Raw genomic sequence first — 72,089 nt, 5'->3', positions numbered from 1 at the left:
CTTAGGACTAACGTTAAGATACAGGAAGAGAGTGCCGTGGATCAGAGAACAAACGGGGACAGCCGATATTCTAGTTGACATTAAGCGCAAGAAATGGACCTGGGCAGGACATGTAATGCGTAGGATGGATAAGCGGTGGACCATTAGGGTTACAGAATGGATACCAAGAAAAGGGAAGCGCAGTCGAGGTCGGCAGAAAACCAGATGGGGTGATGAAGTTAGCAAATTTGCAGGCGGAAGTTGGAATACGCTAGCGCAAGGCAGGGGTAATTGGATATCACTACCTATCCTTCGTCCTGCAGTGGACATAAAATATAGGCTGATGATGATGATGAATCTTTGCAGTAGGTATCATCTTTTGGTTCTATAACCACATACACTTAATGCCACATTCTGGTTTTGGCGACGTATTTGCTTCGAAAGTGAAGATCTGGAGCTGTGCGACGACACTCAACGTGCACTCCGATGATACATAGCGCTTTTGAGGTTCTTAGCCAAAAGCCGCCGCATTTCTACACATTTGGAGCGGATTGTGACTTGTTCTGTGCAGAACATGCTTTTACATCGCACGCGTACATAGTTGAATGAACACTGTCCTCGTCCCTTCAAGTCTGTCTCTCTCATTTTCTTCTTCATATTTCGTATTTAGAGCTGAAGACCGGAGTAAAAAGCCAATCCGGATGCTAATCTTCCGTTTAAAATGTTTTGTCTGATATAAAAGCACTCAATTCCAACAAAGCGACGCAGGAGGAGCGAAAGTTAATACATGACGACAATGAAGAGTTCATATCAAGCACGATATTGAGGAATGATAGTCAGCGAAAGGGCAGACGTGACGACAATGAAACGGTCGCTCAAAGGTCTCGAGAAAGGAATGTGGCGGAAAAACAAACCACACGCAGAAAGGGCAGCGTCCTCGATGTCGAGTACAGAATTCATGTATGCGGCTTTAGTATTTACAGAGCATCACGTCATACTCATAACATACGTGAGGGACGGAAATGAGAATAATTTAAATATGGTGCACACATAATTATTTACGACGAAACAAGCGCATGGGATTATGTACAAGAAGCAATGAAATATGTTTCCATAAGATTATATAGTGCCTGTATTGTGGCTTTAAACGGTAGTTTCTACGCTGGCGTTTACTGTATTGTGCAAACGCATTGTTTCGCACAACACTATAAACGACTTAAAAACAAACAAGTGCAACGATATCTCCTAGCTCAGAATTAAAGACCCCTTCATGGTGCGAGGCTTCGATGAGGTGACGGTCCACAACAAGGCAAATGAGCCAGTTACGTGCATGCCTGATGATGATGGCGGTATGTTTTATAACATCTAAGAAAAAGCGGCCATCTGGAAAGCTTTCTCCCTTTGGAGCTCATCTTCACGGGCCTTTCAATGGTATTCTTGACAGGAAAGTAGCGAACACAGGCTTTTCGAGAAAAAGAGCACAGGCAAGAAAGACGACGATTGTTTTCTTCTTTTGTTTTCGGACGGCTATGCCCCAGAGGGTGTGAATTGTTTTATAGTGTACGCAAAATATAACCAAACGTGGTTCCCATAAGGCTGCGCAAAGTTGAAACGTTCGGATGGAAAGGGGAGAGAACAGAGAGTTTCCTGACAGCCAGACAGCGTCAATTGTTGAGAGACTGTTACAAAAATGAACTCCAAGAAGCATGCTGAAGATAATGATTCAGGGAAAGATATGAGCAGGACCTATTGTGTTGCCCTTCGTATATAACCTGTCGCACACAAAACAAGTGTACCAATAAGCCTAGCGTGGCATTCAGGAGTGTTCTCCGTGCCGGATAAGATTATTTCAATGTATAAATAGGGTCAATGTCTTTCAACGACCAACGCAGAAAAATCACCGGCCCATCCCCTGTCGCTAAAATGGGGGTAAGCGAGGCTTGGCGGGTGTGTATCTGACCATCGTCAGGGTAACGTTCTGAAGCCGTCGCCTCGGGATTCTTTGATCGTTGCTGACGGCGGGGCTCGGGTTTGGAAGCCCTCACCTCGGGATCGTCGGCTGTTCGCTCACGGCGAGCTTCGGCAGCAGAAGCCCTCACGATAGAGTCGGCACGTCGACGACGAGCCTTTTTCCGAGTGAGTTCACGCTGGCGTTCATTAAACGCAGCTTGCTCCTTTGCAGAACACACCACGCGTGGCCTTTCCATCTGCTCGCCGAAACCGATCTGAGGCGAGCGAAGCCAAGAGGAGCGCGCGCCAACGCGCTTTCCTTCCATGTGCCTTCTCGCGACACACCAAATGAACCTGATTGGTCGCGCGCGTGTCACGTGATCCGTGATCACGCGTGTAGAATATCCAATGCGGGTGTGCGCCGAACGTGATTCCTTTGCTTTTCTCTCTATTCCTTCATGTCTTCCTTTCTTTCTTTCTTTCTTTCATGTCCCTGGTATGTGCCATTGATCTTGGACCCTTTCTGCAACACCACCAGGATCGGCCCACACCACAAGGGTATGTACTCTTGAGCTTCGACCCTCTCTGCACATCGCCAGGATCGGCCCACTTTTCCGCGTGGCACCATCACCACCACCCCCACCGCTGACACTTGTGAGCCTGAAAAGCTTCGCTTAAAAACTATATTTTCCATAGGAACTACGTGGGAAACTTGGCTGATTGGGAAAAACAATTTATTTACAAGATTCCTTCAACCGGTCGAGAAGACGCAGGAGGAGAGAAGGGGTTGCCGATGCAATCGAATCTTCCATTTCCTCTGATGAGATTGAACTACCTCATTCCATACTGAAAAATCCATATGCCCCATAACTCCCGTATTCAATAATCCGAAATGAAACATGTAGGATCCCATACAGAAACCCGTTTTTCCTATATGTCATATGATGTTATTGGATATAGGAGTTACGGGGAATATGGGGTATGTTCAGTAGCGTTGTGTCACTAGCAGGGTATCCGATAAGAATATCCTAGCTCGCTTCTGTTCGCGAGAAAAGCAAAATGAATTTCTTCATAAGGGGCGCGAAAGTCACCTGCGGACCTTCCAAATAACGTTTTCTATCGACACGGATAAGGCGGTCTACATATACAAGAACCTCACCCCTGACAATAAAAGATTGTTCGGCAAAGCACTTGCACTAAAGAAGAAACACTACTGGTAGCTCCTATTAACTGAATAATGCCAGGTCAAAGCCCGCCAGAGAACTGAAGCAAAGTCTTGCGCATAACCTATAGAGATGATCTCCACGTCCTCACTTCGACTTAGTACTTTTCTCATTTTTAATTTTTTTGGTGGCCATGTTCTTGCCATCACTCGCTGAAACATAGTCCAACACTTCTGTATTTCATATATACAGGGTGTTTTTTTTAGCTGCACCAAATTTTTAAATCTTGGTCACGTTTAGTTTACCATTCGAGTGTACGGATTGGCGGCATCTAGATAGAGAGCAATCTCCGCCCTTACGTGCGTAATTAGTGAAGTTATTGTAATTAACTTTCGAATCATCAACAATAGGTGGCTACAGAAAATCCGTACATTGAAGCCCGTCCTCGACGTAACCTATCCCAACGATGAAATTTTGAATAACGGAGTTCATGTGGGAGCTACGCGAACTATTAGTTCCCCTTGGCAGGCTCCTTGAAAGCGAAACTGGCCGCAAAACGAGCGTCGGTGGCGTCGATGGAGGCAGATGGAGGGGCCGCGCTTTAAGGCCCAACCGCATGCACGCGGTATGCAAGCGACAGCGACAAGCGACGCGACAGGCACACCCTGTCGCGCTGTCGTGTCGCGGCGTGGAGCAACCACATGAACGCGACATCGCGAAAAAGAGTAGCGACGGATTTACTTTGTTGTGCGAATAAATGTTATCGTGCGCGCCTAAAGAAATCTGGAACTTATCAAAAGGGCAACGTTTTATCTAGATGTAGCTAAATATGCTCTAATCCCCAGTGGAAATCCGTCCCATGCATCCCCAGTGGGGATCCGTCCCATGCCGCCAGCGTAAAATGCCGTGGCACCATCTGTTCAGTAAAACTTAAAACACTTTCTCGGCTCTCGGTGGCGTCTCAGGCCTAACAGCGTCAAACCAAACAACCGAGCTCAATAATAACTGCAGCAGAACTGATAGTTGGGCGAGTTGGTACGAATTCATAGTGAAATCTTTTTGCGCACACAATTGACACGGACACAGTGAAGGGGAGACACACGAGCGCTTACTCACAACTGTTTATTTTCGGAAAGATACAAAACATATATACCACAGCTATCTGCACTGAGCATGTGCAACAAGAGTCGTCAGTGTAAACAGAAAAGATTAAAAAGGTTTCAGTGTAAAGTCGTCAGTGTAAACAGAAAAGATTAAAAAGATTACCCAGTATTCAAATATGTAAATTCTCTGTCAGAAATTGCAACCGATGCTTCACTTATGCATTTGTCAGCACACTTCATGATATGGAACGCTTCTGTTATTTCACGTGTTAGTTTGTTTTTATCTGAAAACAGAATGTCAGTGTCAGTAAATACCGGATCACAATGACATAGATTACAGTGGTTTGATAAATGTGAATGATTTTCTTTACCTAGAGAACGTTCATGTTCTTTTAGACGGGTGTTTAAGCACCGACCGGTTTGTCCTATGTACATCTGGCCACAAGTCAACGGAAGCCGGTACACAACACCTATTCTGCATTTTGTGAATTTTTTATCTTCTTTTAGACCGCAGCTGCATTTCTTTACCTTATTATCAAACTTTTTTGAAATAGCTTGGCACAGTTTTTGCACCTTGTTAGGTGCACTGAAAACCACTTCAACACCATACCGGCTGGCTACATTCTTTAGCCCATGGGAGAAATAATGGACGTAGGGTACAACCGCAAGGCGCTTTCTGTTTGTGCTAAACCTGTTCCTAGGATCGGTGGGTTGTACACCTTTTACTATTTTAATTACTTTATTGGCCGCTCTGACTATAATGTGTTCCGGGAATCCCGCTGAAGCTAGCCTTGTTACCTGATTGGCAAAGCTTTCTTTTATTCGGTGGCAACAAGATTTTTCTAAAGCGCCCCGAAGGCAAGACACCGCGATTCCGCTTTTTATAATCTTCGAATGTCCTGATTTGTACTGTAATATGGGCTTTTTTGATCTAGGGCTGTATATCCAGCATGTGTGGTCGGGTAGCAATCGCAGAGACACATCTAGATACTGTAGTTCGTTTTCTTTAGCAATCTCATGGGTAAAATTAAGGCCAAGCCCGCATTCATGGAACACCTTTAGTACATTATCTACATTGCAGCCATGTTCATTCCCATCAAATATAACCAAAAAATCATCAACAAAACGGAAAATGTTTGCCAAGCTTCCTAAAGCGCTGTGAATACTTTGGTCAACACGAGCTAGAAAAATGTCGCTTAATAGTGGGGCTACCTTGGAGCCTATACATATACCAGATTTTTGCACATATATTGCTTCATTCCAACCGACAAAAGTAGAGCTAAGATAAAAGAACAGTACTTCCATAAAGCTTTCCACGGGTACTCCACAGTCATTTCTGAATTTTACTTCATCATTATCTTCGCAAATACATAGTTTGACATTTTTTAACAACTCTGTGTGGGGAATCGAGTAAAATAAATCTTGGACGTCTACGCTGAAGGCGTTACATCCCTTTGTTTTGTTTTCCCTCAAATAGCGTACAACTGCCTCAGAATTGCAGATTGCTAACGGATCTGGGATTCTTAACGAGGAAAGCTGTTTTTGGATAAACGATGCTACCTGCTGCTGCCAAGTGCTTCTTTCTGTTACAATGGCTCTGAACGGCTCTCCAGGTTTGTGCGTCTTGCATGAGAAAAACACTTCAAGATGCAGGCCTTTAGCTTTTTTGACTGAGGCACATAGACTTTCTAAACTGAGGGAACGTAGTAATTCAATAGCACGCTGTTTTTCTTTAGCAGGTTTAACATCTATTCTCTTGAAATTTTTATCCATAGCTTCACAAGCTTTTTGACCAAACATACCATCAGGTAGGACAACAAAACATCCTTCTTTATCGGCGGTAAGAACACGTAACCCTCTAGAGGCCAAGTCTCTTGCCACTAGGTTGAGCCGGTTGGGGCTCACACATGATGTTTTTGCCTTCGCGATAGCGTCTACACATTCAGAAACACACCTTGCTCGTTCCTCCTCTGGGACCAGTCGGGAGACGGCTCTCGATGCTGCCAGCTTCGCCGGTGGACACAGTACCGGTTCCAGTGCGAATTTTGGCCCAAGCTGCAGAAGCTTGTTGTCCTCTTCTGGAATAAAATATTCCCCGAGCCGTACCACTCTTCCTTCTGTAGGGGGTGCCTTCTTGACAGTGGGCAAGAGAGGCCTCACTGTGTTCCAGAGGAACTCCGTTGTCCTATCCGCTGTTTTGCACCAGTCCAGGAAGAGTCGTCTGCTGGTATCACCGCATTGTGTCTTGCACGCAACACGCAAGCAGTCTTTATGGTGTCGCACTTGCCTCCACGATTCAGACGCAACTATTCGGCATATTCTTCTGGTATGTCCTATCGACGGTTTCATGAAGCCACATAATCTTTGGACGTCAGGGGGACAGGTAGAATGCCGGACATGCCAAGAGGCCACCCTTGCTCGGCACACACATAGTGCAATTAGTGAAGCTAAGACAGCTGGGTTAGCGGGAGGAAGGATAGAACACGGAAAAGAGCCCTCGGTACTAGAAATGAACTGCAGCAGAACTGATAGTTGGGCGAGTTGGTACGAATTCATAGCGAAATCTTTTTGCGCACACAATTGACACGGACACAGTGAAGGGGAGACACACGAGCGCTTACTCACAACTGTTTATTTTCGGAAAGATACAAAACATATATACCACAGCTATCTGCACTGAGCATGTGCAACAAGAGTCGTCAGTGTAAACAGAAAAGATTAAAAAGGTTTCAGTGTAAAGTCGTCAGTGTAAACAGAAAAGATTAAAAAGATTACCCAGTATTCAAATATGTAAATTCTCTGTCAGAAATTGCAACCGATGCTTCACTTATGCATTTGTCAGCACACTTCATGATATGGAACGCTTCTGTTATTTCACGTGTTAGTTTGTTTTTATCTGAAAACAGAATGTCAGTGTCAGTAAATACCGGATCACAATGACATAGATTACAGTGGTTTGATAAATGTGAATGATTTTCTTTACCTAGAGAACGTTCATGTTCTTTTAGACGGGTGTTTAAGCACCGACCGGTTTGTCCTATGTACATCTGGCCACAAGTCAACGGAAGCCGGTACACAACACCTATTCTGCATTTTGTGAATTTTTTATCTTCTTTTAGACCGCAGCTGCATTTCTTTACCTCATTATCAAACTTTTTTGAAATAGCTTGGCACAGTTTTTGCACCTTGTTAGGTGCACTGAAAACCACTTCAACACCATACCGGCTGGCTACATTCTTTAGCCCATGGGAGAAATAATGGACGTAGGGTACAACCGCAAGGCGCTTTCTGTTTGTGCTAAACCTGTTCCTAGGATCGGTGGGTTGTACAACTTTTACTATTTTAATTACTTTATTGGCCGCTCTGACTATAATGTGTTCCGGGAATCCCGCTGAAGCTAGCCTTGTTACCTGATTGGCAAAGCTTTCTTTTATTCGGTGGCAACAAGATTTTTCTAAAGCGCCCAAGGCACAAATGCAAAATATGTGCAAAAATCTGGTATATGTATAGGCTCCAAGGTAGCCCCACTATTAAGCGACATTTTTCTAGCTCGTGTTGACCAAAGTATTCACAGCGCTTTAGGAAGCTTGGCAAAAATTTTCCGTTTTGTTGATGATTTTTTGGTTATATTTGATGGGAATGAACATGGCTGCAATGTAGATAATGTACTAAAGGTGTTCCATGAATGCGGGCTTGGCCTTAATTTTACCCATGAGATTGCTAAAGAAAACGAACTACAGTATCTAGATGTGTCTCTGCGATTGCTACCCGACCACACATGCTGGATATACAGCCCTAGATCAAAAAAGCCCATATTACAGTACAAATCAGGACATTCGAAGATTATAAAAAGCGGAATCGCGGTGTCTTGCCTTCGGGGCGCTTTAGAAAAATCTTGTTGCCACCGAATAAAAGAAAGCTTTGCCAATCAGGTAACAAGGCTAGCTTCAGCGGGATTCCCGGAACACATTATAGTCAGAGCGGCCAATAAAGTAATTAAAATAGTAAAAGTTGTACAACCCACCGATCCTAGGAACAGGTTTAGCACAAACAGAAAGCGCCTTGCGGTTGTACCCTACGTCCATTATTTCTCCCATGGGCTAAAGAATGTAGCCAGCCGGTATGGTGTTGAAGTGGTTTTCAGTGCACCTAACAAGGTGCAAAAACTGTGCCAAGCTATTTCAAAAAAGTTTGATAATGAGGTAAAGAAATGCAGCTGCGGTCTAAAAGAAGATAAAAAATTCACAAAATGCAGAATAGGTGTTGTGTACCGGCTTCCGTTGACTTGTGGCCAGATGTACATAGGACAAACCGGTCGGTGCTTAAACACCCGTCTAAAAGAACATGAACGTTCTCTAGGTAAAGAAAATCATTCACATTTATCAAACCACTGTAATCTATGTCATTGTGATCCGGTATTTACTGACACTGACATTCTGTTTTCAGATAAAAACAAACTAACACGTGAAATAACAGAAGCGTTCCATATCATGAAGTGTGCTGACAAATGCATAAGTGAAGCATCGGTTGCAATTTCTGACAGAGAATTTACATATTTGAATACTGGGTAATCTTTTTAATCTTTTCTGTTTACACTGACGACTTTACACTGAAACCTTCTTAATCTTTTCTGTTTACACTGACGACTCTTGTTGCACATGCTCAGTGCAGATAGCTGTGGTATATATGTTTTGTATCTTTCCGAAAATAAACAGTTGTGAGTAAGCGCTCGTGTGTCTCCCCTTCACTGTGTCCGTGTCAATTGTGTGCGCAAAAAGATTTCACTATGAATCAATAATAACGACAAGAGAGCGCCCCTCAGCTAGCGATGAGACGAAGCGATGACTGATTGCACTATTTATTTTTTGCTGTCATAGCAGCGATCACGTTGCAAGAGCGAATTCAGATCGAAGCGGGCAGACTGATTGCTGCCATGTTGTTGCGCAATCGATGTCCCCAGCGGATGTCGTCGCGCTGACTTCCGGGCGACAAGCGATATTTTCTGGCTGGCCAGAAACCGGCGACGCGCCCAGCGACAGCGACGGATCGCCCTCCGCGACGGCAAAACCTGTCGCTCGACGCCGTCGCCGGTCGCTGTCGCTGGAAAATTGCGTGCATGTGGTTGCGCCTATACTGCGGCCACGCGCTCCCGCCGGGCCGGAAGGCTCCAGGGGGAGGATGGGCTGGTAGAGGGGCAGCGCTTTACTGCGGCCGCACGGTCCCGCCTGGATGGAAGGATGCGGGGCGAGAGGTGAGGGAGGAGGGCGTTCAGTGCCGCTCGCACCCGCTCGCGCGGCTGTATCTTGAAAGCCATGAGCGTCGGGGCAGAGTGCTCCCTCCCTGTGTTTTCGCGGCTAACATCGCGTTGATGGGAGCTCAGGCACGAAGCTAAATTCGGTCGCTGCTGCTGCTGCTGCGCTGACTCAGTCCGGCGTTTTCACAGCGAGCTTCCGCGGTCATCGAATGAGATACGTTCGTGTTTGCTTGTGCGCGCGTGGCAGCGTGCTTGTTAATTTAGTTAGTGTGCCTATGTTTACAAGTTTATACGGCCAATAAAACTACTATCCTTACTTTGTACAGCTGTTCACTAATTTGCTATCACAATCGATGCGGCGCCTATCGGGCGGAACAGCCTCTTTTTTTCAAACAAGAATGGAGCATCAATAAACTAAACGCAATAACATTACTGTGCGTTCGAAACTTCTTGAATATGGAAGATGCGATAAGTAAGCAATTCACTGGGCATTGGTGTGAGTAAATATGCGAGTGAGACCAACATTATACCCGAAAGAGCGAGACGATTAATCCTAATGCAAGAGTCGAAGCCGGTCATCTGGGGAGCTCATAACCACTTTCAGACATGCAAAAATTGATGCTCTTAATTTTTGTAGCTGAATGACTGAAATACCAAAGAGCTCGCCTGCCATGCTTTTATCAGACGGACATGAAGAACGTGACCACGCCTCAGTGTTGGCCGAGCAGTGCCATTAACAAGCCGTGATATCGCTTTATTACAAAGTTAATTGCTCTAATTGCACATTTGCTAGTCCAATGATTACCTTGAGTGATTTTAGAGTGTATGCCTCTTTGATAAAAATAATGTCGAGTAAATCACTTATTACGTCTTCTCTGCCTTTAAGAGATTTTTGCAACATTTTTTACAAAACTAGTACATAAAAAATGCTACAAATTGGAAGTTAAAACCAAACTTTTTTTACTCCTTGCCCAACCTGATCTTTTCGCTCGCACGAAGAACTCTGCGTTTTCATTTCCTCTATTACAGTACGCAATGCGTCAGCCGAATTTTAATGGCTGGCCGCAAAGTCATGCAGTAAAGCCGAAATTACAGCCAAATCTTGCAGTGTCGGTCTCTGCTTGAAAACAGTTTGCTTCTTTAAAACAGAAATTACCTTTTTAAAACATTTTAAAGAAATACTTCATGTTCTTCTTTAAGACGGCCAATATATGCGGGATTTTCACAAGGAGCGCAAGAATTTTCCATTCAGGCGTAAACTTAGGTAAAAATGCTGTGTTTTCTAAGTTCAGGGTGATTTAAGCGTGGTCGTGCAACATTAAGAAACAAATAATTTTAGGTAAATAACTTTTTGTGGACATTCGTATGAAAATATCTTTGAACTTCTGTTTCCAACTACTTTTTGCACGTGGCCTTCTCGAGAATGCTATATTATGTCATTTTCAGGAGCCAATACAGGAAGAATAATAGTGACATATTAGTACATTAGTTATTTTCTAATAGAGAAACTCTGTGTAAGAACTGTCCTCTCACAGCAAAGTTTTTTTGAGAAATAAAAAAAATGCTCGTTCTTGGCAATTTTTGCAGCGACGCTGTCTGTGGCTAGGATCCTTGGATTTCCTCGTGGCGTAACGTCGACAGAAAACAATGGCGGGCCGATCCCGACGGCAATGCAGGGCGGAGCAATGGTTCATACCCCCGTAAGACAGAGGCTACAAGCAGTGACTCATCAGGGGCTCATACCCTCGTAAGGAAGCAAAAATGCAATGGGTTATAACCCCGTAAGGCAGAGGCTACAAGCACTCAGCAAAGTGAAGCTAAAAGTGCATACCTTCTTTGGAGTCACGCATCATCATCATCATCATCATCAGCCTATATTTTATGTCCACTGCAGGATGAAGGCCTCTCCCTGATTCAGTAGAGATACCAGCATTCATAGAGGCATTGCGTAATCAAGGAGTACAGGAGGCATATGTGAATATCTTAGCAAACATCTACAAGGATTCCACAGCTACCTTGGTTCTCCACAAGACAAGTAGAAAGTTACCTATCAAGAAAGCGGTCAGGCAAGGAGAGACAATCTCTTCAATGCTATTCACTGCATGCTTAGAAGAAGTATTCAAGCTCTTAGACTGGGAAGGCTTAGGACTGAGGATCAACGGCGAATATCTCAGCAACCTTCGGTTTGTAGATGACATTGTCCTATTCAGCAAGAATGGAGACGAATTACAACGAATGATTGAGGACCTTAATCGAGAAAGTGTAAGAATTGGGTTGAAGATTAATATGCAGGAGTCAGGCATACAACATAACAAAGAGCATACGATCAATAAAGAACAAGCTGAAAACAAGCATCCGCACCATATAATTGATGAGAAGGCGCTGGTGATTACAATGCGAAGCAAGTAACGCTCCCCGCAGACGTTTCCCGGTAAAGATTACTGTTGCGCAAACTGCCGCGGCGACTGCAGCATGCAGGTTAGTAAACCATACAGTCTTTTTACAAAACTGTCAAGTAATTACTTTCCGCTGCAGCTGCCGGGCCCGCATTGCTGCCTTTCCATTATTTTTCAGTGCTGTGATGTAGTTCGCTCTTTATTGTTGCTGGCGGGTGATGTCGAAACTAACCCTGGACCCGATATTCAAGCCGTCCTAAATGAACTTAAGAATCTATCCGCAGGTCAAACGCAACTAATCGCCGAGATTTAGGGCCTCAAGTCTCAGTAACTAACAACTGGCAAAGCTAGATCCGACCTGAGCGTGCTTATGACTGACCTCGAGACCCACTACCAAAACCTAGCCTCCCTGCGTTCCGATATAGAAAGCATGAAAAGTGATGCTTCCCGCACAGCACACACAATCCAGAGGCTGGAAGCGCGTATTGATGATGCTGATAACCATTCGGAGCGCAACATACTGATTTTCTATGGTATTGCTGAGTCTTCAAGGCGGAGTCATTCGCGCCCTCGGAGGACATAATCATTGACCACTGTCGCAAACATATGAACATCACGCTTGACCCGAAAGAAATCGTGCGTGCACACCGCTTGGGCAATCGTGCAGGTAATCGTAACCGCCCCCTAATAGTGAAATTCACATTTCACAAAACAAATGAACTAGTCCTTTCCAAAGGCCGCAAGTTTAAGGGAACAGGCTTCAGCGTTGGCAAGGATTTTACACGTCCTGTTCAATTTGCCCGCAGACATCTGGTTGCATTCGCAAAAAGCAAATCGGCACCTTATTCCTTGCGCTTAAAAATCCTGTTCGTTGGTAATAAGCGCTACGTTTTTGAAGAACGCACGCAGAGTGTGAAAGAATTGCAATAGCAGCCACCTCGCCGCGGGAAACCCGCCTGCCCTACAGTATCGACACGAGCTAACCTTTGCTCTTCCGTTATCTTCAGCAACGCACACAGCTTCCTTCCTAAACGCGATATTCGGTCTAACCTCGTGTTGTCGTCTAACAGTAATTTGCTGATAATAACTGAATCCTGGCAAACTGACGATATCACCGATAGCGAGGTTCTTGCTGATCTGCCGAACTTCTGCCTTTACCGGAAAGACCGCAACATCTCACGAGGCGGTGGTGTGCTTATCGCCGCGCATCATCATTTATCGTGCTGGCTAGCAACCATCGAGACTGACTTGGAAATGATATGGCTAATCTGCCGCGCTTCATCGCAGACTGTTCTTTTGGGCGTTTGCGACAGACCACCACATAAACTTAACATCTTGAGCGAAATTAGTGCAAAACACCCTAACGTAGAGATCCTGCTTTTTGGTGATTTTAATTTTCCGCAAATTAACTGGACTAACAATACTGGTTTAATCGTAGGGAATGATGCCGCTAAAGAATTAGTTAATGTGTGCCTTAATTTCAGTCTAACGCAACTTATACTAGAGCCCACGCGGGTTACAGAAGACACCTCTAATGTACTCGACCTTATACTAACCAGCCATCCCGACAGTCTATCATCGATAACTTATCTGCGTGAGGTAAGCGATCATAAAGTAATTCATGCCACCTTCCCTTTCAACCCATACCAAAACAAAAATCCAACAAAACTATATGCTTATATGATAAAGGAAACTACGAAGCTATTAATAATGAGTTAGACGACTTCTTTTCAACTTTTGAGATATTATTTCCTATGCACTCACTTCAAGAAAACTGGGCACTATTTAGAAACAAAATTAATGAACTCGTTAACAAAAATATATACCAAGAATAACTATGCACACGAATCAAAATAAGCCATGGTTCACCAAAGCACTAAGAACGCTTGAAAACAAAAAGAAACGTCGCTTCCGACTAGCCACGCGTCTTGAAAGCACCGAGGCATTGTCAAACTACCACATCGCAGAGAACGCCTACCTGAGTGCTGTTCGCACTGGTAAAAAATCTTTTTTTAACGTCGACCTACCACAACTACTTACTCGAAATCCTCGGCAATTCTGGCGCATTTTAAATCCTCGAGAAGCTCGCACTATCAGCGTGACCAATGCAGCAGGCGAAAGAGCCACAGATGCCGAGTGCGCTGATATTTTCAATTAAGCATTTTTTCAGTGTTTACAAAAGAAACTACCCTCCCCCCCCCCAGACTTTCCGCTATCTACTTAACAAATCATCGCATATGCCGCCCATTGTGTTTTGGACAGATGGCATACTGTCAATCATCGAAAAAGTCAAATTAATTAGATCTTCTGGTGTAGACGAAATCAACTCAAAGATTCTAAAGAATACTAAGCATACATATAGACGGTTTCATGCTTGCGATAACAGCAGCGAGCGTGCCGCCCCCAAGAAACTTCCGGTCGCGTGCCTTATCAGGTTTATGCTTGAAAACGCATGGTTGCTTCTTTGCCAGTTACATTCAGCAGCTACGTCAGTGGGCAAAACCGGAAGCCGTGCAGGGTCTATGTTTGTAATCAGTGAAACGGTCTATATCCGCGGCATAATTCAGTCTATTATTCTGGCAGTCATTGTCTACAGGTGCCTTACCATGTGATTGGAAAGCTCGGAAGGTCGTTCCAGTCTTCAAAGCAGGTAACAAAGACTCTCCCTTAAACTACCGTCCCATTTCATTAACTAGTGTCCCTTGCAAAATCATGCAACATATCATATACTCGCATATCATAAACTTTTTAGACGAAGTAAACTTCTTTCATCCTTCTCAACGCGGTTTTCGTAAGGGGCTTTCATGCGAAACACAACTAGCTATCTTCCTTCATGATCTGCACGTTAACCTTGCTAACAACGTTCAAACCGATGTGATCTTTCTGGGCACACTCTAAAGCTTTTGACACAGTGCCTCATAACCGCTTACTAATAAAATTATCCCGATTGAACTTAGACCCTTACAAAGTACAGTTGATAAAAATTCTTAACAAATCTTTCCCAGTTCGTCCTTGTTAATAACTACTCCTCCAAAACCCTCCCTGTCACTTCAGGCGTCCCTCAAGGTTCAGTCTTGGGACCGCTTCTTTTCCTAATATACATTAACGATCTTCCGCTGCATGTATATTGTTCTATTCGTATTTTCGCTGACGACTGTGTGATTTATCGCACTGTGACTAACATCTCTGACCAATATTCTCTGCACAATTACCTGAATAACGTGCAAAATTGGCGCAACCATTGGCAAATGTCATTGAACCCTAACAAATGCAAACTTATGTCAATTTCCCGCCGTCCTAATCCCTATCTTTCTACTTACACAATCGCAAACGTCCCAGTGCAATCAGTTCAAGCGTATAAATACTTAGGTATAACCCTTTCCCACAACCTTTCCTGGAATGCGCATGTGACTATCGTAATTTCGTCACCTAACAGGACACTGGGGTTCATGAGAAGTCACCTTCGTCAAGCTCCGCGGCACGTCAAACTACTCGCATACAAATCATTTGTCAGTCCACAACTGGAATATGCCGCTGCCATCTGGAACCCTCACCACTCATCACCAACCCTCACCACTTCTTAATGCACTCGAACCAGTTCAGAATCGTGCGACTAGATTCATCCATTCTTCATATTCATATAACATCAGCATTTCACGCTTAAAGACAGAATCTAGTTTGACATCTCCTGCTTTTCGTCGTCGTATCGCCACGCTCTCTCTTTATTACAAATTCTTTTACAGCTCGCGGCTGCTCACCTTACATCACGCCATCTTCCTCACGCATGTCACAGCGCACCAGCCATCGACTGCAATTTGCTCGTCCTTGCACACGAACTGTCACATTTCAGACTTCATTTTTTCCTCGGGCTGCCAGAGACTGGAACTACTTACCCTTCAATGCCGCTGCCATCACATGTCATTGAGAATTCTTGGAAACTGTTCAAACTTGTATTTCAACCGTAACACCTGCATTTTCTTGTGTAAACATATTAACCACTCCTTATGTAATACCCCGAACGCGGTCTTTCAGGTAATAAAGTGAAATGAAATGAAAGCGGTCAGCATTACTTGCCTACCGTCGTCAGGTGGAGTGTAAAAGCCCCCCCCCCCAAAAAAAGAGCCCCTGCGCCATTCATCATCACTTCAGATCTGAATCATAATGAAATAAAAGGAACACTCGCCAAGGAAATACATGTATTGGAAAACAAAACTTGACGTTTCGAGTCGCGTACGGCACAATTGATCCCAATTAAAGCACACACGGTGGCTCTTGTTTAAATATGGGATAGAGGGCCTAGTGCAAGTGCGTAGATTTCTGGCAGATTCCCACGTGTCCTGTTTATCGCATGTTGCGTCGTATGAATGCGCAGCGATTCAAGCATTACTCTTGCAGGCAGTTTCTTCTCTGTGGCGATTATGGATGCCGATTCCCAGTCTATGCAGTGACCTGTGTTTTCGTGGTGTTCTGATAACGCGTTTGAAGATGAGTTGCCCTTGTCGACATCGTACTGATGCTGTTTTATGCGTTTTTTGAAGTTACCGGTCTAGCCGACATAGGTTGCGTCACAATCTCTGCACGGTATTTTATACACAACACCGGGCTACCTCGATCGTTCCAAGCGGTCTTTTACGCGCATCATTTGACCACCGAAATTGCTTGACGGGACATGCGCAACCCAAACGTCGTACTCATTTAAAACTCTTGCCAAAGCCTCGCTTACCCCGCGCGCATGCGGAATGGCTGCGCGTTTACACTTGTTGGGAACCGCTTGGCGGTTGGGCGCTGAGGCACGGCGTTCCTTCTCTCTGAGCATTTGAGTCGGGTATCCGTTATTCGACAAGTCCCTCCGTACCGTGTCCAGTTCTGCTCTGCGTCTTGTAGGGCTCGAACAGACACGGAAGGCGCGATCGAACAGGGATGACACGACCGAGCGCTTATGGCCCTTTGGGTGTACGGAAAGGAAATCGAGGTATTTTCCCGTGTGCGTGGGCTTTCGATATACCGTTGTGGCGAAACCTTTGTGCATGCGTTCCACGAGAACATCAACGAAAGCTATGCGGCTGCTCTCTTCATATTCCACCGTAAACTGGATACTGGGCTTGAAAAAGTTGAGGTGGGCCGGGAAATTTTGAACGTCACTGAGGCGAATAGCACAAAAGCAGTCATCAACGTAACGGACGAAGAATTTTGGAGCAGAGGAGAACGACGACAACGTGGCATCCTCGATGGCCTCCAGGGCTAGATTAGCGCACACGACTGATACAGAAGCCCCCATGGCGCTCCCGAAGACTTGTCGGTAGAAATGCTTATTGAAAACAAAGTACGTATTTTTGAGGCAGAACTCCAACAGACGACATAAGTCATCGACGTGAATAGGCGTGCGAGAGGGCAAAGAGGGGTCCCGTTCCAGAGCTTCTCTGCAACATTGTATCGCAAAATCAACTGGCACGCACGTAAACATAGATTTTACGTCAAAAGAGACTATGATGTGGTCTTCGTCGATTGCACACTCCTTTAACCTTTCAACGAAATCGCTTGAGTCTTTCACAAACGTAGAAGTTTTTCCAACTCGCGGGCGTAGTACACTGTGAAGGTAGGCGGAAAGCCTGTGAAGAGGTGAACGGGTAAAGTCGACAATCGGTCTCAGGGGCACGTCAGGTTTGTGTACTTTCGGCAGGTCATAAATTGCCGGCGCAGACCCGTTATGACATAGCGGTTTGTAATAAAGGTGCTTGCTCTCAGGTGGCACAAACTGGAAGACATTGAACAGAAGTTTCTCCAGCACCTTCGATTTTTCGAGTTGGGTCGCGTTTTATCAATGTATACGTTTCATCGTCCTGAAGCAGGTCCTCCATCTTTGAGACGTAGTCAGTGCGGTCGAGAACAACGGTTGCATTCCCTTTATCCGCAGGAAGAATTGCTGTCTTTTCGTTCTCCTTCAACCGTTTCAAGGCCTGCCTTTCTGGCAACGTCAACGGGTTTCCCTCAGCAGACCGTAATTTGGAGAGAATACCGATGGCCCGAACTCTTGCCTCGTCTTGTTTCTTTGGGTCAACCAAGCGCACTGCTTGCTCGACGGCACAGGTCATCTTAGCTGCTACCGGTAACGTGCCTTTGTTGAAGTTGAGGCCTTGGTTCAGAAGGCTTTCTTCAGCATAATCAAGGTTGTGCGATGAAAGGTTGTGCACACTTGTCACTCGCCTGGCTCTTGCGGGAACACTTGTATGCGCTGCCAAAATGAAAGAAAACTTACTTTCTTCAGACTGACGGACCCCACTTCATACCGGCCAGAAAGCGAAAAACTTGAGCAAGCCCGCTTAATTTTTTCTTTAACATTGCAACATGTTTCGTCCATGAAACACCGTAGTCAATGACAACGCTGAGGTATCTGTGGTGGGTCGCATATGAGATGACATTGCCATTGATCATAATTGGATACCAACACATAAGCTTCCGTATGAACGCTATCGCAGCGCGCTTATCTGGGGCCAGTTGCAGTCCTTGGCACTGCAGGTACTAAGACGTTAAAGAAACAGCTCGCTGCAATCTTGCACTAACTGATCTAAATCATAAACAAATGGTAATATGCACTTGTACGCACTGACCATTGTGGTCTCGCTGAGGTTGCGTGGCCTGTAACTTGTGCGGGGTTACACGCAACGCTCTGTAGTATATCAAAGACGTCGGTACATTACTTCGGAGACTACACTGGCAATATTACTGCGCAGGGAGGGGACGTTGTGCCCATCGCATTCACTTAGTGGTGTTGAGATGGCGCTGGCAGCTCATTAGAACCCAATGCTGTCGAAGAGTTGACAGCATAAAGAATGCCTGAAGTCAGCTAATTTTTTATTTCGCCTGGACATCATGCGACAGCTAGGGATGAAAAGTAATTACGAGGTCTGGCATTTACCAGAACAATGTCATAGCTATTGCCACTCCGAGAACACAATGCCCGCGCCTGTACTCCGATGAAGAGGAGGACTATGCGAGCAGGCATGAGCGTTTCTATCAAGGCGCGGTGAAGAAGTCGCAGTAGCGCGCAGTATTAAAAAGGCGACGTGTAGCTATTCCTCTTGATCAGGGCTGTGCGACCTATGTTTTTGGCATTGCGACACTCGTGGAGGTGCTGGAGCCTTGAGCCTCATGTGTTCGACCCGGATCAGACCCCGTACACCCAGTCCGGAAGCTCCACCTCTCGTCACGACTCCAGTCCACTGATTCAGTCGGCGCCTGCTCGGCCTGAGCCCGGAATTCCCTCCCGTTGCGCTTCCCATCTGCCCGGCAGTTCCTACACCATCGGCCATTCTTCCTTCTTCTCAGATGGCGCCGAGCCTTTCCCAGGTGATTCCTGAACAGCCTCGCGTTTCCACAACCTTTCATGGTGATGCTTTTGAAGATGTTGAGGCCTGGCACGATCAGTACGAGCGCGTCGCTAATGTCAATCACTGGACCGAACGACAGAAACTCACCCATGCTTATTTCGCGCTCGAAAAGAGTCCTCGCACGTGGTACGAGAACATGGAAGCGAGATTCCACACGTGGGGCAATTTTCGGCGTCAGCTCCTCGATACATTCGCAAGCTCGGACCGGCGGGATTACACTCAACAACTTTTTGAGGCTCGCGTACAGAAGCCGAACTAATCCGTCGTCATGTATGCGGAGGATATGGCCCGTCTGTTTCGTCGAGCTGACCCCGATATGACCGAGGCGAAGAAGGTGCGTCATCATATGCGGGGAATAAAGGACCGCTGTTTGCAGGCCTTGTATGAAACCCGCCCACAGCAGTCGACAACTTCATGAAAGAAGCGACTATCATTCAGCGGGCACTTCAGCAACGTTGCCGCCACTTTGACCGCCTACCCAACAACACACCAATACGCGCCGCAGCTCAGGGTGTTGACCAGACTTCTTTACGGGAAATGATTAAAGTCATTCTGCATGAAGAGCTGCGAGCCCTGGGCATTCCTCCTACGGAGTCTCCAGTCTTTTTCTGTTGCCGAAGTCGTGCGCCAAGAGTTGCGGCAAGCCTCCTCCTCACCCGCTCCATGCAATGAGGCACGTCCATTGAGCTATGCCGATGTGGTCCGAGGTCCTCCCCCTTCACCGGAGGTACCGCCATGTCAGGCTCGGACCGTTCCCGTGCCGTGGTGGCAACGGGAGTCTGTGAGACGACCTCCTGTTCGCCATACTGACTTGTGGCGCACGGCCGACCGTCGACCACTCTGTTTCCACTGTGGGGAACCTGGCCACATTGCCCGCTACTGTCCCCATCGGGAGGCTGGGGTGGCAACCTTTTCGTCTGCCGCTTCTCTGCGCTTTGACGACCGTTGTGCCCCGAACCGTGATCACCTGTCGACCAGCCAAGCAGCTTCACCACGTCGTCGCTTGCAGTCCCCGTCACCTGTGCGTTACACTTCCCGAAACCGCCAGAGTTTCGCTGACGTCGTCAGGGGTGGTCGTTCCTCTAGTACGCGCCGGGGAAAATAACGGCAGCCACCTCCGGGGGGAAGGTTGCCCAGTGTCCAGACGCCAAAAATACCCCCCCACGCTACCCAAGAAGACGATACGACGACGACGAATACTAACGATGAGGACGTTGCCCCGTGCCGATCTTAGCATTCTGATAGCTGGACATCACGTCATAGCACTTGTTGATACTGGCGCAGACTTCTCAATCATGCGGCAAGAGCTGGCCAACCGCATTCGGAAAGTGAAGACGCCGTGGACAGGGCCACACATAAGAAGTGCCGGTGGCCAGTTAATGACACCAACGGGAACATGCACCGCTCGAATCCACATCGGTGATTCCAGCTTCGTTGCCACTTTCATCATTCTCCCCGACTACTGCAAAGACATCATCTTAGGGATGGATTTTCTGCGAGATCACGGCGCCGTCATAAACATTCCGGGCCATATGGTGACGTTCTCTGAGAGCCCCTATGCCGACACCATTCATGACGGGCAACATGATCATCTGCGAATAACCGACGATGTGACCATTCAACCGCGCTCGTGCCGCCTTGTATCTGTCTCGTGCCCTACCATGGGGATGTGATCGCGGAGCAAATCTTTGCACTATTGCTAACCCAAGGCGTTTCGATTGCTAGAGGCCTACTCGACATGACTGATGGGCATGCGGAAGTCCTTCTCACGAACTTCAGCAACGAATGCCATGACATCCAGAAGGGCACCGCAATTGCCTACTGCGACGAAGTCACCCAAGTAAAAGATTGTTTGGCTGTACAACGTCAAGAAACGACCGTTCCGGCCTCGACACATTTGTCTGTCGACGTCAGCTCCACCCTGTCGCCTTCTGAGAGCCAGCACCTATTGGAGCTGATACACCAGTTCGAAGAATGCTTTTCGACTACGTCAAAGGTGAAACAAACACCACTGACCAAGCACCATATAATCACAGATGATCCTGCGAGGCCGATTCGACAAAACCCCTCCCGTGTAGCTCCAAAGAACGTGAAGAGATTCAAAAGCAAGTGACCAAGATGCTCGAAGATGACGTGATACAGCCTTCGAACAGACCCTGGGCGTCACCCGTGGTCTTGGTCAAAAAGAAAGACGGCAGCTTGAGCTTCTGCACCGATTACCTCAAATTAAACCAAGTCACGAAGAAAGACGTCTACCTGCGGCCACGCATAGACGATTCGCTGGATAGGCTGCGGCATGCACGTTATTTTTCATCAATGGACCTCCGAAGCGGGTATCGGCAGATAGAGGTCGATGAGAGAGATGGTAAGAAAACGGCATTCGTGACCGCGGGCGGTCTTTACGAATTGAAGGTACTTCCTTTCGGTCTGTGCTCAGCGCCAGCCACTTCTCAGCGTCTAATGGACACCGTACTATCAGGCCTGAAGTGGCAAACTTGCTTGGTCTATTTAGACGACATCATAGTGTTCTCAGCTACATTCTAGGAGCACCTAAGCCGTTTACTCACTGTTCTTCAAGCCATACGTTAAAGCCCAAGAAATGTCATTTTGGTTTCAGCGAATTGTGCTTCATCGGCTACGTCGTCAGTTACGAGGCTGTAGGACCTGACGGAAACAAAATAGACGCTGTGGCAAAGTTCCCCACACCGCCCGACAAGAAGGCAGTGAGGCGCTTCTTGGGGCTGTGCGCCTATTACCGGCGGTTCATAGCGAACTTCTGACGTATTGGTGCACAGTTAAAGCGCCTTACACAAGACAATGTTCCCTTTCTGTGGGGTGAAAATGAGCAAGTAGCATTTGACGAACTACGCCAGCGCGTGCAAACGCCTCCAGTTCTTGCGAGCAATGTTGGTCTGGGGGCCGTACTGGTGCAGTGGCAAGATGGTTCCAAAAATTAATCGCCTACGCCAGCCGAACTCTCTCTCGTACGGAGGAAAACTACTCGACTACCGAGAAGGAATGCCTCGCCGTGGTGTGGGCGGTTAGCAAATTTCGCCCGCATTTGTACAGCCGTTCATTCCACCTTTCAGCGATCATCATTCTCTAGTTGGCTGACTAACTTGAAAGATCCATGTGGCCGTCTGGCGCGCTGGAGTCTTAGGCTTCAGGAGTTTGACATGACCATAAGTTACAAATCAGGGAAGAGGCACACCGACGCCGACTGCCTTTCGCGGTTACCCGTCGAGCCCGCAGGTACCGATGACGTGGACGTGGACGCTGCATTTTTGGGAGTCATCGACGCCGTCACCATTTCCCAGGAGCAGCGCCACGACCCAGAGCTGCTCCCACTCATTAATTTTTTGGAAGGCCGAAGTAAAGACGTCCCGCGACTCCATGCCAGGGGACTGCCGTCGTGTTGTCTGCGGAATGATGTTCTCTATAAGGACTTTTGTGCCAGCGGCAGCACGTACCTGCTTGCCGTACCGGCATGACTTCGAAAAGAAATACTAGCAGCATGCCACAATGAAGCCACCTCAGGTCATCTAGGCTACATAAGAACACTGTCCCGACTCCGACGCAAGTACTATTGGTCAAAGCTACCTGCTGCAGTGAAACATTATGTACAAACATGTGCCGACTGCCAAAGACGCAAAGCTTCTCCCGGCAAGCCTGCAGGTCTCTTACATCCAGTGGAGGTACCAGGACAGCCTTTCACCCAAGTTGGAATGGATTTCCTGGGCCAGTTCCAACTTCTACAGCCGGCAACACATGGATCATTGTCGCAACCGATTACCTTACGCACTACGCAGCGGGGCACAGCAGCCGAAGGGGCTCATTTTTGCCATCGAAAACGTCGTCCTTCGGCACGGCGCCCCAAAAGTGGTGATCACAGACGGGGAAGTGCCTTCACTGCAGAACTTCTTAACTCTGTTCTCACATTAAGTGGGACAAGCAACCGAAAAACAACCGCATATCATCCCCAGACCAACGGACTAACCGAGCGGCTTAATAAGACACTCACAGACATGCTATGCATGTACGTCGACGTGAAACACAAGAACTGGGATCTGATTTTGCCACACGTAACTTTCGCATATACAATACCGCTCGACAAGAAACTACTCGAATGACACCCTTCAGCTTCATCCATGGTCGCGAAGGCACGACGACGTTCGATGCCATGCTAGCGCACGAGTGTGACGACATACCTACCGACGTTGTCGAATTTACTCAGCGCGGCGAAGAAGGCAGACAGCTTGCCCGCGTACATATCTGCTATCAGCAAGACCAAGATGCAGAACGGTACGATCTTCGACACAGGTCCGTTCTTTACACTCCCGGCGATAAAGTATGGATTTGGATACCCATACGCCGTCGTGGACTTTCCGAAAAACTGCTAAGACGGTACTTTGGGCAGTAGAGTGTGATCCGACGCTGAGCGACGTGACCTACGAGGTCGTTCCTGACAGTGACAGTAGCTCCAGTCGCCGCAAGCACTTATCCGAAGTGGTGTATGTGGTGCGGATAAAGCCGTATCTGTCGAACTAAGTTTCGTTTGTTCGTTTCTGTTGTTTTTTTGTTGTTGTTTTTTGTGTTACTCTGTGCCCCTTGCACAACGCGCTCATATGCTTAGGTTGCGCATCGGGACGATTCTTCCTTCGGAGGGACGCAAATGCCGTGCCTGAACTCCGAAGAGGACTATGCAAGCAGGCATGAGCGTTTCTATCAAGGCGCGGTGAAGAGGAAGTCGTAGTAGCGCGCGCTATAGAAATGCCACTTGCTGTTATTCCTCTCGATCAGGGCAGTGCGACCTCTGTTTTTGACGCTGCGACAATATCAATGACCACGCAGGTCATCTTTCAGCACGATTGTCTTGTTGACATATATCAGTAGCCATTTGCGTCACTACTTAATAGGTGATAGTATTTTTCTCATGTGATAGAGCCGTGCGGAATCAAGTGCGTAGCTTGTGCGCACTCCAGCATTTGGCTACAGGTACCCCAGCGAACGGAAAGCGGGACCGACACGTGATTGATACTGTATTGTGTAATAATCCAGCACATAACAAATATTTGAAACACGCATTATGCCGCCATTCCTAACCTCTTCGCTCTCATTTTCCATCTCGCCCACTCCTATCGGGTGTCTCCACCACATCACACCAAAGAGTCTCCAAGACAGAGCTGGCCTTGATGCTGGTGGTAGCTGGTTCACTGTAAACATTCATCGAATGTGGAATGCTCTGCCAGGTAGGGAGAACACTTTCTCACGATTCATGGAATTTAGCTTGGAAAGCGTGCTGGTAGCGTCGCTCGCTTGCAATGTTGAATTTGAGACCGATGAAACGACGTCAACCAAATATCTGAACAATTGTTCCTTTGTGGCACCACTTCGCTATTGCAATAAAGATCGAGTAGGCAACCTACGAAACTAAAGAGTTATTTCTCGTGTGCAGCCTCGTGCACAAAATTTCTATATATGCACGACAATACAATCAACTCCAATAATATGTTTTCTAGGCGTACTTGCAACAACGTGCCAAAAATATATTGTTCTGGTTTCGAAGAAACTTAAGTCACGATAATATGTGTCGGAAAATTAGGTTGGAAAGTCCTACAAGTGTTCTACAAGTACATGGCCATATTCTGAGTGGCATGACTGGCCCGGCGAGCAGCTGTAACTTTTTCAAAATGAAGACTCATCCGCTCGCGTATCTGAGATCTATCTGCCTACACTTACGTGGTTGCTGACGCTGCACGCACACGTTATTTGAGGATAGGGAAGAAACCAAGCAAACTCATTTTCATCGCAGCATTCATGACAAATCTTTCGCTTGAACTTTCGCAAATTCAGTCTGCTGACGTCGAGAAAAATACTGCGCTTAAGTAGTAGTAAAATACTGAGCTTTAAACGTAGAACTAAAATTATGTGTCATGTGTTTTCTTATTATTTCTCTTATCTTGATGTACTAGCGAATTGACGATATTTTATTCTACCTTGTAGGCTGAGGCAAAATTCTACTCCTTTTGTCTTCTTTTAGAACGAAGTCATTAAGATTACAATCAAGAAAGTATTTGCATTCCTCAACTATGTCTATATATCTAGAGACAAGGCACGGCCGAATTAGCCATGAGTAAATGCGCGTGTCATGACTGAAAGAATGTCGTCGTGATATTTCAGATGTGGAATGTTAAAAACAAACGAGCGACGCAGTCGCAAGCAGATATTTAATTATTGTGTTATTGTTTTACTGTTTGTGTCAACAGTATATATTTTGACCCTTCTGAATCTCCTATCGCATTCTGCTTTGTGAAGTGGCAACTAAGCAACCCTAACTTAATGGCTCTGAACCGTTGGTTTCTCCTCTTAGCGGTCCTTTACGGTGAGTGTTCCTCACAATTCTACTTTTCAGTTTTACTTAAAAAGAAAATGGGTGGCGCAGCGGCTGCCTACTACTCCGTTATGCTCCCATCCATGATATTCAAAACCGCACAGGGCACTGCCGGTGCCTTTGTCCTAACTGCTCGTATACGAACCTGAACACTCCATTAGCTCACCTATGTTGTTGTCTACCGTTCTCTCCCCCTTTGACTGTATTTCTTTAGTTCCGCTCCTCTCAATGCAGGTGAATTCATTAGAAGTGCTAGAGTCTAAACCGCTCAGGCTCGTTTAAAATATGATGCAGTCGGAGCGCCAGCGAGCGCTGGTCGAATTCCATCATGTGAAGCGTGCGCAGTTCCGTCTTGCACAAATGCACCTTTTATATATTCTAACCATGCCTGACTGCGACCGGCGTCGATGAAGCATCTATGGTTGCACAGTGGTTATGCGCTCTCTTGAGACCACTGAAACAGCCAGCAATTAAACGCCTCGAATGCAGGAGTGTGTTCTACCAACGCCATGAGCCAGCACACAAACCCCTACTGCTCTTGAACGGTGTGATGATTCGCTTATACAGCTTCGGTGTCTTCTATGCATCAATTCTCCATTTCACGGACACATTTTTTTCATTGATTGCAATGCAAAACAGGAACCGATTTTTCATAGCATCGACATAGTGCCCAATAATGTCTGAAGAGATGTATTCACACGCTGCTTTAGATCTTCGATGCTAGCAGGTTCCGAATAAAAAAACATTTTGATGGGAAAGCATAAAATTCTCAATTGAGCGAAAAAGCCGGCGTCTGTCGTCTGGAACGGCGAAACGGCACCTAAATTACCATTGGCTGCGACGCCACGTCACGAGTGCGTCTCCACGGAGCAAAGCGGGCGAAAAAGACCTCCTGCTGTTGCTGTAGCGCGCAAGGGATTGCGCGAGCGGAGAGGGTATCACCGCGACGCAATGCCATCTCGCTCTCAGGAAGCCGGCGCGTGGTCTGTATCTCTCTCTCTCTCTCTCTCACCGCCACTTTGCTTAATTGATGCGCGCGCCTGCCGAGCTTGGTGGTCGCTGCTGCTTCCTAGGTCTCTCGTCGCCCAGGACGTTGGTGGCATGCGGCGTTGGCACCGGAGGCTGCTGGTGTTTCTCGCTCGGTCAGCACGTACCGCTACGGTACATTACTCGCAGCAAGGACACCTCAGCGGCGTTCATTTGGACATTAATGCTGTCACGTTCACAGCTCATAAGAAGTGCTTCGGTGCACTTCGAATTTTATAAAAATAACCCCGTGAAGAAAACAAAATATTCTAAGGATGACAAATCGGATAACCTCGGAGGTTAGGCGATGCCTTCGCATCGTCCTTCCATTGGTCTGCAAAGTTCTGATGTAGGGACTGCCGAGCTTGAGCTAAAAATAAATTTTTAGGGAGCTTAAGCTTCGCTTTTAGAAGTGGAACGCGATAACATTGAAAGATCCCTGACTGCTTCTCACGCTTCCCGGCAGCTGCAGCTTATGTAACCGTAATGTTTACCAGGAATCGCTGGCGGCAAACCCTCTGCACGAAGGCGAGCTTGCTGGTAGAAACGCGGCCTCATGCATTAGCCGATCTTCTGGTTTTCTTATCGCACTTTTATTATTTCAGTCTCAGAAGATTTATCATCAAAGGCATGCGCTGTCCTTGTTTTGTTTCATGGAATTAGTTTGTGGGCTGTCATTCTCAAAATACCGAGAAATAACTTTGTCATGACTGTAAGACAAGGTGTGAGTGATAGAAGAACTTCAGTGCCATATAGAATACCGTATTTGCGCAACTTTTTTGAATAAGAAGTGCGTTGAAACTCCCATGCGCATTACAGTCGTAACCAATTCTACTCCAACAAAAGAACAAAAACAAAACAGAACTGATGCTCACCAAAAAAAAAAAAAAAAGCTCGATGCATTGTAGCTAGCCACATTGCCATCGATGGGACGTTATTTTATGCCTTGGCTTGCGGTCGCCATTTTCTAGTTTTCTTTAAGTGTGGCATTTCTAATGCATTAAATGGAATCGAAGATGACTTTCTGTGGTCGGTAAACAGCGAAAAGCAGCTCTGAGCGCTGCAGCCAGCGTACAGCAGAGATGGTCGGCGGTCTCCCAGCTCCTCCGTGTTGAGAAGTTGCTGCAAGCGGCTGCGTTCCAAAACCGTTTTGCGATTCAGAACAATGGTCTTCAAATGGTCGTATGGTAGCGTTATGGAATGGTCGTATGGTTGCGCTGTTATGAAAATAAGTATCAGACATTTAAGTATACAAGAAAGCTTGAAGTTTATATAACATTCAAAAGAGCAATAGAATGTGAAATTAATGCTACTTCAACAGTCTATTACATACCAATGGCTTAAAACACCTTAAATTGTGGCAAAAGTTCACGGAAGGTAGTTCCAATTATGGCATACGCGTGAAAGTAATGAAACGGAACATATTACTGTTTTACAAGCAACAAACCCCACTTCGCAGGTCAGATAGTTAGAATATGTATCTGTACGAAATGAACAATCACGTGATTCTTATGAGAAAAAAATTATGCAATAGACAACAAGAATACCACAACATCTGTGAAATGCGTCAGTGCGCTGTGGCAATAGCTGTCTACGAAATACAGTGCGTGAGAAAGCGCAATGGCACGATCCCTACAGCACAAGGAAATTACTTTCAGGAGGACGCCAACGGTGAAGTCGAGCTTTCTGCCAACATACCACCAGCTTGATTCAATCGAATAGGCGCTATGATACGCCACTGTACCACGTTGACACCGAGCGGCGATAGTGCTGGACAACCACGGCAAGATGCGTGTTTAGAAAAAAAGGGGGTGCAGTCCATGTGAAACTATGTGAAATATATCCAAAATGGACGTGCGGCTTTACATGATAATATACAACACATTTATAAATATAGTGTACTCTCTGTCACGAGCATCCATTCGCTACATAGGACGTTATCAAACAAGCTGCTGTCTTATGATATGGGTGAAAAAGTGTTTCTTGCACAAATTACTTTGCCAGCCTCATGCTTAGCAGCTTATCTGCTAACTTACGGCATATAAATACGTGTTTTGTGCTTGAAATGCACAACAATCTGGTGCATCTAAGCACGCCAGTAATGTGGTGCATCTTTCTCTTCAATCGTACTGCCAACACTTTGCCAGTTTGCGCATGTTTCTTTGGTTTATTTTTCATTGTATACTTTCATTTTTTTAAATGTTGGAAATTGAAAATAAAGAATACTTCTCCCTGCATTAGCGATGAAATGTTAAAGAAAATGTTTATGCATTATTGCAATATGTGTTGTAAAGTTCATGAAAATCTTTGTAATCAAATTTTAAGTGTGTATCAGCATAATTTTCAAAACTTTACTGACTTTGTCTTGTGACTGTTTGATCAACAAAATGTGGACCTTTTAAGAAAAAGTTGTTTCATTCGAATGACTCAGCGACTAAACGTCAAATCCAATTCACCAAGCATAAGTGCACGAGCTGCTTATGAAGGATTCAAATATCCCCGACATGGATGTGTTGTGAATCACCTCTAATGTGACCATGGCACTACATAGCGAGTGCTCTCACACAACTGGAAGGAATACGAGCACTCTGTTTGGGGGAGTAGAAGCACTCGGTTTGGGGGAGTAATAATACTCATGTGGGGTGGAGTGCAAGCACTCTGGGGGAGTAGACGCACTCGGTTTGGGGGCAGTACTAATACTCTTGTGGGATGGAGTATTCGTACTCTGGAAGAGTTCTGCCTCATACAATTAGCCTACACTCGCATCCTACAATACTATTGCCTTGCACGAAGAACTGTACCACCGCCTTACAATGCTCTGACGCGAGAGGAAGCCGTAATATGGCGAAAACTGCAAACAAACAGATATTCATATTTGAGTCTTTACCACGCCATACACGCTGCGCTGTATTCCTATAAATTCCCACACTACGATCAATGCGCAACGCTTTACCAGATTGTATGGGCTTGCGCAAGCACACCACAGCGCACACCTATAACACACCCCACCACACGACAATGGGAGGCAGCGCTGTCCAGTTCCGACTAGACGGACCAGCTCAACCTGGTCAACCGAGAGAGAAGGGCAGCTAAGTCCGCTGGACTCCTGGACTGAGGGGGCCACCCAGTGCAGAGCGAAGGGGCTACTACACTAGCGTGCTCTTTTACATAAAGTTTATTCTCTATCTCTCTCTCTCTCTCCGGGGGAGTTGCTGTACTCTCTCCAAGATGGAGGCATTTTACTCCGGAAAAGGGAGTGAAATATGGCACAAGCTAATACTCCCTGCGAGAGAGTTCTCGGAACTCTCCTTGTGTTTAGAGTATATATACCGCCGCAGATTACTAGATTCTCAGTCGTAAACTGGCTGAGCGTTCTCAAAAAAAGTTACGTCGCCCTGGACAGGGGCATCAGTACGTACGGCAGGTGGCCACGCCGTCACACCGCTTCGCTTATGCGCCGCTAGAGTAGAAATTCGCGAGGCTACTTTTCTCACCACTTGCCTGGTTCTAAGCGAGTGCACCCGCGATATAAATCTTGGGATAGAATTTTACGGGAATATGACGCCATCATTGACTTCCGCGAGCTCTGCATCAGATTTTTGGCAAAGAGGGCAACAAGAGCAAACCGACGCCATCGGACTCAGATCCGCCCTTCGCGTTTCGGACCATAGGATCACGATACCGCCGTGTAAGAGTGATGGTTCCGATCAAGCCCGACGAGCTATGAGACAGTGAAGCCATATTAGGGTGCAAAATTACTTTGTTGCTGAACAAAGGCATTTCTGTAGAGCGAAGCCTTGCTGAAATTAGTGACGGCCAGAGAGTGGTACTCCTAGTCATCTTTACCTTTGAGCATCGACACATTTTTCGTGACACTGCCGTCGCCGTCGCCTACGCCGAACCATCAACGAACATCGTCGATTGTTTTGCTTCTGAACTGGGCAAGGACGACGGTTTGCTCAGAGGCACTGATGTAAGCACCGAGCAGGCAGACCAAAATAGGGCGCTACAGGGACTCATGAAACAGTTCCACACATGCTTCGCTTGGTCTACAGAATGCGAAAATTGTCAATCACGTAGCACCAAATATCCACCAAAGAGGTTTAAAAAACATTTTTCTTTAAGCATTCTTCATAACTACGTACGACGATGCACGGCCCCTCAAGCATTAACCCTATCCTGTCTTGCCCAAAGAACGTGGGGCAATTCAAACCCAAGTCAAGAAAATGCTAGATGATTGCGTCATTCAAGCAATAGCGAGATCACGGCGTCATTAAGCCTTCAACCTTCCTTGGGGTTGTAAGCGTGACTAATTTTCCTACACGGCTACGCGCAGACGACGCACTCCGACTTAGATTTTAACACCAGAAGGAAGAAATCCATCGATGCTGTGGCATATCTATCGAGGATTGTCATCTTTTTCTTTACGGCATGGCGTTTTGTACAAGTACTTCGCTGCCAACCAACAAGACCTACCCTTTGTTCCTTCTAGCAGAGCACAGTGACGAAGTTTTGTTCGCCTGTCATGACGACCCTCCGTCTGAAAATTTGGGCTTAACACGAACACTTGCTAGAGTGCGCAAATCGTACTACTGACCGAAACGTGCCGCGTGTCCAAGCCTGCCGTGAGTGCTAGCGCCAGAAGTCACCAGCTGTGAAGCCTGCGGGATTGATCAATCTGATTGATCCAGCTGGGAAACCTTTCGAACAGGTTGGCATTGATCTTCCGGGCCCGTTCCCACTGTAATGTGGGAATCGTCTTCAGAGACTGTTTAACGCAGTATGCTGAGACAAAGGCGCTGCCTCGAGGCACAGCTCCCAATTTTTCGTACAGAGCATCGTACTACGGCTTTGCACTCGATCGTACGTCATCACAGAGTGAGGCAATGCCTTTAACAGCAGAGCTCATTGAAGACGTATTTAAACTCAGCTACACGACCCATCGAAGGACAACTGCCTATCATCCGCAGATAAACAGCTTGACCGCACGACTGCACAAAGCGATGGCTAACATGCTGTTTATGTAGGTATATACGTACAGCACAATACCTGGGAAAAGATACGGGACTCCCTCACATAACGTTTACGTATAACACTGCTACCCGAGAAAGAAGATCCTTCGCGCCGTTTTACCTCGTTGATGCACGTGAAGTATAGACTATGCTGGAAGGAATGCTACCGTGCGAAAAAATTGATTATCTTGTTCTCGCCCAAGATGCCGAACTTTTTATGCAACGCGCGGAAGAAGCATGTCAGCTCACCCGAGTAAACATATAGAAACAACATAGCATCGATGCGCGCCGATACGTTCTCCGCCATCGAGAAGTCGAGTTTGAACCTGGTGGCCAAGATTTGGTCTGGACCCCCGTCCGCCTACCGAGAAACATTTGAGCCGCTACTTCGGACCTTAAAGAGTGTTGCAGCGAGTTGTTCAAGTGAATTATGCAGTCCTTCCTGGAGGAAGCCACCCTTGCCGACATCGACAAACCCCACCTGAAGTCGTGCAGGTTTTGCAGTTAAGACCACACTATATCCCCTAATAGAAGATGTTTTCAGCAACTTAGGTTAGTTTTTGTTCTTGCTGGTCGCTCAGTGACATGAATGTACCACACACCACAGTGATTGTGACTATACCCTTTGTGTTCGTCCTAGGCCCTTTCGACCATCTGACATAAAGCCTATATGTTTTCCTTCTTTTATTTACATTTTTCTTTTGAGGATTGGGTAATGCCACATCGTTGCGAAAGACCGGGAGACTGAAGAAGAGGAGAACGAGGTTCATCTTCACACCGCGCGTCGACGTTTACGCTCAGTAAAGTTGTAAGGCCTGGAGACTCAGCGTGTACTTCAACAGGCTGTACACGACAATATGAACGCGTTACAAGCAAAAATCGTTTTTCTAGGCAATCACGTCACCACCTTTGATGAGATTTGGTGCGTTTAAAGAAATAGTTATATTCTAGTGACTGCAGCGAGCGGAAGCTATATTTAGGCCGGTGATTTGTTGTATAAAAATTATTGAAAATCGCATATTTTCATAGAACGAAAGTATCACGTTTGCAGCTCTAACTCGGCAATGCAAAATGATATCACAATTCGGTAAAAAAAGCAAGACTACAAGTAAAGTCGACTAAATTGACGTGTTATACGTGGCTGCTAAATAGAGCAATAATATGCGAGCAGGACTACAGCGTAACCCTTGTAAACAATGTAACGAAATTACTTACGATACAAACTATCATGTCAAATTTGTTAGCTTTAGATGTTCTAATGTATCCAGTTTACAGAACTTTAATATCTATCTTGGTGCAGGGTTAAAAATTTTTTGCCTTAGTGCTTTTTTTTAAACTTAACGATTGTCGGAAACTTTTCTAAATGAAAATTTATTTCCCAGCAGTCCTTAACATTTAACGTTCGCTCTCATAACTATAAATTTAATTCAAATTGTCGCAGGACCGGGTTATCTCAAAAAAGCATGTGTGCATTTTAAACGTATTTCAACAGGCAACATCGGAGTCGGGCCCGAACTATAGCTTACTCTCAAAAGCGGAGATAATCACGGAATAAAAAGAGAAGTAGTTCCGCATGCGCCTAAAATGCAAGGCCAACGATACCACGCTATCTGTGGAGCTGTACGTCACTATCACTATCATGCTAGAATATAGTTTTATGGCAAGGTGTTTTTCAAGCATTCCTCATGTAAGCATGCAAGCAGACAAATGAAGCTTACGTGAAAAAATGAGCGAAAGTTTGAAATAATAAAGGGGTACACTAACTATTCAGTAATGCAGCATAATGATTTTAGAAAAATTGTTGCTAATTACTATAAGCACGAGAAGCTTGAGCACTTTATATTAGAGTGTCCTGTTTCGCTTGCCCAGCGCATGCCGCTACTAAGGGACTTTAGACATCTTGTTTTTTCGGTGTACGACTCCTGATTGTTGCTTCTATCCGAGTGGTTGTGCTTCTCGGCGTTACCAGGCTTGCGGCGCCCCGCTAACTTTCCTACAATAAACTGATTTCTCTTCCCATTTCTATAGAATTTTTCCCCGGAAAACGAGACCTCTTTTAATGCATTTTTTACATTCTTTTAAAGTGAGTGCGACCCGCGTCTTTTCTTCTGCTCCCGCATATCTGCATTGGTCCTACTGGCGCACTCTGTTCTTTGGTGTTGCTCTGGTGGCCTGTTATTTGTGGCCTGTTATCTTTTTATTTACTTGTTTTTATCTTCAACATCTGTTTCTATATTCTCCTTCTCGAAAATTAGGCACGCGCTGTACTCCTCTCGATGGCTGTTTCGAGCCTGCTCTCTCCCTCTCTTTCCTTTTTTGTCCTTTATATATAAGTGCATTCATTTGCACTGCTAATTAATAATAATAATAATAATAATAATATTAATAATATTACTAATAATACTACTACTAATAATAAGAATAATTACATTTGCATGCCTTGCAACTGTGGCCCACAATTAGAGTCACGTAAACGAAAAAAAAACTGTTAACATGCTGCTGTTTAAAAGAGCCAGCAAAGTTCATCCTATCGAATGACCCAATGAATACAACAGGCAGTAAAAGCTTTGCAAACGTTTAGGTGAACAGTTCGTGCTGTTTCAGAAACGTGTTCTTTAAGAGCAATATATCAAACATGGTACGAAAGAGAGCACTGGACAAAAATTACACGCAAAAATTATTTCCCGAACAAAACAAAGTCCCCTGCTAAGCGTTTCTGCTTTTTGGAGAGAGATGTGTTTTATAAAAATAAGCATACAATTTAGCATTTTTATCGTCCGCAACATACAGGGAAATAGTAATTTCATACGTGTTCCTATGTTGCTGTGCCTGGTCGTACATTGGAGCAGTGGTATAACTATGTTTATGCAGAACACTATGTTTAAAAAACTATGCACAATTTACTTAACTACAGAAGAGCTCAGTAAACTACAATTTACATGATTTGCCTTTCAGCAAGACAATGGTTTACTGGCACATGCGAAGGTAAGCTAGGACAGAATTTTTGTTGTTATTATTATCATTTGAGTGTTTTTTTTTCGAATTTAGGTATACATTTGCTGCTCAAGACTGGAAAAATCTACAACATCATAAATCGCCTGTTTGACTACATCTTGAAGCTGCTTTAAATTGCTGCATTATCTCTACAGTGTCAGTGAGTTCCACCACATTTAGTAAAGTTTGTATGCCGCGTCACGATGGCCCAATTTATTTTCACGAAGTACGCGCTTTACGCAGTGGTGGTAATTTGTTACACAATATGCTCAAATTTCACATCATAATATCAACGTCAAGCTGCTTTGGCTTCATTACTACCAAGCTTTTTTCGAATGAGGAATCTGCATTCCATAAGTGATCAATTGCGCTTATTTGTATTTTTAGAATTAGGAGAAATGAAAAGAACGTGCGTACTTAAAAGGCTATTTGTTGTGGCAGTTACATATTTTAATCAATGCTCAGAATTGGAATTTCAATGTTCCTAAAATTTACAGTGATGTTACTTTTCAACAAAAAATCATATAACGCCGCTTGATTGCTCCTATTACGACACGTAAAGTAATAAAATTTGAAATTCATGACGCCATTTTGAAATTTACTTATATTTTATGAGTAAATTATTAGAGTTCAGCAAAAGTTACAAGAACAAAATGAAGTGCTTCGTGAAAACCGACATTGTATGCATACGTTTGTACAATTTATGAGCTTAGTAGATGTAAACTACAAAACTGAATAACTGCTTTTTGTGCATAGTTACAGTGGTAGTACTATTGCTTGAAGTGATTCAAAGTTGCCTGTACTTATTATTATTTTTCTAGTTGGAAGCCGAAATTAAAGGCCTTCACCGAGCAGTTGTTAGCAGTTCCTAATTAAAAAAAGCTACAAACTTTATTCAAATAGGTGTGGGGTTTATCAAATGGCAATTGGACCTTGCACTACAATTGAAAGGGAGAACGAGGGGGTTGCTTTCTCAAGCTGCCTTCTAAGCTATGCAACATCTCTCGGGGATATAGCTATTCTTTCTTTCACCATTTTGTCGCCTACATCGTGAAAATTAAACACGTAGCAAGAAGCAACAGTGTGCAAAGCATTGATCATTGCCAGGTGTACCCCCACTTTTATTTGATTGTCAGCAAATGTTTAAAAATTTCCTGGTGCATGTAGTACACGAGGAATAAGGATTATAAACAGGGATAAGGTGCCTCAGAAAGGCTGGTCAACGTTTCGATAGGAGGACCTATCTAGTATAAACATGGGGGGGGGGGATAGGTGTCTTCCCCCCCCCCCCCCCATATGAGCGCTTTTCCAGGGACACCTGTTCCCCCCCCCCCCCCCCATGTTTATATTTCTAATTATGTTTTTTCTCCACTGTCACCCTCCTGTGCCGGCTTTTTTTTTCTTTCTCCACACAAGATCCACACCGAGACAGTCAAAAATCCTAGACGCTAGGATACCTTTTCGGCGCCTTGATCACACAGGGTCTCGCCAATTCTGTATACCGCCGCGACGACGCCTACGGCGAACTAGTGAGGCTAACGTCCCTTGACGGACCAAGCTGGTCCCTGTCAACCAAAAAATTACCCGATGCCTTGATGCTACGCTACTCAAGTCATGCTTTCAACTCGTATTGTTACTTGCACACAGACCGGCTCTTCAGGGACCCCAAACGCACGCCACCCACGACACCTCGGAACGCTCACTCGCCTCTCGCTCCCCCAACCCCCTTTATAAAGTCTTCTGTCTGTTTTTTTCTTTTTTTAAATTTTTTTGCCGCTTTCTCGCTCTCCCGCTCTTGCCCCCTCGTCTGAGAAACCGCGCCTAGACAGTGAAGCGCCAGCGGTCATTTTCTTTTCAGTCTCTCCCTTTGCATCCAGCTACAGCCGACATCGACGTGACGTCACTCCACTAACCCTTTAAAACTAACCCGCCGAGGATGACGAGGCCGCCTTTGACGAAGATAGGTCCTCCTATCGAAACGTTGGCCAGCCTTTCTGAGGCCCCTTATCCCTGTTTATAATCCTTATTCCTCGTGTGCTACTCCATTAGTCAGCCACCTTTTTTGCTGTTGCATGTAGTATAATTCTACTTCTTGAGCTACATTATTTGCAGAAGCGGACATCGTTTGCGCGGTAAATGAAGATCACTATTTGAATATTACAAAGGTTTCGCGAATTGCCTGGTAAACTAGATATTTTACAATACATTGAAATTCACGAATTTCAGTGCATGGCTTGGAAAGTCATATTCATTTAGAACTAATTCTGAGAACGATACCAGTTTCTAAGTATGCGTTGCCATAGTTTACGACGAAATGTATTGGTCTTCATGTAACTTTTGAGTATGAATGCGTAAACTGCCATTTCGTTAAATAAATTAGTATACCAACAACGCATGTTTACCAAGTAGTTCGACGGCGTTTATCTCAAAACTGGTCCTAGTTACAAATTTTATTACGCATTCTAGTGCTCTTTTGTGTGGAAGCAAAGTGCGAGCAGGGTCACATAGGGCCTTAGCAGCTCTGACTACAAAAGTAATTTGTGCAGAACTCTTACTTGTGCGACTTATATTGGGCCTGCGTGTACGGTGAATCGTGGTTGCTGCGCAAGGTGTTCCGTAAATTGTTGAAAAGCGTAAAAAAGTTCTGGAAATATTACATTCACTTTTGCGAATTCTCTAGAATGCATAGTGTTCAACGACACAAAGCTAATGTATTGCCATCCGTATATTTACAGTTCTAATTGTATCAATAGTTCATAGATTGTGGAATATGAAACAACTACCATATGTTGGTATTATGTTGAATCAGAAAAGCAGCTTTGTTTCCCGGCGACGGGCAATACAGGTTTCCGGGCGGCACAGGTAGTCTATGAAAATTTACATAGTTTTGTAGCAATGTACACAATATATAATTATGGCATTAAAATTTTCTTCCATAATACAGAACTACACGGATAGCGAATACGATTACGAAGGTAAGTTTTACTGAAATCTGATAAAGTTTCGCAGAAGGTATTGTCCCTCAAATCTTGCATAACATTCAGTGCATGCTTGACACATGAAAGTGTCAACACTCAATTGAGAAGTTTCTGATAGTCCCTCATAAAATAAAGTTATGTCATCAGACGCCTGGGGTAAGTCATTATGAGGTTCCGAGAGCTTCTTCATTGAATAAAACTAATAAATCTATTTTGTTGAGCAAGTTCTGCTTGGAAGACATATTCTGTAAAACAAGTTATACTACACGAAAGTCCAGGAGCTGAAGAATATTTATTATTTGGGAACCTAATCAGATAAAATTTACAATCTGGAGATTTCAAGGTTCTGAAATTTCTGAGGGGGCTATGATGGACGCCGCAGTGGAAAGCTCTGGAATTATATCAACGACCTGGATTTTTTACGTAATTTGAAAGAACGGTCACCAAGCGTTTTTGCAACCCCTTTCTACTGTAATGCGCAACCGCGGTTGGGAATGGAGCCTCCATCATCGTGCTCAGCCGTGCGACGCCATCAATACTTTGCCATCGCGACACGTGAGCATAGAAGATTAGAACATTTGGAAAGAGATGGACGCTTTTTACACGCGGTGTTTTTTTTTATTACAGGAAACTTTAGCTTGGTGGTTGCGATCTAAATACATGGGAAAGGCGAAATCGGTTTACTCGGCAAATGCTACATCAACTTTGATTGGGTTTGTTGCGTTTAAACGAAAAAAAAACTAAATTATACTGACTGCTTGTTGTAAATTTTCGATTTAGCCCGTTAATGTTGTAATAAATATCCTTCTAAATTGCGACTTTAAGACAACGAAAGAATCAAGTATGCAACTCCGTAACTCAGCAATTAAATAGAATATCACAATTCTGGGATTTGCTTCTAAAAGTACATCTGCTCTGGGTGCACAGCTATGAATTTGTAAACTTCGCGCTTCTATTTTTTGACGCTTACGAGATTTCGACAATAACTCTACAGAAATTCTGGCATGAAATTGATATTGCGCTTCAACAATCACTAGAATTTAACTCTTACTATCAAATGAAACACATGTCATTAAGTTTGGCGCAGTAGTTACCTCAAAAAGCGTTTGTGAGTTTTACATGTATTTGAATAGGCGGTATTATTGTCGGGTCCGATAAAAAGCTTCCCCTTAAGGGGCACATTTTAAAAGCGAAGCCTGTCTTTCCGAACCTCGCCAGGTTTCGTGACCGTGGCTGTGGCCTGGCTGTTCTCTTGCCGAATAGGCCAACCAATCATAGCGGAGTACGCGCGCGCGCGCACCATCGGGTTCCTTGCGTCACTACCAGATGGCGCTTGTCTCTGCGCAACTCGTTGGATCTGCTGCATTTTACATTAAAATTTTGCAGGCGCTCTTTCAACTTACGTGTTGGCAACACCAACGGAGTTTACACCTTTCAAATACTTTAGGTTATGGCTGACGTAAACGTAAATAAGGGTAATGTTAACAAGTGCCAACCATAAGTGACTGTGACACTAGGCATTATAAATTACAAGCAATAGGTGGCTTTTTTCGATACGTATAATAGCGCTGCTGCCCGTCGATTTGTGCTTCACGTTTCTCCTAAAATATCGCGCTAAAGATCTAAGATGTCCAGATAAAAAGTCGTAGTTTCGACCGAAAGGCGAACCGTCGGTTGGGATAGCAAATTATGAGATAGCTATACAAAGTAAGGAAGGTAATTTTATCGTCTGTATAAACTTGCAAACGTTCGCTTACTAACTAAATTGCCAAGCATGGTGTAAATAAACCTCGAAAACATGAACACATCTCAATCGATCGTCGCAGACACTCGCTGTCAAAGCGCTGGCGTGAGGGAGAGCGGCAGCAGAAGCGAGTGAATCAACCTTCGTGCTGCCTCTCTCTTCAACCCGAACTAAGAGGCGAGAACAGGGCGCACACGAAGCTACCAACCTTCCGCGCACTTAGACTGTGTAGCCATCGCAGATCGCTTTCGACGTAGTGCCAGCGGTTCCTTCCCGCCTTCTTTCTTTGCGCGCACCAAATCGAGCCACCATACTCGCCTCAACCTCCCACACTTTCACTCGTAGCCACAGCATACGGGTACTGGGTACGATGTTATCGCGCTTCGACATTACACGGAACATCACGGCGACGATGATGGCTCAATTGCGCCTGGACTTTCCATGCAATTGCTATCACAATAATATATTTCACTTGAAAATTTCAATAATATCCCCTTTAGAGAAGCATGGAAGCTGGAAGCTTCCATGAAGCTTCCGTGCTTGATGTTCAAAGTTTGAGAAATAATGATACAAATGTCTCGTGCCCGTTTGTTTTCTTCTTCGCCTTTTTGCATTTTTTATTTGTTTGTGGGACTAGGCAGCTGTCGAGTCCATTATTGCGGTTAGAAGCGTAATAAGAAACCTAATGCGGCGCTGGAAAGCCATGGCCAAAAGCTACCAAATTGGTCCCTTCGGAGTGAGCGCTTCTCCTGGGAAAGATAGGGAACCGTTTACCCGTGTTCTACCATCGAGTTATGAGTGCACTTAACCTTCGGCAACACATCCATAGTGTGCGTGGTATAAGTCAGTGGTGTATGGTGCCAGAACGCCGCCATATGAGGTTCGGTTACCTGAATCACTTCTTTTTCGCGTTCAATGTCGCACTTCTCTTCTACGCGTTCTGAGATGCTGCAATGAAAGGGCATTGTAATTGATTATTTGTTGATCTCTGAAGTAAATGGGGCTTCATAGTGATTCATAAGATCGATAGTGATACGGAATAGCCGCGTAAATAGCCTTGGGCATCAGCTACACGTAAACAATAGCTATGAAAAAAATGACCTTAGAATTTGCTGTGAGTACTCTAAAACACGTCCAGGCTACTATGATTTCCAGGATGCATTCACAGGATGCATTCTCACACGTTAATAGAATCCTGTGCGAGAGAAATAAGGGAAACTGAGGGACTCCGAGGTACGTACAGACCTGTCTTTCTAGGAAGCGTTACATGTTGATTTAGGATAAAGCGTAATCCTAAATCGCGAGCGCGTCTAGCGCGAAAAGAGAAAAATTAAAAGCAACGCCCAACAGTGAAAGCCGATGAAAGCCGCATTGCATCATTCCAGGCCTGTAGCCTAGGTGCTTTAAAAGCATTGCAGTGCTGGTAGATAAGTATATTTCAAAAGGCAAATGTTTCGCTGAAAATATATACAGCTATGATAAGGCATGCGCTCCAATGCGTTATGGGCATAAAAGAGCTGATCATGTGCTGACAATATCCACATGACATGAGTGCCGTCAGAGATTGGGCATCACTGCAGCGGCTGTTTTGATATAGCCGAAGATTGCTGGATTGACCTTTATGAAAATGTCGTAAACTGGCATTAGAAGCTGTATCATTGGTTTCATTCTATGTTCTCGGTTCTTTCCAGATTCGTGCGCGTACCATATACTGTTAACATCAGCGCATCCGGTACGCATCTTTTTATTGCACTTTTCGCTGTAAGAAGGCGTTGTTTTTTAACCAATTTAAGTATTGCACGATTCTGTGTGTGTTCCTTCTTCACTTCGTGATTAGCAAAGAAAGTTTAGAAAAAGCTAATGACTGCACGAAGTGTGATGGAACGAAAAATGACATGTTTAATAATAACAGTAATAAGAGGCGGAAATATATGAGATGTGGTACATAACCGGGTTAACTGATATTGTAATTCCAACCAAATGGTGTTTGGCAGATCATGACACTGTAGAGCAGATAACCAGCTATATATTAGGCTGTTTGAATGAAGGAAACAGGATATCAGACTCGGTGAATGATGTCAAATGATACGTAGTGTCATTAGATTACGAGATTTAGAGGCATCGGATGGATGCGACTCAAACATGGCAGGGGCACTTTCAGATCGCTGGTAAATGCTTTCGTCTTGCATGGGTCAAAATAGGATGACACCAATGTTCCTGCCGCTGAAGGTACATGTAACTTTTTTAAACTTGAAATGGCCGCTTTGTATTCCTTGTGTGCGGTTCTTGTCACTCCTAAATAAATGAAGTGAATGCAGCTGATTTGTTAATATTGTGACCACGTGTGACAATGTGGTGGGTGACTCTGTGCTTGGGAGGCTGATTTAAACTGCAGGGCCTTGTCACCTCAGGGAAGTCTTCGAGGATACGAGCAAACGGGCATGTTGGGATCAGCGTGCGGATGCCGGTGGGAGCGATAGCCGACAGAACGCCAGAGATCGAGAGGCGCGTCTTGCTGTCAATCAGGCGATGGCGGCGCATGCTGACGTCAAGGTCGAAATGAGTCAGGAAGTCGGAACCGAGGATAGGCTGATGGACGTCGGCTACGATGAAGACCCACCGGAATGTGCGCCGCAGGCCAAGGTCGAGAGTGAGGGACCGCAGACCATACGTGGCGATGGAAGTAGAGTTTGCCGCGCGGAGTGTAGGTCCAGGTGACTTATAAGCGCGGTCACGCTTGGAGGACGGCAGTACACTGACCTCGGCACCCGTGTCTACAAGGAACCGCAGGCCGGAAATGCGATCCATGACTATGAAAAGGCGGCCGGGTTGTAAGGCGAGGTCACATGCCGCCGTCAGTGATCTCGCAGTGCGTTTCCCGACCATTCGCATGGGGACTTGCACTGACGGGCGCGGTGCTGGAAAGTGCGATGGTACCAGCAGATAGGCGAGCGTCGAGGACTGCGCGAGCGGCGACTGGTCGGGGAAGAAGGACGGCGGCTGGGACATGAGTTGGAGCCGCGCTCGTCATGGGAGGACGTCCGAAGGGCGTCGATGGAAACGGCGAGCTGGTCGATCCGGGACTCTAAGCGGGCCATGGTTGAGGACTGTGGCGTTGAAGAGAGGGCGGCGACTGAAGGAGAAGTCGCGTCGTGGATTCGATCAGCGAGCTGGGCGAGGCGCTCGAGGGTCAAGTCCTCTGTAGCGGCCAAGATAAGGCGGGTGGACTGTGGTAAGCGCTGCAGGAAGAGCTCCCTCAACAGCGCACTGTTCGAGTCGACGTTGCTTGTGCCCAGGAGCTGACGCATGCTGTTGAGCAGCTGGGAAGGGCGGCGATCTCCAAGGTCCTCGGAGGTAAGCAGCTGCTGGATGCGCGCACTCTCAGACGCCGTGGTACGTTCTAAAATGCTCTGCTTCAGTGCTGGTATGGGGCATCACTCAAAGGTGCAGCGATAACGTCCGCCACTTCCTGAGCCACCTCAGGAGACAGGTTGCAAAGCAAGTGGCGAAACCGCGAAGTCTCCGAGGTGATGTTGTGCAGATCGAAGGTGGCTTCGACCTGGGCGAACCAAACCTGCGGGTTGTGGCGCCAGAATGTGGGCAGGCGGAGCTGTAGAGCTGCGACGTCCCGTGGGCGCGCGGTAGCGTCAGGCGGAAGGTAACCTGAGGGTGGGAGGTTGCTGGGGTCTGTCATCTCTGAGGTCGGAGTCAACACTGTTATTAATACACACTATTACTTCAACACACACTCCTGCCGGAACGCTTCGGTGCAGCAGGATATGCTGTGAATAAACATATATATATATATATATATATATATATATTGCCACACCTTGCAACATGTGCTGCATAATTAGACAGCCGAAGACGCGCGCTAGTCCACGCGCCATACGCCGGCACCTGCTCTGACGGGCGCCAGCGAAGAAGCAGACAAAGATACTCCATCACGGCCGCTGGATAAAAAAAGCACCTTTTTTTATCCAGCGGCCGTGCTCCGATCCACGCACGGGTGCTTGAGCTTTGCGTTTGATCAGCTGGCGGTCAGAGACTCAGACACAACGCTTCAGGTCGCCTGCTCTTCTAAACGTGACATTTCTGGTGGAGGTGCTGGGTAACCTCGACCTATGCAACAGACCACTCCTAGCAGCAAGAACGTCAGCGCCATACCGGAGCTTGCACCAGTGCATCGTGCCAGTCGGAAAATTCGAGGACTGGCCCCCGAGACTGTGCCGTCAACCAGGAGCACAATGGCTACGGCGGAAGGTATGGTTGCGACATTACCAACTCATTTAACGCTGCAGAACTCGCGAGTGCCACGTTCCTTCCACGGCGACCTTTCTGAAGACGTGGAAGACTGGCTGGACGACTTTGAGCGAGTGGCAGATTGCAACGAGTAGGACAACCGAGCGAAATTAAAGAATGCGTATTTCAGCCTCGAGGACGGTGCTCGCACCTGGTTCCAGAACCGCGAAGAGGCCCTGACATCATGGCGTGAGTTACGTCGGCAGCTCTTGGACACGTACGCGAGCCCCAATCGCCGAAAGCGAGCAGAACGGGCCCTCCAATCGCGTTCTCAGAAGCCCAATGAAAGGGTTCTGATGTACGTTGAAGACATGACACGTCTCTTCAGGCGAGCCGACCTCAGCATGCCGGAAGACAAGAAGCTCCGTCATTTGATGCGGGGTGTCAAAGAACAGCTCTTTGGTGGGCTTGTTCGTAACCCGCCGAAGACGGTTACCGAGTTCCTCGCAGAAGCCGTTGCAATGGAAAAAGCGCTGCAGCAGCGGTCGAACCAGTATGACCGGCAAGTGAATGCTGCTTCGACAACCGTCGGTCTGGGAGCTTTCGCGGCTGACATTGAAGTGCTCCGCGAGCTAATACGATCGGTAGTCCGCGACGAGCTGCAACAGCTGCACCGGGCGCAGCAGCCTACGGTCAACCACATCGCTGACATCGTGCGTGAAGAAGTGCAGCATGCACTCGGGGTACCTCAACCTCGCCCCGAAAGAACACCCCAGGCGAGTGAATATCGGCGCACGACATACGCTGACGCGTTGAGGCGCAGTCTCCCTACGTCGGCAACATCCCCACTCGCGGCGACCGATTTCCAGCGTGAGACGTATGGAGACACATTGAGCCGCTCCATCCCTGTATCAGCTCCGCTAAGTCCCGTTTCTCTCCACTCGGCACAGGCGGTACCTTACTTTCCCGACAACCGCCCTGTCACACGTAAATCAGACATTTGGCGCACGCCCGACCGACGACCGCTTTGTTATCATTGTGGTGAGACGGGCCACGTATACCGAGAGTGTCACTACCGCCTACTTGGACTGCAGGGTAACGCTGCCAATTCACCTCGACCCCGGTTCGGACAGAGGCCGCCCGAAATTGAAGCGTTCATCGCCCATCAGCACGCGCCTCAGTCACCAAGACGCCAGTCGCGATCGCCATCACCGCGGCGATCCTACCCAAGTCGCGAAGGCACATCGAGGATGACGCAGGGACAGTCTCCGAGCCCTCGCCTGGAAAACTGACGCCAGCGACCTTTCGAGGCGAGGCCGCTGATGCGCGACGTGCTGAAGACCTCCAAGCGACCCGACCTCGACCCAACGCAGATTCGACGACGCCTGTACCCACAGATTTGGACCTCCAAGCGACGCGACCTTGACCTGACGGAGATTTGACGACGCCTGTACCTCAGCCTTCAAACAAGTTCGCGATGAACATACCTGTGCTCGTCGACGGGAGAAATGTCAGTGCGCTAGTCGACACCGGCATTGATTACTCAAATTTTTAGCGGAAAATTGGCGAGCCTTCTCAAGAAAGTTATTATGCCTTGGACTGGGACGCGAATTCGTACAGCTGGCGGACACATTATGGCACCGCTTGGCGTGAGCACTGCTTGGATACGAATCCGAAATTGTACGTTTCTCGCTAGCTGCATTGTCCTGCGTGAATGTTCCCGTGATTTAATTCTTGGAATGGATTTCCTCCGGGAATATGGTGCCATCATCGACCTCAGGAAGCGTTAAATCACTTTCTCTGCGAGGAAAGCTACGGCACAAGATGATGCCTGCCGCCATAGAGCCGGACTTCGCGTTTCCGACGACAGCGTGACTATACCGCCCCGTTCCAGCGTTATGGTTCAGGTGATATCTGAAGGGGCGCGCAACGGTCAAGTCCTAGCAGGAGGCAACATGTCCCTTTTGCTGAACCTAGGAATTTGCGCGGCACGAGGCATCATTGACTTTCGAGATGGCCGGGCTGAAATATTGCTCACAAATTTTACCAATGAGCATCGACATCTTTTTCGTGGCACTGCCATCGCCTACACTGAAGCCTTGGAGGACGTCATTGAGTGTTTCGCTTCTGAAGAAACCGACACCGCCGAAGCCTCACTCGCCGGCATTGACATCAATAACGAGCTGCTGCAGGAGAAAAAGAAGGCACTGCGACAACTATTATCGGAATTCAAGGCGTGCTTTGCGTCTTCCTCTAAAGTTAGTCAAACGCCAATCGCGCAACACAGAATAATAATCTACGACGATGCGCGTTCTATCCACCAGCAGCCGTATCGTGTCTCGCAAAAATAACGCGAGACAATCAAAGCACAAGTAAAGGAAATGATTGACGATGGCGTCATCCAGCCTTCAAGCAGTCCGTGGTCTTCACCGGTCGTACTCGTCAAGAAGAAGGATGGCACGCTTCGCTTTCGTGTTGATTACCGAAAACTCAACAACGTCACAAAAAAAAGACGTTTACCCGTTGCCGCGCATCGATGATTCTCTGGACCGGCTACGACGAGCTAAGTACTTTTCATCTCTTGATTTAAAAAGCGGATATTGGCAGATTGAGGTCGACGAGCAGGACCGTCAAAAAACTGTCTTTGTCGGTCTGGCGGTCAGAGACTCAGACTCAACGCTTCAGGTCGCCTGTTCTTCTAGAACGTGACAGTATATATAGCGTCGACAGTCAGACGAGACACAGCTTTCAAGCACGAGCGCCGGTGTGAGCAAAAGCGCTGGACCCACTAGCGTCTGGACCCACTAGAGCCGGACTCACTAGCAGCGTCTCTCTTCGCTACAATATATATATATATATATATATATATATGTATATATGCTGCGCCCTCAAAACCTGCAACCTGGAACTTCGATCCCGCACCGTACCTTCGACCATGCCTCGTATCATGTGAGGTGATCTACTGCCACAATGGCCCAGGGGTTACCAGCCGACGTCAAGGGAAATGGCCCAGACAAATTCGTTCCAAGGCGCACGAACGGCCATGTAGAGTAGGGTAGAGGCTACAGACCAGCCGGTGAGAGGTGGGGTGAAGATTTCCGGCGCTAGCAGTAGGCGCAGGAGCGAACGAACTGTTGAACCTACTTGTACAGTCCTATCCTGTAGTAGCACTGTCGAAGGCGCTGGTAGGTTTGAAAAACTCCAGAGTGTGCGCACTGAGGATCGGCGTGAAAGGATGCGCAGATTTCGGAGCACAGACTGCGATGAGCTACTAACAACCACTGGCGGCCGTCTGCAGTATAACTGCGTCGGTGAAGCAGGTTGTCGCGAACCGCATAATGGCGAGCCTGACGACACAACGTACGAGTGGTTGACTGTGGTGATGGGTAAGCAAGCAAGTCTATATTCGAGGCATTCCACGGGTCCTTGCGCTTCTCGGAAGCGATAGTCTCAAGGTCGACTCAAGGAACAGCGAGCTGGGATAGTCAGCAGCAGGTATTGTCGTCAGGCAAGGGAGAGCGTGATAGGGCATCGGCGTCAGAATGTTCGCGTCCGTTGCGGTACAGAACGCGGATATCGTAGTCCTGCAGGCGAAGTGCCCAGCGGGCAAGACGACCTGAAGGATCCATCAACGATGACAGCCAACATAGTGCATGGTGATCCGTGACATCTAATGGGCGGCCATACAAATAAGGCCGGAACTTAGTAAGGGCCAAGAATATCGCCAGACATTCTTTTTTCGTGACGGTGTAATTGGTCTCGGCTTTCGTAAGGGTGCGACTGGCATAGGCCACGACATATTCAGGAAAGCCAGGATCGCGCTGCGCAAGGACAGCGCCGAGGTCAGCACCGCTGGCATCTTTGTGTACCTCTGTAGGAGCCGTCGGGTCGTAATGGCGCAAAATTGGGGGAGTCGGCAGCAAAAGACGGAGATTTGCGAACGCTTCCGCGCACTCTACGACCACGAATGAAGGGGTCCGTTGCTTTCAAGGAGCTTCGCAGCGGTGACATGATGGCGGCGAAATTTCGAATGAAGTGTTGGAAGTAGGAACACAAACCTACGAAACTTCGCAGTTCTTCGATGGACGTAGGCTTAGGGAATTCGGCGACGGCACGAAGCTTGGCTGGATTGTGCAGAATTCCATCCTTGGAATTCGCCGATGGGGAGAATTCCATCCTTAGATTTCCAAGGGAAATTCCAAGGCGAATTCCAATTGGACGAAGAGAAAACCATCCTTGGAATTCCTACGCCGACGTCGGTCGCTGCATATGTGGTACTGCGCTGTTCGGAGAAACTCCTCGACGCCGACTTGGAGCACTGAATACGTACCAGCTGATCCTCAACGAACGTCTTTGATGCCAACTCGGGTAACTGGGTATGTGCCATTGGAAATGTATCACTCTTCAATGACGAAAATGGTCCCATAAACTTCGCCGCTGCTAATGGGAATTAAACCCACGTCACAAAGGTTCCATAAGGACAGCAAACCTACGCTTTAGCAAAAAAATTTAATTATGCAGTTTTACGTGCCAAAACCATGATCTGATTATGAGGCACGCCTAAGTGGGGGACTACTACGGCAGTCCAGCAGTAATTACGGCAGTAATTAGTGGGAAGTCCAGCGGGCCCGAGAGGCGGCGAGGAGGCAAGGCCTCGAAGTCCCCTCATGGGAGACCTGAGCCCTGGTCGTTAAACTTCGCCGGACTTTAATAAAGTTGTTTCCATCCATGGGGGACTCCGGAAATTTGGACCATCTGGGATTCTTTAACGTGCACCTAAGTCTAAGTACACGGGTGTTTTCGCATTTCGCCCCCATCGAAATGCGGCTGCCGGGGCCGGGATTCGATCCCGCGATCTCGTGCTCAGCAGCCGAACACCATAGCCACTGAGCAACCACGACGGGTTACGCTTTAGCAGGCTGCGCCGCAGATACATGGGATATGTGCCGGTTTTCAATGAACGCCTTTCACGCCATCGCCGTTGCGAGCTCCGCCATGAATGCACTGAGTACGCGGCGCTCTTCAATGACCCTATCGTTAACTTGGGTGACTGAGTATATGCCACTGAGTGTGCGGCAAGCCAGGGAATAATTCTTAGCGTTCGCAGGTACCGCCGCGCCAAACTTCTCGTGTTCAAGGTCACGCATACTTCTCGGCAGTGCCACCAAATGTGTGTCTGGAAAGAAGGGCAACATGGAATCCGGTTGCCATATGACGCGTTTCTTAGCGTTCGCACCCACCGGCGTGCCATGTATTTCGGAGGTCACGCACAGGCTTCACGGCGGCGGCACTAGATGGCGCCAAATGTAGCCTGCTGAAGTACACGCCCCTTACACAGCTCAGTTTCGACCGCATCAATGCCGTGTGTCGCTATAGGGTTTCAGTTTTAAACGCATGACCGTCGACAGCCATCGTGAGATAAGCGCCATCAAATTTTTTTTACTGGCACAGCACTGGAGCGCCAAGTAATCTTTCTGTGACATTTCTCTTCGTACTCGCAGCTCGTAGTAAATTGCACTCTGGACTGCAAACCTCCGGTACCGATGAACGACTCCACACCTTGTGTGGTAAGTAGGTCCTTCTTCGCCTCCACAAAATAATTTTATCACGTATTTTGCTGCGACAGCAGTTACACGCTATAAAGAAGTCTTGCTGTGTCACTCATATACGTTAGGCGGTCGACGTGATCGTCAAGTCCCCGTTATCATGTCATAGTAAAATAAAGAATGGCCTGTCATTCTAATTCGAAGTTTATTTTCCTCGAACCATTATTGCAAGCTGGAGGCGCTAACCAATGTGTTCTCGCGAAGCTTTAAATGTCGCTATTTGGAGTGCGTTTAGCGGACCACAGAGACTCCCAGAGAGTGACATATGTGCATGGATTTTATAGGCCAGAGCACGCAATATGGTAACTGATGAGGGCGATGTGCGCACCCTCAGAAGTTGTTTCTGTGAGGGTGGCAGTGTCGCAGTGCTCATTTATTGCGATAGCAGCCTGCTTTTGTCGCAGTGAATGAGTACCGATCTACAAGAATCACTGAGGTGTGGTGACTTGTCTATTCCAAGGAAGACTTTGATAGTCGATCAGTTTAATTGACAGCGGGACGTATTATGTACCGGCACTCAACGAAGCACAGGAGATCAAAGGAATTGTTACAGTAAAATTTATGACATTACCGGCCATAGGGTGTGTTAATGGGAGGGGCGTGGGGGTTTGTGCTTAATCATAAGGTGGGCGTGATGAAAGCCGGGCAGGCGTAGCTGGAGACCCCTGGCTGGGACGTTCATCTTAGAGTCGGCTGATGGTATATTCTAGCGGCGTCTTTTAATAACGCAGACAAAGCGAAAGAACCCCATGTTTAATTTTCGTTTATTTCATCGGTAATTCAGGATTGGACGCGGAACCCCAAATTATAATCTAACTCACCTGACCTGCATTGGAAAGAAGGCCTCTGCTTTGAACGCCCTCATCTATGAAAAGTAGTGCATATTTGCTATTGCCTAGCGTGTTTTTTAGTAATCGAAGTAGTATTGAGAAAATGAACGTGTCAGCGAGAAGGGTATGAAAAATCTCCTCTCATAAGAACGTATATTGTGACGCGTAGAAAACAAGTAAAGGTATACTCATGCAGCACGACAAACACAACAAAGTAGGCGCATACGCTCGGAAGAAACGCGCAGCGAATCGCTGAGATCGGTTTAGCTAGTTCTTTATGTGGGGATCAGCGTGAACCTCGCACACGGGAAATTTGAAGACACAAATTTGATGCAGTGTATCAACAGCCAGGATTTGTGAGTTAGTTGGATCGAAATCTAAATCTGAAAGGGCTTCAATTGGCCCTAAATAACGGCTTCCACGTGGCAATTTGGCGTGGTAACGTTGTACTAGGTTACTGCGGTTTGTATTCGTCAAAATGAGTTTACAGCGTACGGTCCTATGTAATAACCGCTGCGGCGCGGCATGCCTCTGCTATTGCAGTCCAGTGGTGTTTTGCGAAGCTCATTGTCGCAGCCTGCATAGCACGCGCGGCAAGCGTGTTGTTTATCAGCGCCGGACTGCTTTCTCAGACATCGACGGTAACGTTGTCCTCTGGTGACCATGAACGAAGGTTCATACTCTTCCAAGACCTTGTGATTACAACGTAAAGTACTTTCAATTAAAATATATTGATATGGAGTGAAAGAACAATCACAATTTTCAACTCCCATCTACCGTAGAATACAGCAGTAAGCAAACAGTGCAAGCTAATCTTTTCATTGAGGTTTACAGGAAAAAGTGTAGATAAGCGGCTAATTTAATGCGTAATGCCTCTAACCTGAGGGCCTAATTGTGTAAGAAGATGGGTGCGAAAAGAAGACGTAGTCGAGGACAACAATGGGTTATGTGGTGTGAATGCATCAGGGAATTTCTAATATAAAGTTTGAATGCGCACCAGAGCGGTAATTGGAGACCCCTAGAAGACAGGTTCGTAAGACATTTCACGTAGAACACGCTATAAACGCAAACAGTTTAATGAAAAAATGACGATAGGTCGCTTTTCAAACTTGTAGCCCATTAAGATCAGGGTTTCAAAATAGTGAGAATCTGATGGCTTGCTGAACTTTCTCTTCTTCAGTTCAACACATCCATACCTTTCGGGAATATGGAACAAGGATGCAATTATACCTGCATGGAAGGTGTCTGTAAAAATGGTACCTGTGTCTCAAATCATCAGAAGGAATCAACATGCTGGCAGCCAAAGATTGTAATGCTTCCTCTGAGGGAAACCAATAGCAGCAATGCAACTGCTACTTCTTCTGGTGAAGAATAGGTGTACTTTTATTTTTCATTTAGTCACTATTTTAATGTGGACAATAAACTGATTCTTGATAAGCATCATGTGTGCAAACCGGACAGAGGAGTTTTACTGTTTTCAACAAATGTACACTTTGCGTAAATAGCAGCAGTGCGTTTAATGCATGTTCAAATGATAGGCAGCAAAGGATTTCATGTAAATTCACTTGTCCTTTGCAAGAAATTTTCACAAACCGAAGCAAATATAAGTAACTTGCTCCACCATCTTGGTAGTACAGGGAAATGGAAGGCGGAAAAACTATTAGGGCAGCAAGAAAATTTTTCTCTACAATTATGCTACTTTATATTCGCTATGATGCCACGCTTTTACATACAACCTAGAGTTACATCAAAAAGCAAGTAATGTTTCTGCAAATAACGTAACAAGCCTCATCTAAAAGCCTCACATTGAAGAGTTTCTTGCCATGTAATGAAGCGTCTAAGGAACATTCGTCCAAATGATGAGCAAGATCTCCTTCTGCAGTCATATATATAAAGTAATAAATTATCTGGGGACGATCACTTCATTTTACGGAGAAAAAATTCTGGGACTCAATTAGAAAGTTTTTCTCCGGAAGTAAATAAGTTAGCCTACGCTAATGTTTCCAGGAGGATTTTGATTACTTGTAAAAAGCAATACATATATGAGCTATTATGTACCTCCCTCGAGTGGTTATTGCTAGTTAGTTTTAAAACACCTTCTGCACCGCGTGCATCCCCAACTAATAATATCGATATCCATTCGATAGACTGAATTAAAGGAAATGTTGATAAGTAGCCGCGAACACTGTTTTCAAGGCAGCTGCGTACTTAGCATTAGAGTGAGGAGTAAAAAATGAAAAAAAAAATGGTTGATCCCTCTTTCATAGGAATCATTCGAACATGAAAGTGAAACGTGTCTTCACAGATGCTGTTGCATGTTTATTGTACGTGAAGAATTAAGTTGCAAGCAGCCATCAGCGGCACCCTATCACTGCAGAGGGATCGTCGGCAATTGCCACACGAGCGAAAGTTACCGAATGATTCGGGAACGGTAAACATCCCCCAGAGACACTGCATTGCACGCGCCCGAGCACTGCGAAAATCCGTCACAAACCAAAGGCGTTCGCAAACCCTACAAGCGATACCAAACGGGCTGTTAGTAAATCGCTTCGTGAACTCAGGGTCTCTGCAGCGAAAGGCGCAGGATTTGCGGGTCTGCAAGTGTGTTGCAAGTTGGCTTGGCGCGTTGCGTCCTGCTGCCGAGTCTCTTCGGCGAAGGTAGGATCATTTCGGTCAGGCTCCGTGGTGTCTTGGGCAGCCAGTGGAGTCGCGACGAGCTGAACTTCAGGAATGCTGGTGGCATAGTTGGCAGCGTACGCCGCGAACGCGCGAAGGCGTTCTGCTTCATGCTGTCTTGTGTCTCGCCCGACGAAAGCGAGATTCGCCCGTCGACGTCGTTGCCTTTCGGCGCCGCTTAACGCAGCAGTTTTCTTGGTGAAACATGGTAGGTGAAACGGCAGGCCGCGTGTATGATCTGCTGATGCACGTTGAAGCTGCACCAGCTACACCGCGTTGGAGCCTCTGCTGCGCGGAGACTATCGAAGCGCTCTCTGTCGGCTTTCATAGTGTAATGATGTGGTACTTGGCTTCACCGCTCCTAGATGGCGGCGCTATCCCTATCAAGACAACATTTTTTAAACATCAAATCCATTACAGGTAGTTCATGGTGGATCCCGGCATCATACAATACAAAATAATACATAATACAAAAATGCTAGATAAAGAACATGTATAGTATACCTGATTAAATCAAGCAGGCTAGGTGACTATTTGTCGCCGCCCCGATTCAAAGGGGATGCCAATAAATCATCATCACCATCAACAGACAGCATTTTTTAAGCTTCACATCCGGTACAGGTAGTTCATAGTGGCACGGCCGCTTGATAAAAAAAAAAGGTGCGGCCTGCCACGTCGGGCGCGCTGCTATGGGAGCGAACGTGACGGCCGTAGTTGCGTTGTCGGCCGCTTGGCTGTGCCGAACGGCGCTAGCTGAGGGGGATGGAACGCTTCGGCTTGCACGCGCGACGGCGTTCCAAGCGCGTTCCTAACGCATTTGCCAAGCCGATGCCAGACAACAGACCCCGGCGTGTGGCGCCGCGGCGGATCACACTGTTTTCGATGCGCGCGACAGGCCGCACCTTTTTTTTATCCAGCGGCCGTGATAGTGGATACCGGCATAATACAATTTCCTGTTAAAAGAGACGGGAAGAATGGCGGTACCAAGAAAAGTCAGAGAAGCTTATGCATACGGTGAAAGAACACACTTGGTGACCCCAGCTCAAAGTCGCGCTTTACGTTGATTATCGCATTCCAAATAAACAGTAGCATTCATTGCCTCACCTAGGCTACGATAAATATTTCAGAAAACATTTGGTTCTCGATGCGTGCTGAAGATAGTCGTTCAATGTCGTCATTGAATGCGAATGGAATAGACGAAGCACACTGACTCTTCAGGACTGCACAAGCAAGGTTAGCTTATTTTAAATCCAGCTATCATTTGGCTGTAGCCGGGCACTTTGCGGCAGGCTTTCTCTCTCACCTCGTTTGAGGCTTCATCAATTGGCAAGTCCAGAGTCTGCTACTTGTGCTGGGAAGATTGTTAAAATAAACTAAGATGGCTACAAAATCCAGGCTCATGGCGGCTCTATCGCTTGGTGCTGCGACCACGTGCTTGTCTGCTTCGTGGCTTCAAATCGATGTGTTTCATCGAAGCCGAAAGAGTCTTTGCTGCCGACTACCTTACTGTGATCGGTATCGCGTATTTCAGCCACGAAACCGCGGAAATCGTTGCGCTGTAGGTGCGAACGTAGGGCATTGTCAGCGAGCAGCATCATATTTTATTGCGATATCAATAATATGGACGCTCCAAGCGGATTTGTGCCGTCGGCGTCGTCGTCGCAGTCGCCGTGAGGTTCCGTATTCCGTATGGTCTATGTTCGAGTGAAAGCGCGCGAGCGATGCATGCGCGATTCACTCGCACAGGGAAGCAGGAGAGGCGACGTTTAGCTGCGGCACCAAATGCGTATTTATATAAAAGCGTTGAGAGGCGAGAAGGTGGTTAAGACTTCCAACGTCGCTCGACCTGTGTCCCGTTCTGCTCTCGTAGAAAACCTCCGAGTCACCGCCAGAGGTACCGGCAACAATCACACGCCGCGCGCGTTGGATGCGAACGCGGGCAAAACGCCGACGGCGTCGACGAAAGATCTGCGCGTTCCTGGTGTTGTTACATGTCCAAGTTTATGCGGCTGATAAAACTTCTATCAATACTCCCTATACCTCTCTATTAATTTGCTATCACAATTGATGCTTCGACTTTCGGGTGAAACTGTGATATTTTTTATTGCGATAGCAACTATATGGACACTGCAGGCGCATTTCTGCCGTCTTCGTCGCCGTGATGTCCAGTATAAAGTTCAATGGCAATGAAATAGTCGCCGTGCACCGTATGCTGTATGTGCGAGTGAAAGCGTGCGAGGGTGAGCCGGCCGTGGCGGATGAATCTCGCGCGCTCAAGGAAGGAAAGGGAGGAGGAAGCGCGCTTGCTTCCGTCGCACGGAAGGCACCAGAGTGAAAAGAGGAGGGGCGTTCTACAGCGGCGGCTGCTGCGTACGGCGCGGCCGCGCGGCCTCATTCGTGAAAACAATTTTCCTTCGTGCGCAAGGCACTGGGGGAAGGGGGCCTTCTACTCCGCCAGTCGTTGCGTATGGGGCGGCCGCGCAAGTCCTATCTTGAAAGCCATCAGTGATGGGGCCAGAGTTGGCGTTGAAGGGATAGGCAGCACGAAGGTCAATTCCCTCGCGGCTTCTGCCGCGCTTCCTTACTCCAGCGTTTTGACAGCGAGTTTCCGCGGTCATCGAGTGACATGTGTTCATGTCTGCTTGAGCGCGCCTGAAACCATGCTTATTAATTTATACTCTAACTCAGTAGTACCTTGCTGCATTTCGGATGCAGCAGGGCTCGTTAGTCAATAAGAAAGGCGAAAGCCCTTCAAGCTTGCCCGTTACAGTTTGTCGGTGCCAAAATGTATGACGTACTGTGTGTGCACTGAGTTTAAGAACAATACATAAAGAAAATATCTTTTTCAAGTAAATCATGTTCTAAAGAATAATGCATGACTGGCATACAAGGTAATGTTCCGGGAGAGGTGCCTAAATTTAGAGGTACCCACAGTTTGCATCCTGCATGTTAGCTTCCCCGCAGAGATTGTTGTGGCACCCGCCACGTTGGCTCAATCCTGGCCGCGGCGGCCGCATTTTGATGGAGGCGAAGTGCAATAAACGCCCGTGGGCTTTCCTTGTAGTCCACGATAAAAAACCTCACGTGGTCAGAATTAATGCGGAGCCCTCCACTATCGCGTGCCTCATAATCAGAACTGGTTTTGTACGTTAAATCCCGGCCGTGGCGGCCGCATTTCGATAGATGCGAAATGCTAAAACGCCTGTGTGCTTGCGTTGTAGTGCACATTAAAGAACCACAGGTAGTCAAAATTAATCCGGAGCCCTCCACTACGGCGTTCCTCATAATCAGAACTGCTTTTGGCACGTAAAGCCCCAGAAAGAAGAAGAGGTTGTTGTGGCCTCCCCTGGATTTACAACGACTGGTTTTTGGTTGTCGAAATGTTGTCAATGATGGGATCCATATCTGTGATCATAACTTCTTCCTCAATCACATGATTAACATAGCTCTTCCACGTCGGGGGACTTACTTGCTCCTATGGGATCTTCAAGCTGCAAAACTTGGAAGACGCTTAAGCTTCACCTTTAAGAGTGGAACGCGATAGTGTTATTGGGCCCCGTTCGCATAGCCTTCTCATTCTCTTGCCATGCTTTTGAGTGACATAACAACGTAATTATCATGACACAACATTCGTTAATTTGTCCCGAGTACGACCACGGCCGCTGGAATGACTTTCTTCGCATTGTTTGTTTTGACACCTGATGTTCGCATTTTCTGTCCTCCAAAATGGCAATTTTATGGGATACAAATGTGTGCGATTGTTCATCTGCAATGAACTATCACAATCGTCATTAATTTTCATAATTACTTCACTTATCCGAATCCATTACATGCGTCTCAAGAGCGAGCATGCGCTCCCGCGCTTTATGGCCTAGCGCTGACGTTATCGCTCCTCCTGGCGGCCTTCGCGAACAGTGAAAGCTTTCCGTACCTGTCTCAATGCTACGCGCACAGGCGTTCCCTCCCTCACGGCATGGTTGAGTTGTACACCGAGAAGTGAGACGGTTACTTCGCATTTGCATTCCTCGAAACGGCGGCGGCGAACGCTATGCATTATTTTGAAGTTCCTGTTATTGCTTCGTAATTTTCATATTTGAGTCTGAAAATATTTAACATAAAAGGCATGCGCTGTCGGTGTTATTGTTCAACGACGTGTGTTTGTGAGCTATCAATCTTAAAGTTCCGAGGAGCAACTTCGTGAAGAATGTAAGACAAGGTATGAGCAACTTTACTGATCGAAGAACTTTAGTACCGTATAGAATATATGTACTATAGCAAAGACAAGCGTGTGCTTCAGGCGCATCGTCAACGCCTCGCTTGAGGACTGAGCTCGCACGCTCGGTGCCTGACGCTTGATGAAGAGACCTGCCGGTGTGTAGGTCTACCTGAGTAATTAAACCACGATGCAGTAAACCGCAGGACACAAACCAAGGCCGAATATAATTACACCGTCACAGAAAAGGAGTACTTTATTGTCATTTGGGCCCTTGTAAAATTTCGACCATACCTGCTTGGCCGCCCCTTCCATGTTACCGACCGTCACGCCCTATGCTGACTGTCGACATTGAAAGACCCATCAGGCCGCATCGCTCACTGAGCCCTCCGGTTGCAAGAGTTCGACATGCGCGTTGTCTATCGGTCTGGCCGTAACCACACTGACGCGGACACTCTCTCTCGCTGCCCCACGTCAAATGACTCGACATGCTTTTCTGTCATCGACACGGTGTTCTGGTCAGCAGCGCTCATCATACCTGCGGAGCAGCTGAAAGATCCCTGGATTGCGGCTCTTTTGGACTGCCTATCTGACTCCCTGACGACTCGCCCTTCCCGTGCTCTCGCCCGTCACGCTTCTCACTTTGCGGCACGCGATGGACTTTTCTGCCGCCGCAACTACGCTTCCAACGGTCGCAAGTGGTTGTTCGTCGTCCCTCGCCATTTCCGCGCAGATGTGTGCTCCGTTTTTCATGCAGACCCACAATGCGTCCACGCTGGCCTCTTCAAAATGTATACCAGGCTGCGCTTGCTGTTTTGCGTGGGATGTACGCTTTTCTCCAGAAGTACATCTGCTCACGTTCAACATACCGACGCCGCAAGTTTCCTGCTCGCCGTCCTTGTGGTCCCTTGCGGCAAATTCTTGTGCTTCTCGACCATTCCACCGCGTCGCCATCGACTTCTACGGCTCTCTACCGTGCACACCTGGCTGGGAATCAATGGATCGTTGTTGCCCTAGATCACCTGACGCGTTATGCAGAAGCAGCTTCCCTACTAACCACCACAGCCCGCGACGTTGCGTCCTTCGTCTTACAACACTTCGTACTTCACCATGGTGCCCCGGGAGCTTCTGAATGACAGACGACGTGTCTTCCTTTCCGAGGTAGTTAACGCGCTCCTTATTACATGCCGTCCTGTCCATCGCACCACGACTGCCTATCAACCGCAGATTAACGGCATGACTGAGCAATTCAATCGCACAATATGCTGTCCATACATTGTGTCCGATCACAGCAACTGGGACCTCGTTTTACCATATGTGACCAACGCATAAAACACCGCCTCACAAGCCACGATGGGCTTCTCCCCATTCGTCCTCGTATATGGCCGTCAAACTTCCTGCACATTCGACACGATTTTTCGTTACCGACCTGACTCATCGGAGAGCACGCCACTGTCTGAAGGTTCCAGAAACGCTGAGGAATGCCGCAAGCTCGCCCGCTATTTTACGACTGAATACTAATGGCAGCAAGAGTTCCATCGTGATGGCGACCGAAACACCTGTGCATATCAGCTAGCCGGACTCTTTAGCATGGCTCTGGATACCTTCGACCACTCCCGGTCTTTCCTATTGACACATTCGTGGAGCAGTTTGTTCTAGAGAAACAAGATGGCGCGTACGCCGGCGCGCCATACGTCTCCTCAGCGACCGCGCACGACCACGAAACCATTACCGCTTCTACCTTGCTTCTGTGTCACCTGTGGGAAATGCAACTGAGTTTTCGCGAGCACACTGTGCTCCGATCATGCTAGATTTAATCATTTGCGTTGAAGACGTGTGCAGTAGTTGGCTGCAAAAATAGTGACTGGCATGTTAAGGAATAGAATGAATCTGTATGGCCAAGTTCGCGGATCACTGCTGCAACTGTCCGAACGTGTTACCGACACTTCGTGATGCACGGCATAGAGAAATTTGCTCATCCGCCAGTCTTGTATCGCTAACCTTCAAAGAATAGGCTTCATCCCCAGAACGTCGGCAAGAGTGAGCACCACTCGTTAAACAATGACAAAGGGAGTAGCGCCGCTTCCTGTAAGTTTCGCGCACGTTATCTATACACATCTGTCCCAAAAGGCAGGAAAACTTACGCCCACTCTATCGTGAACGTATCAAGAAAAAGTGAATGGGCGCACACTTGAATATATTCGCACTGTATACGCACAATAAATGACGGACTACACCGATGGCGCCCGAATGTTTGAAGTTGAATGTTTCGTGACGGTCCACAAGAGTAAGCGGACTACCAGCTGTAATATATATTTGCTACAAGGTGTTACAATGTACACTCGGCCACAAAATATTGCGGGGGGCGCGAGCGCGTGGCGAAGCGGTCCTCCTCTCCTAGCGGCGCACACCTGGTGTCGACACTGACGATTGCGCGCATGCGCGTCCTTCCGTGACTGCAAGCGTGAATGTTTCCGCGCTTGTTCCTTGCGCGCAGGCGATATCCGAGTGTAGCCGCGAGGTGCGCTGTGGCGACTTCGACAGCCCGCGCCGCTGCGGCCGCTTTTTGTCGAAACACGGCAGGGATCAGCACATTTTTCTGTCGCCTGTCATCTATAAAGGCATACAATTGGCGAGAAGCCAGCGCAGTCTTTGCCAGCCCGTATACTATGGGTTCACTTCTCTGCCACGCTGTTCTGCGGGAGAACGTCCCGTTCATAAAAAGAAAGAACGAATATTGGCCACGTAAAGGCGCAGCGTAGAAAATAAAATGACTTGTTGCGTTTGCGACCGGGCGATATAACCCTGCGCTCGTGTTTCGACAAAAAGCGGCCGCAGCGGCTTGGTCGCACCTCGCGGCTACACTCGGATATCGCCGGCGCGCAAGGAAAAAGCGCGGAAACATGCACGCTTGCAGTCACGGAAGGACGCACATGCGCGCAAGCGTCGGTCTCGACACCAGGGGTGCGCCGCTAGAAGGAGGGAGGACCACTTAGCCACGCGCTCGCCCCCCCCCCCCCCCCCCGTAATATTTTGTGGCCGAGTGTACAAAACAGCTACGTTTCAAGCCTCGTGCGCAGCAAGAACAAGTCTATCGGAAATGAGCACACCCGCGAGCGATTAGGCAGAAAATAATCAGATAGTGGCCTCACCGAGGAACCTCACTGAGTCAGAAACTGGCCAGCCACTGCTTCAAAATATTTTCCGAATAAAGAACAAAGAGGAAAACACACTTCCTGACTAAGTTCATGATCGGAATGTTTGGATAGCTTGGAATACATATTTAGCCCCGCTTTTAGAACAATTAAGCACCATATACGCTGTTTGCGCCGTTTGGACATAGCTTAATCAGCTCCGAAAGCGCTTTTGCATGTTCTCTGAAGCTGTGATCAAAGCTTCGTGTCGTCCACCTAGTCACCGTCTACGATATCTCCGAGAACAGAGGTTTTCTAAGCCGCGCTGTCGTCATACACTTCCATTATAAACAAGGAGGCAACAGAGGCAGTTGAGGCAAGCAATGGACGCGTCATCACGTGATCAAACATGGCAGCGCCCACGGGATCGCCGCGAAAAGGGTCAATAAACTACTAGCCAAGTACCACGGTCCCTATCACGTCGTGCAACAGGCACCGAGTAAAAAAGGCGACTGAGTAAGCATATTCCAGGCTATTGATGGGTGCTGGAATTTCCTGATAATCGCTGGGATTTTGGCGCATACCTGGTGATTCTGCAGGCACGAGACAAAGTTTGATTTTGCAGTAGTTGCAAAGTTTGTTGGCAGATACGACTCGAAGGCAGCGATAGTTGTTAGTGTAGCATGAGGTATATCCACTGTGCAGGAATTTGGACTCAGTCATAGGCGGGCAGTTTTCATTTTTGTGGGGGTGGGGGCTGGTGCCCGACCAGCTTTCCGAAACAAACTCATGTATATATATATATATATATATATATATATATATATATACATGAGTTTGTTTCGCTCAATATGCGCTCAATATTCCGGTTAGTTGTAGGTCACATAATCAAACGCAAATGGGAAGGAGAGCACGCGTCTTCTCCTCTAGCCCTGCCGTAGCTGCGAATGACTGTGCGCGGCTGACGCTTATGCGGCCCGCTGGCCATTTCTAATTGTTGGTAAGCATTGGTGGTTGCAATGTTAAAGGGAAACCAGGGATGACTGCTAACTTCATGCGCGCTGTCTGCCTTGCCTGGCTGTCTTTCCGCGCCTCTATAGTGTTGCACAGTTAAGAGACGGACGTCATTGCAGATCACTGACAGAGACCGTCAGTAGTGGACATAAAAGTACAGATAATGATGATGACTTTATTTTCGGAGTTGCGGTTAATCGCGCGGCTCTACGAACCGTTCGCCTCAGTTGCCGGCGTTTTATAATGATGCTTGCGTTGTGAAAACGAGTGCTCGAGGTCATCCAGTGAGGTATTTACAGGTTTGCATGGTCCGTGCATTACACTATGCTTGCTATTTTAATTTTAGGTGAATGATTACTACAATATCTGTGGCCATTATGACTAACGTATAGACTCGTGTAAGGGCCCCACTTTTCTGTCGCGATTTAACGGGCCTTTCATGCGGCCGGGCCATTTGACCTCAGTTTTCCAACTACGAGCATGAAATCCGCCGTAAACCTCCGCGATCCCATCCTCGACATCCAGTAGCGATGCGCGAAAGTACGCTGCGCAAGACAATTCGCTGTTGATTCCGATTAGAATCAGCGCACGGAACGCGATTGCTGCTCGGTTGAATGTCTTTTTTTTAATATTGGCTATCAAGTTGTGGGTACGGCCCTTACTCGGGTGCGATCCTTACACGGATTTACACGGTAAAAATCTTCCTTCGTGTAATTGTCGTATTTCGCTACCAGTAATACTGCTTCGCCTTCCCGGCCAAACTGCACCCTTTTTTCAGTACTTTGAGTCCGAGTATAAGCGCTGCTGTGCGTGACTTCTAGACTTCCATTTATTCTGATTTCGAGTGAATCCGGCTTGGCATCATTTCGCTTACTGAGTGAATTCTAAATACAATGTGTTTCAGCGAACTCTTTCCAAAATTTTTAAAGGTGGCCTGTGGAAGATAGCACAATTCTAGTTCATGAGCTCGTCTACTCCAAAGGCGGACATTACTTACACAGAAAATTGAAATGCATAATCAACTAATTAACAAAATTAACCAACTAAGCTTTCAGCTAATTACCTTATGGTCCATGTTGCAATTTACGAATTCTATCCGGGGAGTTCGGATCCACTTGGAACTTATTCTCAGGCTGACACCAGTGTCGATGTATTAATTTTCTAACTTTGCGGAGAAATGCATTGGCGTGCCAATCACTTTCACAACAAAACGTCGTTTTATGCATCGAAGCACAAAAGCATGAATAGAACAAATTAGGGGGTCTTACGTGCCAAAACCACGATCTGATTACGAGGCACGCCGTAGTGGAGGACTGTGGATTAATTTAGACCACCTGGTGTTCTTTAACGTGCACCTCAATCTGAGTACACGTGTGTTCCAGCATTTCGCCCCCATCGAAATGCAGCCGCCATGGCCGTGATTTGATCTCGCCACCTCATGCTTAGCCGTCTGACACCATAGCCACTAAGCAACCACGGCGGGTAAGCACAAAAGTAACTGGACCGCCAATACATTTTTCGCCAATGTTCGGGAATTATCTCGAAACTGGTGCCATCCTGAAAATTAGTTCCTAGTGCATGGGCCTTGCGAATTCCACGGCTATAATTTCTAAATTGCAACATGGGCCATAAGTTGATATGTTAAAAACCTAATTGGTGAATTTTTAAGTTGTCGACGAAGGATTTCAATTTCTTGTGCAAGTAATGTCCACCTCTTCGAGTAGACCAGCTCATGAACTACAATTGTGCTATCTGCCACAGGCAACCTTTAAAATTTTTTTGAAAGTGTTTGCTGAAACACCCCGTATTTATGGCCTCTGCATGCAAGAAGCGATGTTTCCATCCCTAAGCGTAAATGTTGTAAATAATTAGAAGAGCTTTTTTTCTTCTTTTTTTTCTCGCCAATCGTTAGCATTGCCTACTTGAAAGAGAATGAATATTGAGACACATATCACTAACGTGATTTTCACACGCCGTTGATAGAAGACTCTGCCGAAGGGGTCACTGAAGTCTGCAAGTTTTTTTTTTTCAGGGTCAAAAAAGCACGCAAGGTAATTTGAAGTGTGGTGAACATACATCAACATATTCATTCTCTAGGTATAGGCTATCCAATTAGTCGGCTACCTCCTTCTCTTTAAAAAGATATAATGTACTTTCTCCTGGGTATATATTAAAATATATTGTGTCTGTGCAAGGTGTTCTCAGCGGAAATGAAAAAAAAAAACATGTTGAAGTGAGGAAACACGGATGAGGTAGCCGCCGCTAGTGCTTCTAATGTGCTTGTGCTCCCATTGTCAGGATTTGTTGAAATAAAGCGCAGTATCAATTAAAAGCCGTGCACGGCCGCGCCAACAATAGTGCCGTAAGCTTTTAGCCACAACAAAAGTGAAAATATAGAGGCAACGCAATAGAATCCTCAAATTATGTGCGTAACAGAACTCTGGTATTGACACTTTAGGGGCGGGGGGGGGGGGGGAGGGGGGGGGGTAGGCTACGGATCGCCGGGTTCGTAGCTTCAGTTCTGAATTGTTGGACAGCTTAGGCAGGCGGTGTCGTAACAGTAGATGTGTAACGCAAGTGTGAATTTCACATCGGGGAAATTAATGTTCGGTTAGTTGAAGTAACTGGCAAAAATGTTTAGAAACTGAGTCCACTGACTTGCAAAAACTCTGCACTATGTACAATAAACGAGGTAAATATTGTATCTTGCTTGCCTAAGAGAGAATAAAATAATATTTATATGAGAAACTCCAATCCTGTTGTGAAGTCTACAGGGTCTTCAAGCTATTACGCGCTCAAATTAAAGAAGAAAGCTCAAGAAATACTTTACGCGAATAAGACCAAATGTATGTGCTTAGAGTATTGTTGAGAAACTGCGAATAACTTTTGTAGTCACCGACATTGTATTATTACTAATATATTGAAGTTTTCATTGTGAGGACGTTATTTAAGAAGTCGTAGGAAATCGTAATAGACACAAAAAGGAATTGTTTACAGAAGGGCACACACTTTGCATTTTCTGGCAAATAGTTGAAACAAGCAAAATATAAAACTTATAATTAGTCTGCGAACCCATCCGCACCAGATAGCAGCGCAACTAGTCTCAGTGCGATAGCAAACTGTTACTCAGTCCAGTGGCGGCAACAAAACGCTTGTTCTTTCTAGGACGTGCGAAAAGCTCCCTGCATTAATTCGATATCAACAGCAACAAATCTCTGAACATGGCGAATTAGTACTGCAGAATTTCGGAAGGTGGAGGGACGTTTATGAAAGCGAAAATTGACACCAACCCGTATGTCGCACGGAGCTCCAAAGGAGCAACTCGTGTGGGTTTCCTTTTGCGATGATTGCTATGTTCAGTGTCCCTGTGCTTCAAGTTGTCGATTAATTCGCCCTCGCGCTGCAACCTGCTAGCCCCCTGGTTTGCCCAGATGGTAGACCGACCACCTCGGAAAGCCATTAGTCAGTCGTTGGTTCGAATCCCCAACAAGGATGAACTTTTCTTCAACTACAAAGCTTTAATTGTTTCTGAGAAACCCGTGTGGGTTTCCTTTTTAGGTTCGTGCTACATGAGTGATGCCAATTTTTCCTTTCCTTAACAAGAAAACTCGCTGCCTAAAGCGGTGAGATTGAAATGAACAGCTTGCTTTGCCACTGAAACTGTTTGATGACGCAGCTATGCTGTGTCCCCTGGTGCGCCGTCAATTTTTTTTCATCTTTAACTGGCTGCTCTATTTGCGGGAAAAGCTAAACACGCCATGTTTACCTTGCTGGAAACAACTCATTTTGAACAAGTCTTACGATTCTCTACAACCACCTAATTGATATCTAAACAATGCAACATTTGATCTTACATGATCTGCATTTTGCAATTACGCGCTGCATGATTGCTGGGATACCTTGTATACATGGGCTGGAGACCACCTTATCTTAGAATTACGCGTTAGGCAGTGAGGCTCTTTGCATTACTAAATGAGTAAAGTACCATTTTTTTTTCTTTAGAGACCAAAACCTTATCATGGTAAATTTGTGTCACAGAACAATCGCGGTACATGGAACGTTGGCGGTTCCATATATTCATAGGATTTTCTGAATCGCTTTTAATTTTTACTGCTCTAATGCCACGCAAAGTGAAAAAGTACACTACTGGCGTTTCTGTATCCGTTCTATTGGAAGATGGGCAACTGTGGACCTAAACCAAGCGAACAAAGCCTCAAATAAACTATCGATATGTTCATTGATCAATAAAGTAATTTAACACACTAGAAAAAGAAACAAGCAATAGCATACTACGAACCCCAAAGTAAAAGTTATTTATTTTAGTGTTCTCAGGACAAGGAAGAGCAAACAAATGATACCTCCGAACGTAAGCCTATTGCCAACTGTGCTTTCCACAAACTCCTTTTCGGCAAGTCTGCAAAACGAGAAAATGACAATACAAATGTGTCACTTTCAAGTATAGGCATCTAGTTAAAGTAAACATCCGCAAAACACTTCATGGCCTCTCGATATATAACTATAACAATCAATGCCTCGTGCACAAGTAATTAGGTTTAAAACTAATTATCGTAAAAATAATATTTGTGGAAGGGCTTGTGTTGCCAACGAGTATTAGTTGCAGGGCCAACTACTTAAGACAGTTTCTAAGGGTGTAGTCACAGCAACAAACACTTCCCAGCAGCGCAGCCCACCTCGCAATGAGGTAGGTCACCACCTTCGAGAAAAAATTTTACAATTGTAGTTCAAAAGGGACCATTATATTTTTTTGTAAAGCTTATGTTGTTTGAAACTTTAAAATGATGAAATTGCTAAAAATGTAGACAAAGATTATATAGATCAAAATGTGCCAAAATGTGTCTGTTGCGCCTACAGTCATAACTACAAAATGATAGGTGTGATTTAAGCGCAACTTGGCAGGTACGTAATGAGGTCAATAGCCTGTGCATCTAACCACCACAATCAATACATATCTAATCTAATGTGTGTTATCATAAAAAGACTGATAAAGTTTACATCCGGCACGTTTGTTTTTCACACATTTGGCCATAGTATCAAAAAGTTACGCCTTGTTTTCAGTCATTCTGCTTGAATGCACAGTTCCATATATGAAGAAATAGCACAAAAATTTTATGCGAGAATATTTATTACAAGGAAAGTTATCAATGTTCGCGTAACAGTAGGATGCAAAAAAAAACACGTTTTTAGAAAAATGGCACTAAATGTTTGAATCGAATGTCATTGTAATAAAAAACATTCAATATGTCTGAAATACACCAGGCTCATAGCTTGGGCCTCCTTGGAAGCGGCACGATCTCCTTTTGAGCGAGCTGAAGCAAGCATTTTTTTTACACGTTTTGCGTCTCCAGCTGCCTCACGTGCGGCCTTCTTCACATGGTAACTCACTGCGTTGACGCTTCCTTTTCGTCCTGTACTTTGCCATATTTCATGGAGTGCTATAACTTTCGCCTTAAAGGGCTAGAGCTAAATCCGCGAGCTCGAAATGGCATACAAAAAAGCTCAGATGGCACAGATAACGCAGACGCAAATGCAAACCAACGCAAACGCGCGCAATTTAAACTGAGCGCAGCAGCGCCCCCTTTTTAAATAAATAAAAAAAATGGCACGAAATGCTTCCACAAGCTTCAGAACGTATTTAAACAAATTAACATTACGTAATATGCATATGAAGATACATATATGACGAGATGGCAGATGCTGTGGATTCAGAAATCTTCAGTTTCGGTTTCGGATGCATCTAGGAGGGCTTGGAAAAATGGTCATAACTTTTGAACGGCTTAAGGTAACAACATGCGTTTTTGAAATGCGTTTTTGAAGCTGATGACCTACCTTGAGTGATTACTGAAGGCCTGATGATACCTACGTTGTTGAGTGCATGGAATATAGTATTGGTGACTTTAGTTGTAGTGAGGGAAATGTGTTTTCACAGTGCAAACAATTTCCTAAAATATGCCTTCACCTTTCAAATATATTCGTGCTATGAAGTGCTAAACAGTTTCGAATCACAAACCTTGGAATACGAGTCAAATCGGTCACGTAAAATTGAAATTGAAATGAATAAAAATAATAATCCAGGTTCATTGCGGTTCAAGATCTTCTTGTTAATTTGAACTTTGTGAGAATCACATGATTTTTGCTTTCAAACAACACTACAGGTCATTTCATAAAATCAGCCTAGAAGTAAGTAAACAAAAAAAGTGCAAAGGGCGGCGTATTTTATATACAACACTTTTTCAAGGACATCCGTTACTGACCTGTTCAACAGAGCTCAACTTTCTTCCTTATATCAATCTATTAATGGTTATTATAAAATTACCATAGCTGATATTTTTTTCTTTTTCTTCTGGCTAACCTACTAGGCAGAAACACGCCTTTATTATAACGCATTTTCGCACACACATTAACTGCTTTAAGTATTCATTATTTCCTCACATCATATTGGAATGGAATAAGCTAACTAATGCAATTGTTTCAGCACCTTCATTGTCGTTGTTTTCCCCGTAATTAGAACCTGAACTTACTAACTGAATTATGTTGAAGTCTTTACGTCTTTACTTTCCTCTGAACAAAGGTGCTCAATACTGTCAAACGCATCCCGCATAATGTTAACCTTGCTACTTTTATTGTATCGATATGTCTTGTGCCAATGATAGCTTGTATCTATCGTATCTATTCTATAACATATATCTACAATATATTTATGCATGTATTCGCCATTTTTTGCTTTTTAATAATATCATTATGCACCACCCTGCCAAAGTCACCGAAAGGTGATTGCAGTATGTTTAAATAAAATAATAACTGACAGCACGATGCATTAACCAATTTATTCCGAAACAAACTAAACGTACTAATAACAGAAGTCCTAATAATAGAAGATATACGTCATATTAAACGGAGAACGAAACGTAAAAGGAAGGTGACTTCACTCAGCCGTGACCCTCAAATGAAACTTTGCATTGCCCTTATGAGCACGGAATTGAAGCTGCGCTGCGAAAGAAATCCAAGAACGGTTTTATCACGTGACACTAATGAAGTTTCATCGTGTGTCCCCTCGTAAATTTTGGCATTACATTATTAAGTATGTGGTATGCAACTTGCTGGTGAAGGAGAGAGATGCCAAGAAAATGCTGAAAATTTCATCTCTTATTTTTTAAATGTGCTCACACATGACAATGGTGTATTACCGCATTTCGGTTAATAAAAATACAAGACCTTGCCCCCATTTAAAAATTAATGACCGACGCGTTGTGAACATCTTATACCATATTGACATCAAAAAAGCCCGCGCCCGGACGAAAACCTTGACGTGATTTTGTACAAGTATGCTGAATGGGTTTATAAATATCTGACAAAAATACTTCAGTCATCTATCAGTAGCGAATGGTCTTCTGGTGCTAGGAAGCCAGCAAGTCATACCTGTTCACTAAAGCGGGAAAAAATCTTCTGTTAACAATTACAGACCAATTTCCCTCACCAGTACAACTTCCAAGTTACTTGAACCCATTAAATCAAAACATCTCTTGCACTACCTGGATCAGCACAATCTTTTTTACTGTTGTCAATATGGATTTCGAAAGGGTCTCTCCACAGTTACCAAAATTATAAAAATTCTTCACGATCTTGCTGAAACAATAAATTCACACCGCCATGCAGACATTATATACTTGGATTTCGAAAAAGCTTCTGAACTGTCGCACCGTAAGGCGTTGAACTGACTAAAGAACTGTTGCACCCGAAAGTATTAAATAAGTTTAATACCATCTTTAAAATCAAAATTTAACAAAGTGGTTCTCCTGGTACGTTTCTTTTCGTGAACAATATGTGGACTTTGGGAGTTACCAGTCTAGCACAAAAACAACGATTTCTTTGCCAATGAGACAGTTCGCTGATGGCTGCGTGATCTCCAAAAAAATAAATTTAAACTAGAGAAAAATTCTAACCTGCAAAAAGTAATAAAATGGTGTGAGGAATGGCAGATGGAGTTAAACTTTAAAAAGACGGAGCTCATGATTATAACTAGGAAGAAAAATACTCTTATTAGAATTATCAAATTATTAGAAGCACGCTAGAACAAGTGAATCAATATACATATCTCGGAGTAACCTTTACATGAGACCTACGACGGAATACCCATATAGATACGGTAGTCTCCAAAGCTTCCTAATCGTTGTGGTGCCTGAGACGCACCATACACAGTGGTACTCCCGATGTAAAGAGTCGCGCATACAAATCTCTCGTAAGGCCAGTAATAGAATATGTAAAAATAGTATGGAACCCTCACACATCAACTGCCTCAACTTGAAAAGATTCAACGCCTTGCCTCAAGAATTATATTGAATAAGTACTGCCGCACCCAACTGTGCGAACAAGGTCGACTACCGGTTCTCGAAGCAAGAACCAAACATGAAAGATGGAAATTCTTTACCTTATATAATATCCATATCTACGTTAGGATAAACAGATCAGAATATTTCCAAATCAAAACTAACGAAACATCCAGACATCACCTCAGTGAACCTATTTCATTACCGGTTTTAGGAATGACTCCTTTAAGTTCCGTTATTTTCCCCGCACTTGCAAAGATTGGGACACTCTCCCAGACTCCCCTTTATCATCTTCGACAATGACTGAATACCTCCATAATATTGACAATGGTGTGTTTTCTACTGAGAATGAGCAGTAGGACTATTGCTTTTTGTGAAGTGAACTGATGTGTTTGTGCCGTTATGATCTTTTGTTGTTTTGTTTTGTGCCAAGGCATTGTATTTTCTAACTGTTGTATGGGCATTTGCAATTGTATTGTCTAACATATGTCCCTCTGGGACTGAGAGTGTCAAAAAGGTAAGCTACTGTTACACGTTTGTAAAACGAGAAGGCCAAATCCTGCCAGCTGTGGCAGGAAACGACGGCGAACGCGCGAGCAGTGGCACGAAAGCGAGGGGCAGTATGGGGGCGCTGGCATGATCAGCGGCATCGGAGCCAGCTGTGGAAGAAGACGATGACCAACACGCCAGAAGTGGCACGAACGCGTCTATGTGACCACGTGACGTTGCAATTAGGCTCGCAATAGGCACACTTTAGTAAGCCACAACCGTAAGCAGCCGCGGTTTCAGGGAAGCGTGCTCGTCTCGCAACGCGGAGGCGAGCAGTTGTAGTTATGCCGTCGTGGTTATCATCGGCATACAGGTTTCATGTTACAGTCATCGTTACGCCATTGTTATCATACACGCGTCATCGCACTGTTTTTATGCCGTAGTCACGCCATCATCCTCATTGTGACGTCGTGATGCAGCCGCCGTCATGCACTCGCTGTCATACCGTTGTCGTGATGACAGTCAAGGTCATTGTAATCGTCATCGTCAATGTAATTGGAACATCCCGCTCCCGCCATGCAGTCATCGTGGTCACACAGTCATCGTGGTACCGTTGTCAGTGATGCCATCGTCGTCATGGTGTCGTTTCAACATCTTCGTCAATTCAGTAACGTCATCGCATTGCCGTCATCCCAGCTTCGTCGATACGTCGACGTCATTCCGCCGACGACAGTACCGGAATCAGTGGCATATCCCTGTCGCTACATCGCTCGAACGTCATTCGCATTACCGTCCCCAGTCAACGTCAGATGAGTTAGGGTGCAATTTTTTTCTAACGTCGAAAGATATGTGTTTGACGCTTTTGCGCCACTTATAGGAACATATTGAACTTACAATATTTTATGGTTCCTTTCGTTCACTTTATGATACCATTTATTGCGTAAGCCAATTTCTTTATTTATATATACTGCACTGTCAAAAAGGGAGTTTAGGAGGGTGGGTTAATGCAATCAAGAGTATTGCGAACAGTTGGGAGTAAGTAAAAAAATAAATAAAAGACAGTGTTGAGAACGTATGCTTAAGTGAAGCTAGGACGAAACAAGGAAATAGAACTACAAATTCTAAGAACACCGCCATACAATGAGCAACACTAAATCCCGACGTAAGAAATCGCCAGATACGTGAGGCAAACGTTTCGAGTAATGGATACAAAACAGCGTCACTTCTGAGTTCGTTCTACTCTCTACTGTCCTTGGAAAAAACGTGTACTTGAAATCGGTTATTGCCCGGTAATAAATACAGTGAATAAGTTCTGCGGTCATCTGTGCCAGAACCACGATCTGATTATGAGGCACGCCACAGCGCGGGACTCCGAATAAATGTTTGCCACCAGGGGATCTCTAACGTGCCTCTAGTTCTAGGACATGGGCGTTCTTGCATTGCACCCTTATCGAAATGCGGCCGACAGTGCCGGGATTTCATCCCGCGACCTCGGGCTTAGCAGCGCAACACCATAGTCGCTAAACCACCGCGGTGGGTATCAATACAATCATGCAGTGTCCTTACTACAATCTTCACCCGAATATTACGTATTTTCTGTTGCAGAAAGGTCAGTAGTCGGACGTGTCTCTGTCCTATAATTGGCACGTCTCAGCATTATGTGTTGTGGACTAGACATATCCCATCTAACAAAACTTAAAGTGCTGCACTGGGCAGGCGTGCATTCTAGTATTATTAAAATTTTTTGCGTTCAAGGCGCATTCATGTTGCAAAGGCTAATTTTAATCGCCAGCACATTATGTGGAGCCAAATTAGGGTGGCTGACTTTATCCCGGAGAATGTTTTTATTAAGTTTAGTTAATACTAAATTGTCTACGATATGTAGATGTCTATTAGGACAGTGATATATTTATTATATCTTGCATGGTAAATGTGTTCTCACCCTGTCGTACTGCTTCATTTTATGACTGCTATTCGATATCGTCTAAAATAGTGTAAGTTACATACATAATAGCTTGTAACCATATGCCAACGGGCGTAGAGGTATTTGGCTAATGGAACATATCCGGCTTTCTTGTTACGAAATATTGCAAGGTAACGCGAGAGTAAAAACCCAGACTGAGGCAATTCACGACGCGCCGCTGTTGATGCTGAGTCTGCTT

General features: G+C 46.0%; 2 protein-coding genes and 1 long non-coding RNA gene across 3 annotated transcripts; all 3 read left to right on the top strand.

Moving 5' to 3' along the window:
• The first annotated feature begins 24,189 nt into the window (after positions 1-24,189).
• On the top strand, positions 24,190-35,887 carry LOC125943840 (uncharacterized). Its single transcript, XR_007465934.1, has 3 exons — positions 24,190-24,482; positions 34,618-34,647; positions 34,711-35,887. It is a non-coding gene; the product is annotated as an uncharacterized LOC125943840 (long non-coding RNA).
• Positions 35,888-37,535: 1,648 nt separating this feature from the next.
• On the top strand, positions 37,536-51,514 carry LOC119445516 (uncharacterized). The gene is made up of 4 exons (XM_037709782.2): positions 37,536-37,631; positions 41,070-41,110; positions 49,122-49,187; positions 51,237-51,514. Exons 1-4 carry the CDS (start codon positions 37,571-37,573, stop codon positions 51,429-51,431), a joined length of 363 nt encoding a protein of 120 aa, XP_037565710.2. The 5' UTR covers positions 37,536-37,570; the 3' UTR covers positions 51,432-51,514.
• Positions 41,598-46,347, top strand: LOC125943826 (uncharacterized). Its single transcript, XM_049663351.1, has 2 exons — positions 41,598-41,712; positions 43,087-46,347. The coding sequence occupies exon 2, from the start codon at positions 43,977-43,979 to the stop codon at positions 44,910-44,912; it is 936 nt and encodes a 311-aa protein (XP_049519308.1). The 5' UTR covers positions 41,598-41,712; positions 43,087-43,976; the 3' UTR covers positions 44,913-46,347.
• Positions 51,515-72,089: the final 20,575 nt, after the last annotated feature.

The sequence above is a fragment of the Dermacentor silvarum genome, chromosome 3 (assembly GCF_013339745.2).
Source record: "Dermacentor silvarum isolate Dsil-2018 chromosome 3, BIME_Dsil_1.4, whole genome shotgun sequence".
In the NCBI taxonomy this organism is placed as follows: domain Eukaryota; kingdom Metazoa; phylum Arthropoda; class Arachnida; order Ixodida; family Ixodidae; genus Dermacentor; species Dermacentor silvarum.
Note: the sequence above shows the minus strand (reverse complement) of the source record. Positions and strands in the feature narration are given on the sequence as shown.

Excerpts from the sequence above, each read along its gene's own strand:
- LOC119445516 (XM_037709782.2), top strand. The coding sequence starts at position 37,571 with ATGGCATTAAAATTTTCTTCCATAATACAGAACTACACGGATAGCGAA. Across the intron at positions 37,632-41,069 it reads TAGCGAATACGATTACGAAG|ATTCGTGCGCGTACCATATA; the intron begins GTAAGTTTTACT and ends GGTTCTTTCCAG. Across the intron at positions 49,188-51,236 it reads ACGACTCCACACCTTGTGTG|TTCAACACATCCATACCTTT; the intron begins GTAAGTAGGTCC and ends TCTCTTCTTCAG.
- LOC125943826 (XM_049663351.1), top strand. The coding sequence starts at position 43,977 with ATGTACGTTGAAGACATGACACGTCTCTTCAGGCGAGCCGACCTCAGC.